We start from the raw sequence: 70,358 nt of genomic DNA on the forward strand, positions 1-70,358 counted from the left end.
TTTGGGGTTCGCCCAGCTTCCCAGGCAGAAAAACCAACCGGTCCCGTGGAAGTGCAGAAACATCTGTCCCGTGGGCAATGAGGCTCCCCTGCCCAGGCGTGAGGCCTGGAGGAGGTGTTCTGGGGGCACCAGGCTGGCAGCCAGCCATCCTTCAGGCATGTGCTCTGGGGAGTGAAGGTCAGGAGCTTCTTCGAAGGCAGCCCTGGCCGGAGCAGAGATGTTGGGGGCCAGCTCACGGAGGTCAGGCCCCAGGGAACCCCAGCAGAGACACAGCGACATGTCTTGGGCCGGCCCCGGGGAATCCTCGGGAAAGATGAGGAGCGGGGGGCACCTGGGACCAAGGCTCCTCTGTGGCCCGCACCAGGGATGAGGACAGTGCGGCTGGAAAGCAGAAATACCCACCTCCAACCATATTAAAAACATTCTTTATTTCTGTGACCTCATTGTAAAGCCTTCTTGTGAAAAAAAAGATGCGAAAAACCCCAAAGAGAAATAATCCCTCATGAGTCAACCACTTAGACACACTGCTACTTTTGCATTTTTGAGGTTTTCTTCTTAAGCATTTTTTCTAGGCACAGAGCTTTTAATTTTTTTTTCCTAACAGAATTGCACTATGCTGCAGATTTTAAAAATGTAAGACATAGTATCAAAGAAATTTTATTTTATCTTTTTAATTTTATTTATTTATTTATTTTTAAAGATTCCATCCATTTATTTGGCAGAGAGCACAAGTAGGCAGAGAGGCAGGCAGCAGGGGGCGGGTGGGAGCAGCAGAGAGCCCAATGCGGGGATCGATCCCAGGACCCCGAGATCATGACCAGAGCCGAAGACGGAGGCTTAACCCACTGTGCCGCCCAGGCGCCCCTCAAAGAAATTTTAAAATGAATTTCAATTTTAATAAAACTAATCATGTCATGGGGGTGATAAGCAAGTGCAATGGTTGAATAGTTTGCACGCCCTGAGGGGTGGGGCAGAACCGCTCAGTGGCCCTTGAGTGTGGAGGGAACATGGTCCTCGTTGCCGTGGCCGCACGCCAGCAGCTGTGTACCAGGCACTGATCTAAGAGCTTCACGCCTATTAATTCATGACAATGAGATAAAAGAGATCCGTCTGTCCCTGGAACAGCTCCGTGAGCAGGTGCTGCGGGCTCTACTTTCCAGATGAGGAAAGGGGTACACAGAGGTCAATGAGCCACCCCAGGGCTCACGGACAGTTGAGTGGGGGTCCAAGCTCAAGCAGTCGGCAGAGACCATGCTCACCCTCAGACACCGGCTTGGGGGCTCACCAGGTCAGGACCCCCCACTTCAAGCTACAAGGGGGTCAGCATGGGGTCCTGGTAACTCTTGCGTTTGCTCAAAGCCCGTGCTAGGGAGCCTACGGGCAAGAAACGGGCTTGGGCTTGATGGAAGACAGGAGGCAGGGTCCAGAGCTGGTCTTCTCTACTCCTTGAGGTAGGCTCACGTGGCTTCTCTGGAAATCTTCCAGACACCTCTGCCCTCTTTGGGGCATGAGCTTTGGTGACTCCCATGAGCTCATGACTCAGAGTCCAATCTGGCTGCCAAGGTGTGTGTAATGGCGCCCCCAATCTGTTCGTCTCCTCTGGGGACAGAGGCCACTAGGACTACTTAATCCAGTGGTATTGAAAAATCAACACTAGGGGCACCAGGGAGGCTCAGCATGTTAGTGTCTGACTCTTGATCTGAACTCAGATCTTGAGCTTAGGGTCATGAGTTCAAGTCCCACTTTGGGTTCCAAGCCTGGTATGGAACGTACTTTAAAAAAAAAAAAAATTAAAAAATCTACTGAATCTGAGGGGTTACTTAATTACAATAAACTGCCTCTTTTTAAAGTGTGCAACTCAGTGACTAGGATGCCACAACCAGGACATGCAGTGTCTTCATCACCCCCCAGAAGCTTCCTTGCAGGTGCAAGATTCTTTGTACAAATGACTGAGCTCTGCTCATCGGTCACTGGCCTTGGGGCGGTTGACAAGGAGTGCCACTCTGTCCATCCATCCAGCAGGATCTGTGTAGGGTCAGGCAATGAGAGGAATGTTTAGAACTTAGCCCTGCCGTGTACTTAGCCATACGGCCTTGGGCAAGTCACTCAGCCACACGGTGCCTCAGTTTCCCAGGGTTGGTGCAAGAGGAAAATTAAATGGTGTGCAGTCGGATTGAAGTTATGAAGGAGACTTCACAACACGATAGGCTTGCAGAGGAAATGGTCTGAGAATAGTTCTGTGCCTCTGAGAACGTCCAGCCAGGTCAGAGTTCAGTAGGTGGAGAGGCATGGAAACTGCTGGAATCTCAGAGTCATCGTGGGCCGTGAAAGGCCATGTGTCTTTAGGTAAGAGTCACAGAGCCTGCCTATAGGATGTTCTTCTAGGGGCTAGAGAAAAATGCCCTTGCTGAACTATTTTTTTAATTTTTAAATTTTGATTTTATTTTAAGATTTTATTTGTGAGTGAGAGAGAGAGCATGAGAAAGGGCAGGGGCAGAGGGAGATACAGACTCCCTGCTGAGCAGGGAGCCCAATGTAAGGCTCGATCCTGGGACCCTGAGATCATGACCTGAGCCGAAGGCAGACGCTTAACGACTGGGCCCCCCAGGAGCCCCTCGCTGAACTATTTTATGTTTTTATTTTATTTTATATTTATTTTATTTATTTTTAAGTAGGCTCCATGCCCCACACGGGAACGGGGGCTGAGACAATTTTGAGATCCAGGGTCACACACTAGGCACCCCTGCCCACCGAACACGTCTTTTTTTTTTTTTTTTAAAGAATTTATTTATTTATTTGACAGACAGAGATCACAAGTAGGCAGAGAGGCAGACAGAGAGAGAGTGGGAAGCAGGTTCCCCACTGAGCGGAGAGCCCCATGTGGAGTTCAATCCAAGGACCTTGAGATCATGACCTAAGCCAAAGGCAGAGGCTTAACCCACTGAGCCACCCAGGCGCCCCCCACCGGACACTTCTGAAAGGGCAGCAGGAGGCAAGTGAATGGTTGTGATCACCTGTTGTGCCTGCTCGACCTGACGCTTATAGGATGTGTTGTGTCAAGTGTCTGTTAACTGCATGAGGCGTCCAATGCATCCCCTCGGTTCTCACTGTGTCCCTGGTCCCTACGCGGGACTGAGGTGGGGGATGCCTAGGAGAGCCAGGGATGGCTCCCTTGGGGCTCACCCGTCCTGCCCCCAGAGAGTCCCGAGCCCCACCTAGAGGTCGTGGTAGCCATGCCCATGGCTGGGTGCCACAGGGGCCCGGAATCCCCACCATACACTAGTGTCTGGGGTGTCTGGCAATGACCTTGGCAATGTCCTGGAAGTGCAGCGGGTCTGCAGGGTCAGCACTGAAGACTGCCACTTGGACTGTTCTGAGCACTATCTCTGTTCCTGTGGTTTACAACTTCACCAGTCTCAGAAGGTGAGAGCAGCCAAGGGAGACTGATTATCTGGAGCCATGGTCTGGAGGGTCCTGCCTTCCTGGGCATGCTCCCGGGGAGTCCACACCCCATGTTCCTTGCTGGGAGAGCCCACCTAGCCCTAAGACGGGGCCGCACAGCCTGGGTGTTCCCTGTCCAACCTCCCTCGAAGCTGAGGTCCCCACCTGGGTCCCAACCTGGGCCAACGAGATTAGTCTCCTGGGAGCAATGGAGAAGTCATTGCTTTTTTGGTTCTATTTCGTGTTTTGTTTTTTCTGTTAAAAAGAGAAGGATGAGGGCCAAGTCTCTCCTTTCCTGCTCATGGATGTTGCTGTTAGGTGTCTAGCTGCGGTCTTTCAACAGTGAAGGGGAAACCAAGAGAAAGGCAGAGCGGAGTTCATCAACCTTGGCACCGCCCACTTCTTGAGAGACAAGAGCTGATGTCCAGTGGGGGCTGTCCTTGTTCGAAGCCGAAAGCAGCCATGTTCTGGAGGATTCCCCAAAACCAGGGAGCATCTGCTCAGTCCCCAGACCCAGCTTAGGAAGCCATGAACTAGAGGGTCTCCCCATTGTACTGATGTCCACTCTGGTCCTCACCTTTCTTCATTGACTGGTCATCAGCAGAGAGAGAGAGAGGCCAAGGACAGCTGGCACGTAGGTCTCTAACTGGGCTGGCTCTGGAGAGATTTGTATGAAGGGCAGTCTTCAAAGACAGGGGCCGACAGGTCAGAAACATCATGTGTGAATGCCTTCCGGGGTTCACTCTTCCAGGGCCGACGAAGAGAGGAAGAGAGCCCCGGTGCCGGGGGACACCAAGGCCCTGCTACCTACCTGCTTTCCCCCACCCCTGTCAGTGCTCAGTCTCCCGATTCATCCCCGGCAGCCCCACGGGCTTCACCACCTGCTCGCTGTGTGGTTTGGGCTCTTGCCGGGTCAGAGAAACAAAATTGTCTAAAACCGTGTATTTCTGGAATGCCTCTAAGGTGCTAGGCAGACACACAGGTCACAATCACTCAAAGCTTTGTTATTCGCTCTAAACCAAAGAGGCACACATGAGCTTATTCAAATCCAAAAGGCCCAGCCCGGCCCCTGGGGGAGCACCGCCCGGCTAAAATTAGCCCAGGCCATCTGCTTATACAGCAGCTGGGCTATTCTGAGCCCCGGCAGGCCTGCCACAAGTGGGGCCGGGCCTGGGTGGGGGCGGTGTTGGAGTCTGGTCCCTTTGGCTGAAGGGAGGGCAGGAAGGCATGGGAGGCCACACTGAGCAGGAAGGCCAGAGTCCTGGCGGGGTCTCATGAGGGATCGCAGGAGGGCACACGGCACAAGCGCAAGGTTGGTGTCTTTGTCCCTGTACCTCGTCTCCCCCTTCTCATCTGGGTCTTCCTGTTTGGACTCATACAGGCTAAACATTTTCTGGGACTTCAGGGGTGATGGCTGAGATTTATTGAGGGCACATCGAGGTCAGGAGGTCGCCCGAAGCATTTTGCGGGATCAGCACGCACATTCTCGTTAACAACTCAAAGGGGGCCCACCCAGCCAGCCCAGACGGTAGAGCGTGTGGCTCTTGATCTCGGGGTTGAGAGTTCGAGCCCCACATTGGGTGTAGAGATGATTTAAAGAAAACCCTTCAGACAGACAGCTCAAAGAGGTAGGTACCAAAAGACTTCAGGGATTATGAATGGCTCGGTTCATCTTTTTGGTCAATGAGGAAGAAGCCTGGTTGAAAGGGCCAAAAGGGGCCACGGCTCAGGCGACCCTGGACCTACAGGGTTCGTGCTTGGGACCCCGACCTCCACTCCCCCCCCACCCCCGAGCCCACCACTTGTTCCGTAAGGGCAGCCCTCCGTGTTCAAAGTGCGCTGAGCTGGATGGGAGTGGAGCGAGCTGGGGGTACGGACCTACACAGCATTGTTTTTAAGATTTTATTTATTTGAGGGCGAGAGTGAGAGAGGGGCGGAGGCAGAGGGAGAAGCAGGCTCCCTGAGGAGCAGAAGCCCGACATGGGACTCGGTCCAGGACCATGGGATCATGATCTGAGCCAAAACAGATGCTTCACTGACGGAACCCCCCAGGCATCCCGACCTAGACTTTTCTAGATACTCGACGGACAGGAGTCCAGTCTATATTCACAGCCACTGCAACCCATCACCATACATGCCAGATGCAGGTCCCAATGTGCTGCTTCAGTCCTAATTCCTACAGCTGGTCAGAGAACCTGCTCGCCTTAACTCCTCTCATGATCCATGACCTGTCTCCCAGCCCTCGGTCAGGAATTCAGCCAATCAGCCCTTCACCTGGTGGAGGGCCCAACCCTTCACCCAGAGGGCCCAAGTCCTCAACAGTCCTGTGTGTCACTGCTGGGGGTGGCTGGTTCCTGTTGGACTTGGTAGTGCTAGGAGGTTCTCCTGAGTCTAGGAGGTGCTCCAGAGTGTTAGGAGGTTCTCCTGAGTCTAGGAGGTTCTCCTGAGTGCTAGGAGGTGCTCCTGAGTGCTAGGATGAGGTCCTCACCTCCATGGCACAGCCTCCCCCATGGTAGTCAGTAGGGTACTCCTTTCCCTGCTTTGGGGGAAACTTGCTCTCGGGAGCCTCAAACAGCCAGGCAGCAGCCTCATCTTCCCTTCAGTGGAACTACTGTTGTGTCCCAGGGGAGCCATTGCTTGCTCTGGGCCTCAGACCTCCACACCAACAGAGCTCTGGGGTGGGAAGTATACAGCAGGTGGGTATCAGATGTGGTCACAGTGAGGATTACTCCCCATCCCCATGTACTGTGGCTACGGGAGACTGTGACATCCAGCAGTCTTGGGCTTACGGAGTAGACTGGATCCTACAAGATGGGAGCTGTGTCTACCCAGGGTGCTCACCGCACACACCACAAGGAGTCCCTTGTGGCAAAACCCACTCCCTCCATGTGCCCGCTCCCTCCATGAGTATCTGGGATGCGGCTGTCCTCGCTGCTGGCACTGCCCCCAGCCCGGTGGTGGGCAACCTCCTTTGGACAAGGGTCCAAATGACCCTTGGCTCACCCAGGAGACTTTACAGCCCCGGTTCCTTTTTACCTTTCAGAGTGAGGCTCCAAACACGTCTTCTCATAGCCTACTTCAGACAGGTCGACAGACCTGCGCTGCTTCCCCTCCCACACCGGAGGAGAGGCTGGCAAGACACGGGGCGCACTCTGTCACAAGACCACACTAAACCTCTGAACGATTAGCCCCAAACAAACTGCAACTTGAAGGCCTAGTAACATTCCTTTAAAAACCCGAGCCCCAATCTGCTGGCTTTCAAACACAACTTAAGAGAAGGGACACCACCTTGGTAACACTGGAGTATCACAGGAGCTGACCAGTCCTGAGACCCAGATCATGGTGTTGGGAGAAAGCGGATGGACCCTAAGCAGGGCAGGCCTCCAGCAGGGCCGCTAACCACCAGGGGTGGGAGGGTGTCCTCTTGCTCAGGGGACAGCCTGCAGGCATAGCACTGGGACCTTCTGGACAAAGCGCTCTCCGAGAGCCTCCAGAGGGGGACATCCCAAGCAGGGCAGGGGCAGGGACAGAGCCACCAATGCAAGTCTGTCGCTGCCACCCTGGAGGGACAGAGGGACAAGCACGTGTGCAGCGTCTACCTCAAGTGCCTGAGACAGTGCATGTGGGCCTTTGAGGGGACCGGAATGGGCAGCGGAGGCCCTGGCTACACTCTCCGCTGGGGTTTCTTTGAAAGGCTCAGAAAGGGGCACCTGGGTGGCTCAGCTGGTTAAAGCCTCTGCCTTCGGCTCAGGTCATGATCCCAGGGTCCTGGGATCAAGCCCCGCACCGTGCTCGGCAAGGAGCCTGCTAATCTTCCTCTCTCTCTCTGCATGCTTCTTTGCCTACTTGTGATCTCTATCAAATAAATAAATACTTTGAAAGGCTCAGAAAAAAATTACAATCACCAGGGTGCAGTTCAGCTACACCCTGGGATAGGACAGGACTTCAGGTGAGGAAAGAAACTCAAAATATAAATATTGAAGCATCGTAGTTTCCCTTGGAGAAGACATGAATTCAGAAACGTGAATCTCCTTTGAAAATCAGTTGTGAGGGACGCCTGGGTGGCTCAGTTGGTTAAGCAGCTGCCTTCGGCTCAGGTCATGATCCCAGCGTCCCGGGATCGAGTCCCACATCGGGCTCCTTGCTCGGCAGGGAGCCTGCTTCTCCCTCTGCCTCTGTCTGCCATTCTGTCTGCCTGTGCTGGCTCTCTCCCTCTCTCTCTGATAAATAAATAAAATCTTAAAAAAAAAAAAAAATCAGTTGTGATGCGAGGGAACCCGTTGAGCAATCACTCCAACCTAAAAATACTTCGTTTAATCAAGGACCATTAGGGCGACAGCCTCTCCTTGCTCCTACAGGGATGGGGAAGAACACAGAAAACTCCTGATCCAGGAAGCCTGAGCCTTGCTGACCAGCTGATCTGGGACGCATCTCAGGTCAAAGGCACCAGGGACGAGTCCAGGATACTGGAGAAGGGCAAGGACTCTGCTGCCAGCAGGATGAAATTGGACACCTGCCCGTGGGCCCCGGCTGCTGCCGTCCCTCAAGGCAGCTACTCTCCAAGAACGCCAGCCTGCCCCCCCCCCCCACCTCTCCCTGGCCAGGAATGCCCTGGGCTCAGCTTCCCTCACCAAACTCCCATGTAACTTTCAGGTTTCAGCCATTGGCCCCCGTGTCCCAGCAGTCACCCTGCTGTTTGCTGCAGGCTCCTTCCCCTGCAGAGAGGAGCGGTGGGGGGCTGTGCTCCGTGGACAGTCAGCCAACAGGATGTCCACCTGCACAGCGCTTGCAGAGACCCAAGTCCGCATGCCTCCCAGCCTCTGGTTTCCTGCTGTGTGGACGGGCACCCCTCACCCCCGCCGCAAGGCTATTTCCTGCTGGACATTCTGGGTCCCCACAAATTCAAGTGCCATCAACCCCCTGTAGTCTCTGTGAACCTCATGCCAGGAGGACAAACCGGATCCACAGTCAAAATGACACTGAACACACGACACAGACGAGGAAACCATTTCCATTTAATCGAGAAGGACTACCAGCCCCTGGGGTGTGTCAGTAACACCGTTTTCATCTGGAAGACAGAACTGCCTGCCGGAGGGAGATTCGGGAACCTCAAATGCAACTTTTAACTCAGTGCACTACATATTCTGAAGAGCTTCCACATCCCAGCACGTCCAAAAGGAAAGCACGTTTTTGTTTCTAAGGGTGAGAAACTGTTAATATTCCTCCTTCTGGTCTTCCCATAGAACTCAGATAAAAGAAGTAAAAAAAAAAAGAAAAAAAGGGGGGGGGGGACAATAAATGTAAAATAAAAAAAGAAAATCTAAGTAGTATGAAATTAGTTTTTATTTTTACCTCAAAATAAATGCTTAACATTTTTCCCAAACCAAAACTACAGGTGAACACTTAGAAAGAGGGGGGAGTGATTTCTCCCTTCACTGGGGGAGCCGGTGAGTAAGGCAGGCGCTCCTCCCGCAGGACTAGTCTAGACACCCCCCACATCTCCTCTATTGTCAGTCTTCCCCATCAGGGTGCTGGCCGCTGGAGGACCCCCTCCCCCACCCCCCGGAAAGCTGGGGAAAAATCATCTAACACGTGAGCAAACATTCGCAGAGGAGCTTTCCTGAGACGCGGTGGCAGCCTCTGCCAGGTCTAGGGGCGTGAGCGCTGGCACCTCCATCCCTGTCCCCGGGTGCAAGGTCAGCCATGCGCCCGAGCTCACCACAGGGACGTCTTGAAGTTGAACCTGAGCTTCAGCAGGTATTTCAGGTTCACCTGAGCAACGTCATAGATGATATACCTGGAGGGGATGCGGGTCAAGGAGCACACTCTCACGGCAGCCCCGAGCCCCGTAACCCCACTCGCTAGCCAAAGGATACTCGTTATACAGCAGGCAGGTGTCGTTCACGCCGGAGGAAACCCCCGTCCCCAGGGGCACCTCCACACCGTCCATTGTGATGCTGGCAGAAGGGTCAGGGGTTGTCTTGCCCAAACCTGCACAACAGAAGGCATAAGTGGTAGGAGGAACCGTGAGGACATTAGCTCGAGAACGTTCAAGATCAGACTTCTGTCGCGTCTACATGTTCACTTTAAAGACATGCACACCGCACACTCTGTCCTCCTTCCGGATACAACCCCGGGCTATAAATCAAGCTCCTGAGGTGCATGCCTCCCTGATTTCAGTAAGAGCAGTGCCTCACCCCCCAGCCCGGATCATATTTCCACTGAGCCCAAGTCCAAAGCCTGCACTTCGGCCCGGCAGGCGGAGGCCCTAAACCATCAGGTGGCTGGAGCTCCCACGTGCCTGGACACCCCAGGCAGCACTTGGTCAGGGGATGACCCCCAGCACTGCAGCTAACAGTCCTGTTAAAATGCAAAGCTGACGCACCCAGTTCCTGAGGCTCGAACTGCGGACAGGGGGTATGACCCAATTATCTAATGACCCTCTAGCTGTCTTCCAGTGAGCCACAGTCCACTGGGGAGAGAGGGTGCCCTCCCCGGGCTGTCCAGAGCACCCAGGCGGGAGCAGCACTTTCTGGAACATGGTACCTTTGACACTGTGCTTGCCCTTGGGCAGCTTGCTGATGTGTGAAGCGTGCTTGAGTTCGTACCTGTGTAAGAAAGGAAGGTCTCAGAAGGGCCTCCGATGACCCTGGGCTCTCAAACCACCAGTCTGGTGAGCAGGAGCCCACCAGAGAAAAACCTAGTCCTCCCCAGACCCCTGGCTTCCAGAGGCGAAGGCACAGTTCCCAGTCAGCGCTCTGTGCCCCCACCACTGCAGGGTCACATGGCTGTGGCCGCAGCTCCAGAGGCTTCTCAGACCATGAGCCTGACCCCCTTGCCCGATTACGCGACCCTGCTCTCAGTGTCACTGTGACAGGCCTGAGGCAGGCAGGACAAACCAGATTTTTTTTCTGCCAGGAATCTGAAGTTCATCTCCAGGTTCATCTGAGTTGATCTCAAACACAAAATCTAACATCTCTGTGCATGCATGTGTTCCGGGGGGGGCGGGCGCGGCCCACCAACCATCCTCCGTGCAATTCAGCCCACAGAAGGTGGATGCTGCCAGTTCCGGACTCCTGGCTAGACTCCTCATCCCTGGTGCTCCCACACACACTTAACTAGAACTGGTTTCTACCATCGTGGTGGGGAATTTCTACGGTCCCCTCCTGGCCAAGGGGAGCTCTCCTGTCTTGACCACCCCCGTCCGTCCCCAGCAGTGGCCCCAGGCCAAGGCCAGGCTGACTCACATGTTTCCGAGGGCGACCTCTCCCAGTAGGATCAGGCCCACAGGGTCCGCCTGGGACGCGTGGCAGTAGTTGGCGCTCTTGGAGACCATGTCGGCGAAATAGATCCCTTTACCGAACATGTAACCTGTCTGCAGGGTGGGAAAAGGGCCACAGAAGACATTCTGGGGGCTGTCTGCAGCACCCCTGAGCTCCCGAGTACGGACTACGCCCACAGGCCAAGCTCACATGCCGGGCTGTTTGGACCCTGGTCCCGGGGAGGCACTCAGGGCCGCAGAAAGCTCAATCTCTCTACCCCTCGCTGTCTTCCTCTCTCAACGGGGGAGGGAACCTCACAGAACCGTTGTGAAAATTCACCAAGTTAATAAGCGTTTAGATCGGTGCCCGGCATGTGGCAACAGCCCATAAATGGAGGCTCTTGTGTTTACTTCCTTCTGTCAGTCAAAGGTGAGGTGCAGGAGGTCAGGGCATCTGCCCAGGTCATGTGCTACCACATGGCACCAGCCAGCCATTCGCTGCTCCCGACCTGTTACACCTGGACAGCAAGAGGCCTGCAAGACTGCCTCCGAGCACCTGTCCTGCAGGTCACCTCTATGACCCAGGCAGCGACTCAGCAGGGCCTCCCTCCAGCCCTCCCACAGTCTCCTGAGGAGCACACCAGGACTCCCAGAAGTCACCTGGCAGAGGGGGGCGGAGGCAGTCTGGACTCAACTTGGCCTGTGGCCAAGGCCTGTTCTTCGCCTGTTCTTCAGGGCCCATCAGCTCTCAGGGCAAGGCCCGCAAGGACAAGGTGCAGATCATCTCTGGGTGCTGCCCGCCACCCACCCTGGGCCAGCCACCTACCACGGGCGCCTCAGGCGGGGCTATCCGGAGGCCCTGGGACAGGATGCCGGCGAAGTTGGTGGCCCGGGAGCCGTGCCATAGGAGCCTGCGGTTATGCAGCTGCCGGAATGGCTTGTAACGCTGGCTCTCGCCTTCGCGCTCGATCCGGAAGATCTGCTCGGGGGTGAAGGGCCAGAGACAGAGGATGCCACGTTACTCTCACAGCAAGATCCACCAGATGCAGGAGAATGGGCCAGCTGCCCCAGAGCCAGAGGATGTGGCTGTGGCGGCCTGCGAGGAGGCGGGGTTGGGTGGGGAGCAGTTGCCCGGGCAGGACCCCGTCTGACAGAGGTGAGCCCAAGATGCTTTGCCATGTCTGATTGTGCTTTCAGGTCCTCAAACAAGGCTTTGAGATCAGAAATAAAAAGGATTAGAGAAAGAACACTAAGCACCCCCAAACCCCAAGACTAACCTTTCTCCTCCACCGACAGTAAGTTGCTCCTCTAGTAATTTAAAGCAAAGCAAATGGTTCTTTACCCAGGCCAGGCTGAAGAAGGGGAAAGGACGAAGATTCTTACATCAACAACTTCCAAGTCATACGCGTTGTGCGTGGTCGCGTGAGTGTTCTTAACATATTTCCTGATGGTCTCTGCTTCTTCTGAGTCTCTGTCTACCACCTAGAACGTCATTGGGGAGTCTGCGCAAGGGAGACCCCAAGCACAGCCACCCAGCACAGGGGCCAAGAGATGTCCCACAGCCAAGACTGCAGTCAGAACCTGCAACGACCCACCCCCAAGGCTGGGTTTTGAGGAGGACTAGCGCTCCAGGTCTTTGAATCCTCAAGGCTGTGCAGTGGCCAGAGCTTCTGCCTGCCAAATAACCGTCACTTCACCGATGTAATCGCCCCCGCACAAACACAAGTGAGCCACGGAGAAGGCTGTGTTCTCGATTTTTGTCCTCTCAGCCAAAATGCAAAAAACCCAGGAATTCTGGTTTTCCTCACAGCTTCTTTTTTTTTTTTTTTTTTTTTTTTTTTTTTTTTTTTTTTTAAAGATTTTATTTATTTATTTGACAGAGAGAAATCACAAGTAGATGGAGAGGCAGGCAGAGAGAGAGAGGGAAGCAGGCTCTCTGCTGAGCAGAGAGCCCGATGCGGGACTCGATCCCAGGACTCTGAGATCATGACCTGAGCCGAAGGCAGCGGCTTAACCCACTGAGCCACCCAGGCGCCCCTCCTCACAGCTTCTTAATTAAGTAAAAGGCTTCAGGATTGTAAACCGAATAAACCCTTCACCAGAGAACCCTGCCTGCAGCATTCCCGTGAAGAAGGTGCTCCAGGGACCAAACAGGTGACATCTGGTGGCTTATTCTACCCGGACCCCCAGATCTAGGCTCTGTTCTAGGCAAGAAGCAGAGGCTCTTCCTGGGATCTGAACACCCCATCCCAGGCTCAAGGTCAAGGCAAGCCAGGGGCTGTGGCAAGGGGACTTCTGCCCCAGCACAGGCACCTCCACCTAAGCAGGAACCCAGGCATGACAAACCTTCTAAAGCTCAAGCCATACAAGCCTCCAAAGACAGATCTTCTCTAGATTAAGGAAAAATGAACTTTCTGGAAGGCCGCTCAAAAATGAGTCTCTTGTGCCAAAGACCCTGGCTTGGAAGCCTGCCCAACAATCTGTTCTGAGGAGGTCTCCAGGAGAAACCCACTCCAGTCTGGGGATCGCTGCTCTCAGGACGAGCGGACAGATGCACCAGAGACGGGGGCCTGTTACCTTAATGTCAGTCTTGAGCTTCTCATAGTTGACATCGATAGGGTCCTTGCTGCTGTCATCAGAGCCTCCCCTGAGCAGACTGTAGGCCACCTCAATGTCCAGCAAGTTGTCTAGCATTTCCACCTTGGCCTGGAGGAACAGATGGAAAACCCTGGGCTTGGGACCAGGGTGAGGGGAGACAAACCTAGGTTCAGCAGAGAAAACCCTTACGGAGTGATGGGATAGTGATGGGAAGGCCTCCTAGCTGGTTAGGAATAGCTTGTCATCAACCCGTGGCTCCTAGTGAACGAGGGGGGTACTACTTGGGGGAGGGAGAGCCCGAAGCTACAAGGGTACTATGAGAAGTGGGGGCAGTGACTACCGCTGGCTCCGAGGCAGTGGGGCAGGAAAACCCATCTGTTTCGCCTGTGGTCGGCCACCACCATGGGAAGAAATCCTATTCAAAACGAGGGCCCAGGGGTGCCTGGGTGGCTCAGTAGGTTAAAGCCTCTGCCTTGGATCATGATCCCAGAGTCCTGGAATTGAGCCCCGCATCAGGCTCTCTGGTCAACAGGGAGCCTGCTTCCTCCTCTCTCTCCGTCTGCCTCTCTGCCTACTTGTGATCTCTGTCAAATAAATAAAATCTAATCTTTAAAAAAAAAAAAAAAAGAAAAGAGGTCCCAGAGGTGATCCTCCTAGCACCAGGCCCTGCCAGAAGGAGTAACACCCAGGCTGCTCCTCTCTCAGGCAGCCCCGGCTACCTGCACACAGTCCGCGTTGTTCAGCAGCGGGGGCTTCTTCATCCCAAAGTCATGAGGAATTAGGGTGTAGAAGCGATTTGAGAGATCCAGGATCTGAGAGTCACTGCTGCCCTGGGACACCGCCTTCGGGGGAAGAGAGAGAGCAGAGACCGAGACATTGAGTCTGACCTGGCTTGGCATGAGCAACAGCCAGGAAACGTGGTGAAAGCGTTCAAGACCATCTCATGCTGGTGTCATACCAGCCCAAGGGCAGGAATGCCCCACCCCTGTCCACTTCCATTTCTAGAAGACCTCGACAATTAGGGACCCATACCGCCCCCAATGCTGTGCAAGGTATCAAGTGTAACATCTAGGTGGAAAGCTCATGCACGCTCCTAAAATTCAACTACATCAATGTTTGGGAACTTCTCACAACAAAATGGGGGTAAAACCCCAATGCGATGAATTTGGGCAGCACACCCCTCCCCCATCCACAGATCTTCAGCTTAAGGGAAAGAATTGGCTTTTCTCGCGCCTGAAGATCCAGGTGGCCACACACAGAAAGGCTAATAAGCTCCCCCTCCTGCCACAGTGCCCATTCGTGCTCCATATGCAAAAGGTGCTCAATAAATGCAGAGATGGAGGAGCTGGACTGCTGTGATGCTGGGCAGGCACCTGAATGGCCACGGGGCAGTGAAAGGGCCATTAATTTGGCCCCCTGCAGGCCCCAGCACCCGCCCCCTGGCCCCCCCGCCCGGCCGAGCCCCACGCCCTCAATTTCTTTCTGTTGCAGCAGTTGGCTCTATGTCGTGGGGAAGGACACTCTCCCAGCCTCTCCACTGGGGGTTCTGGACAGGGAAGGGGCCAGGGCTCAGAAGCTGTTGCCTGGGGCCCCTTCTCAGCACCAGCCAGAAGTCTGCTTCCCTGTGTCCCTCCTTCACAGGCCAGGCCTGCACCCCACCCCACCGCGCAGGGGGAAGGTCCTGCAAACTGGGGGACCTGGTTGAGTGCCCAGTGAGGTGATCAATGAGCATGAACCAAAGTAAGGAAATATTTCACTCTCTGTGAGATTTCTAAGTAACTGCAAAATAATGCCAGTTTCTTTTTAAAAGACTTGATCTACACCCAACATGGGGCTTGAACTCAAGAACCACGTGCTCCACCAACCAAGCCAACTGGGAGCCTCAATCTCAGCCTAAGAACACCCCAAATCAGGACGTTTTTATGAGGTAGGAGAACCAAATACCTTATCCAGTTCATAGGGAGTTTATTACATAACTGATTACTAAAAACACGGCTCCTTCACTGGTTCCGGGACCACTTTGGCGAGGGAACAGGCACTTACCACACCTGCGGCATTGAACAGAGACTCCAGGTCCTCGGGCCCTGGGACGTGGCAGCTTGTGACCCTACACCGCTCCCCCAAGACAAGCCAGCCAAGCGGCCCCCCGCCTACCTGCTGCACCTCGCTGAGAATGGAGTAGGCCGCCTGGATCTGCCTCTTGCTCAGCTTCCCCAAGGGCATCTTCTGAAGGTCAATCTGAGGAGACAGGGGAATGCTCCCTGGCAAAGCCGCTCCATTCAGTGGACCATGGGCAAGCTGGCGAATGCCCCTCGGGGCTCATGGGCCCTGGGAGGGGAGTGGGTCTTGCTCGCTTCGTTTATGGCAGTGATGAGAAACAAGGACGCCTGAAGCCCCACACTCAGTCCACCCTGGCCCAGCACAACTCGTCTCCTAGGGAGGATGAGGGCCAGGCAGCATAGCCGCCCCGGAGCCTCAGAGCCCAAACCGTTCCCAGCCAAATAAGGACCAGAAAGTGGGGAGAAAGGTTCTCCTAAGTACATGCTCCTGAACATACAGATCTGTACCCCCCAAAACGCTGTTTTTTTCAAATCAGGTACCCTGAAAGGTCACACACTGATTCTAGCAGTATGCCTTGGGGATTACTGTCAGGACAAGCGGCAAGCGTAGTGGGGAATGCATGTGGCCTGCTGCAAGCTTGGGCGGAGTCTATGCTCACCCTCTGTCTCCCACCCAGAAAATGGGGCTGGCTTGCTTCGGAGGCCCCTGCGCCCCTTGTGGTTGGTGTCCTGACCTCCCTGGGGCACCCCAACACCTGCAGCACATGACGGAGCCACAAGCTGCAGGGAAATGGACGGGGAGCAGTCCCTGCCGGGTGTGGTGGACGTGGCATCACAAACCAATGGCACTTCCCTCCCCTCAAAGCCAGAGTCTCTATCCTGAGGGGTGGTCTGGTCCCTGGGAAGTGGAGTAGCCGCTGCCTGGTCTGAGGAAGAAGGCGGGGATACTGTTTCAGGAAGAGAGCAGGGCACATAAAAGAGCCCAGCATCGCTGGTGCAGACTGGTAAACAGCTCCGGGAGCCAATGAGAAAGGTGTTGCAATGGTGGCTGGGGGCAGGCAGTGCTCTGAAGAAACAGCATCCTCCAACTGTGGGGTGTCGGTGCCAGTGCCCCTCAGCCCCTCCTCACAGGCCACGAGGATAAGAATGGGGCTCACTCAACAGTGAGCCAGATACCCCACTAAAGCTAAAGAGAGACCGGGGTATTCTCAGGTCCACCCTGCAGAAGTGGAGGGAGGCTGCCTGTCAGGTAAGGAGCGTGCAACAGACCATGGGCTGCCTTCCAGTGAGCTCTGCAACAGCTCTGGCCTGTCTCCTCCTGCGAGACAGTCACCTGAGCAAGAGCCAGCCCAGAAATGGTATGTCCCAGGGGAGACCTGGTCTGTTAGGAGTTAAGAGACCCTACGAACTAGAACACAGGAAGCTGGAAAGGACACGTGGGACGTTTCTTCTTAAACGTTAAGAGAAATGAAGACTCGCTCCCTTGCCCATGTCCCTGGTGAGACTATCCGCAAGCTACCACCAGTCCTCCTGATGGAGGTCAGGGCAGGGGTCACTTTCAATGGGAGCGCACAAGCGCTGGGCGTTTGCAGGCCCATAAGGGGACCTGCAGATTCCACGGCATTCGTTAACAGCAGCCGGGGAGGGGAACCGTCCTGCCACCGGATCCAAGCTCACCTTCTGGGAAAGCCAAGCTGGGCTGGAGAACACAGGGACAACTGGCCTCAACCACGGCCCCCTCGTCCTGCCTAAGCAGGAGGAACAGGACAAACCCACCCCCACCCTCAACCTTTTCTTAATTTTGTCTGATGCCTCAACGTTGCTTTTCTCTACACTTCGTCAGTACCGCCTACTTCTTCCATGGTACACGGGCTACACTTGCCTTCCAGAAGACTCCGGCCGGCTCCAGAGCCATGCCCGCACACATTGCCACGTCAGCAAGGGGACACGCACAGGGGAACGGGGACCCAGAGGCAGTTCACTCAGGCACACTATCCACCTCCTGGGAAGTCTGCAGTCCCCAGGACCCAGGAGCCTGGCTCGGTGTCCGGCAGAAGGACAGGCAGAGGAGCGCCCGGGTGGCTCAGTGGGTTAAAGCCTATGCCTTCAGCTCAGGTCATGATCCTGGAGTCCCAGGATCGAGCCCACATTGGGATCTCTGCTCAGCAGGAGCCTGCTTCCCTGACCCCCCTGCCTGCCTACTTGTGATTTGTGTCTGTCAAATAAAATCTTAAAAAAAAAAAAAAAAAAAAAAAAGGACAAGCAGAAGACCTGGCCACCCCCGTGCGCGTGGTCACCTCATATTCCACCATGGCTTTCTTCATGCTCTCCACGTCGAAGATCATCTTAATGAGCTCCTGCACCGGCTTGGGAAGCTTGGACTTGGTGCCAGGGTTCACTGTCAGCTTCTTGACCGCATCTTCATCCTTTAGAGAAAAGTGAACTGATCAAAGGCCCCGTTCAACAACCCAAGCCAAGTGGCGATAGCATCTGGGCCACAGACAAAGGAGCCACAGGTACCCCCAGCACAGAAGGCTGAGGTAGTATCTGCACCTGAACCAGAGGCTTCCCCACCATCCCCATGGGGGCTCCAGACCCTTCCTCCAACGGCCACTGCAGGTGCCCAGCTCCATGCCTGCTGACCTGCACTCCCATCCCCTCATGCCCTCACCTCCCCACCCTGGGAACTGGCCCACGGCCCCACTCTGGAAGAGCTGGGAAGCCACCAGGCCAAACCATGGACCAAGGGGACACCGGGTTACTTCTCCGGTCTTGTACTACTGCACCCCAGGGCCAACCAGAAGATGTCCATGCAGTCTTCACCATAGTCCTAAAGGTTCAGACACCCATTTCCTGCCACACAGACTGACAGGAGGAACTCTCCACTCTCTGTGGCCTCCTTCTGCTCCGTGATCACACTTTTTTTTTTTTTTAAGATTTTATTTATTTATTTGACAAGACAAAGATCACAAGTAGGCAGAGAGGCAGGCAAAGAGGAGGAAACAGGCTCCCCGCTGAGCAGAAGGCAGAGGCCTTAACTTACTGAGCCACCCAGGTGCCCCTGTGATCACACTTTCAACACTGGACTGTGTGTGCCCACTCTCTGGGGAACCCAGGCTAAGTCAGGACCACACGGCACTGTAGACTGCTGAACCCTTGTCACTTACGAACGGCCAGAGGATAGGAACTATGCCCTGTCCCTGACAGTGTCCCCAGCAATGAGAAGTGCTGGGTATCTGCTCTGAGTGGACACTAATCCTGGCATCTGTTGTGTTCACCCAAGCGGCGTGGCGGGCCATGGGCCCTGTTCATTCTGGATGCGGCTGTCAACTACGCTTTCTGTCGCAACACCAAGTCTCCAAGGCTCTCAGGGTCACGGCTTCTGGCTCTCTGAGGAGGCCAATGTTCACAGTGAAACACCTTATTTGAACTGATCTACTCTGTGGCCTCCCTCTCCGGGGGTGATAAGCGGAGAAGTTTACATATTCAGGAGCACCGTCACAGGGGAGCCAGAGACCATAAACCACCACCCCGGGCCATCTGGGCAGCCCTGCCAGATGCTGCTCTAGGACAGTGCACCTGAATTCAGTGGCCCTGATTTTGAAAGGTTACCAGTCTGAACAGAGAGACACATTGCAAGGGCTGAAAACACACCAGATTTCAAAGATCTGGTTTCAGAGAAGGTCGGAAGGGGAGGAAAAATAAATAACTAATGTTAGTTTCATGGTTTCTTTCAGATTTTTAAAATGCAGCTATTGAAATATCAAGGTTACAAAGGTGGTTGTCTATCACTATTGGACAGCATCTTCCAAAAGCTGTGCAGGCGTTGGAGGGGGGTGGTTCTTGACATAGTGTGCAGGGCAAAACTCCAGTTCTCTGGTGAAAAAAGTACCCGTGAAGGGACAGGAGCACCAAAGACCCACACCATGACTTTGTGCTCAACTCTGGGTGATTAGGAGTTTGTTTCTCAAAAAATTTTAAATGTTATTTTTGAAATTAGAAAAACTGACCAGTAGGGGGCATTGCTGAGTCAGACAAGCCAGGATCTCAACCTCAGCATTACAAAGTAAATTCTATTTTTAAAAAAAGATATTTTAAAGTAATTTCCACACCCAAAGTGGGATTTGGACTCAAAATCCCAAGATCAAGAGTTGTTACTGACTGAGCCACCCAGATGCCCCGGGTTTTTTTTTTGTTTGTTTTGTTTTTAAAAAGAAATACATGAGCCCCTAGGGGCTCAGTTGGAGCACGACTTGATCTCAGGGTCTTTGAGTTCAAGCCCCACATGGGGTGTAGTTTACTTAAGTAAACTACGTAAGCAAAAAGCCGTGAAAAAAAGTGTATTTTTCTTCTCCTATGATTTTCTTCATAATGTTTTCTCCCCTCCAGCTTAGCTTGTAATAAAACGACAGTATACAATACACATATCACAAGATGAGATCAAATCATTTTAGGCTATTGGTCAGGCTTCACGTCAACAACAGATTAAGTTTTGGGGAGTCAAGTTAAACATGGATTTTTGACTGCATCATGGGGAGGGGTCAGTGCCCTTGACCCTCTACACTGTTCAGGGGACAACTGCAATAGATTTTTCTATAGAAGCCAGAATAAGCATCTTGTCAGAACAAATGTCCACAAAGGTTATCAGCCAAGGGATAACAGAAGGCTATTTGGTGATATATACAGGAAAATGAGCCTGCCACAAACGTGTAACAAGAGGGGCACCTGGGGGGTGCAGGGGGTCAAGCGTCTGCCTTCAGCTCAGGTTGTGATCCCAGGGTCCTGGTATCGTGTCCTGCTTTTCTGTCTGCCTCTCTCTGCCACTGCCTGCTTATGCTCCTATTTTCTCTAACAAATAAAATCTTTTTAAAAAAGTAATAGAAATTATCAGAAGAGCATCTGGGACCCAAAACCACAATCCAACAGAGGCCAGGGCAATGTAATTACGTTATTATGCATGCACAAGTGGGCTCAAGGACAGAGGAAGAAGCAGACTTCCTGCTAAGCAGGGGGCCTGACCCGGGACTCAACCCTGGGACTCTGGGATCACGACCTGAGCCAAAGGCAGAAGCTCAACCGACTAAGCCACCCTCTTAACTGTAATAACCTGATGGCAACCCAGGTCCTACGACCTGTGAGGAAAACACGGGGTCAGCCTAGAAGCCACACCTGGAATGTAAGAACCATTTCCCAATGAGCGGAGGGAGCAACTTCAAAGACCAATCCCCCTCATGTTCTCAAAGACGCTACCACGGTCAGCTGAGTTCCTACGTTGCTGTCTGGGTGTGACTCGTGTTAAGGGTGCTGGATCTCCTTCCGAGTTTCTCCGTCCACGACTGTGACTGTTACAATCACGGTCATACTGCAGGGCACTGATCTCTGTGTGTTGAACTGACCTCGCATTCTCAGGCTCAACCCCTTCCCTGCCCCCAGTCGCGATAGAGAAATCCTGCACTTGGGTTATTACTCCACGGTTACGCCTCCACATATATGTTCCTAGGGATATGGGAGAGCTCCTGCGAGGTCTGTCTGGTTTTGGTGTCGGCCTAACACTGAGCACTGTCAAGAGTCAAGAAGTGTTTCCTCCTTTGAACGCTGGGGAGCACTGACTTGCAAGGCCATCAGGCCCGGGGCGAGGTCTGGCTACTATGATGATTCTTCCTTCTGCTGGAAGCAGACGGCATAAGAGTAGGGATTACCTGGCCGTAGTCGATCTCCAGAGGGTAGAACTTTTTGGGATACTTTGTGAAGTTCTTGGAGTGCCAGGCATTCCCAGTTTTCTCTTCATACAGCTTCATGAAGTGCTCGATGGCATCCTCTTTGGACGGCACCTGCTCTAGTTTATTGCTGCCGATGACGGTGCCCACGCGGCCCCACGATCTGAAGATCCAGTAGCTGTGAGGGCACGGGGTGGGCGGGGAGTGGGGAGAGGAGGATCACACACAGACCTGAGGGCCGGCCGCTCCTGTGCTGGGAGCAGGTTCCCTCCCTGCGTTCTGCCTGGGGACACAGAGCTGTGGCCCCCAAGATGATGCCACGGACACAGAGGAACAAAGGAAACAAAGACCTTCACTTGTGAGGAAATGGAGAGTTGGAACTTTCAAGAACTGCCTTTCGAATCGTACTGGTGAATGGACCCAGAAAGTGTCAAAGCACAGGTTACACTCGATCTGCCAGCCAAGCTCACAGAACAAGCGTATAAATTCTGATTATAAGATAAACACCCATCTCACTCCTCACAGAAGAAAAGTAAGCATCGCTTGGAAGTTTTGTACTCAAGATACACAACCATGAGCGAGAAAACCTAGATACTGGAGCCTCTGGGCTCAGATGCAACGGGCTTGGGCTGGGTGTGTGTGCGTGTCAGAGGCACACAGGCTGAGGCCACTGCTCTTGGTTCCCATGGCAACCGGGGGCCCACACCACTGGCACCCTAGGTGCCACACCGCTTGGCTTTGATGGATTCATTTTTCTTGGTGGAAAGAACGCATCACATAATTTTTACATCACGACAGAGATGCCCCCTGGGTGGCTCAGTTGGTTAAGCAACTGGTGTCAGCTCAGGTCATGAACTCAGGGTCATGGGATTGAGCCCCATGTCAGGCCTCTCCCTTAGCCTCTGCCCCTACCCTGTGCTTGTGCTCTATCAAATAAATAAAATCTTAAACATTCTCTGCTCGGGTTCCTCCTGGAAACATCTGGGAAGTGCTCTACTGAGCTGTCCTAGAGAAGTGTCCAGACCTGATAGCCCACGCTGTCCCTTCACTGTGAAAACCAGTTAAAACTAGGCCACCAGAGCAGGTGATAAGACACAGGACACTGGGCTTATGTCTTCAGAAAACCCAAGTAGCCTACTAGATACATAGGACTTTTGGGGTTCCATCTGATATTCACTTTTAGACGAAAGCCCTGGTGAGAAGCTGAGGCAATGGGAGGCACCTAGCTGCTCGGCACCGACAAATGGCCACCAGTCAAGGCTTCGTAGGCACCAACATAATGCCCCCTCCGCCGAGGCCACAGCTACACAGCATCTGGTTTTCAACCACCAATTGGAGTCCCAGCAGGGAAGCGGTTTCCACTTGCCAAGAAGACCAAGTCCAGGTTAGCCCACGAGGCTCAGGAACCCTGGATTCCTCAAGGGGCTGCAGACAGAGTGTCTCGAGAGATGGTAGGACAGCGTGTCCTGGGAAGTTGGGGCACTGGATGGCAGGGAGCCAGGCTTCCCTCTGGCCAAAGACCTCCCCACAGCCCTCAGAGGCCCACTCCCTCACAGGGCCACCACGAGGGACTCTTCCCCATCCCCAGACACACCGGCTTTCTCTGTCATCCTCCAGGAGCTGCAGCTTGTAGTAAGAGTTGGTCCCTTTCACGATGTCCACCAGGCCAAGGGTGGCACTGAACACCTTCCCTCCTTTCTCCAGGACGTGCGCAGAATGTTCCAGACCTGTTGCAGAGGCATGGCACCTGGTTTTCTCTCTAAAAGGGCGGCCGATAAGCTCGGGGGGAAGGGGGTCTGCAGGTGGGGGACTCACACCTGCCTGGACACTCCTTGTGGGAGGCTCCCCACAAGGCCCAGGGGAGCCCAAGGAGGCAGGGGTGCGCAGGTGTGGTCCGGAAGCCCCCCGTCTCTGGACCACCTGCCCGCTCGCACTCCTGTGTGCTCACCAGAGTCCGGATCCACAGCGGCTCCACCTTTAAGAGTTAATTTCATTCTCTTCTCAGATTTGTTGATGCCTTGGAAAAGAACAAGAAAGGAAAACAAGTAAAAAAACCCCAGAAAGTCGGGGTGGGGAGGCAGGGTGAGGGGGTGGTATGCCAACGGGTCTAGGCAGTCTCGGCCAGAGTGTCCTGGGAGCACACGGGCCCGGGATCCTGGGACGCCTGGGGCCTCACCTTCCTCCTTGACGGGGCCCTTGCTCTTCTTAGAGAGCGCAGACCCTGACTTTGCTCTTGAAACTGCAGGCTCTTCTGGCTCAGCCTTCACCTCAGCGCCCCAGGGTGCCAGGAGGTGGGCCGAGAGCAAGTCTGGAAGGCTCTTGGTGGAACTGGACACGTCGTGGAGGAAGTCCTCAGACACCACGCGGATGCCGGCCTCGCGCACCTCCTCCATCTTCCTGCTCATCTTGTCCACCTCCTCTGCTCAGACCAGGGAAGAAGAGCCGGAGCGTCAGTGCGAAGCGTAATCACAGCCCCACTGACCGAGCCCCCTCCTTGTCACCCAGCGCCAGGGGGGCCACATGATACGGGCAGAAGCGCCCCAAGAGAGACGGTCCGACAGCGGGAGCAGGAAGGGAGCCCGTGTCCCTCAGCCAGACCCTGCTGTGTCCCATGCGCATGACTGGCAGGTGGCTTCCCCCCACGTGGCAGGAGGCCTCTCCGTGCTGCTGATGCTGGTGTGCAGAAGCTTTCCAGTTTGACGGGGTCCTGTTGGTCTGGCTCTGCTCTTACTGTCAGCATCAGAAATCACCAAAACCAAGTCTAGGGGCTCGCTGTTTCCTCCTCTGAGTTCTTTGGCTCCAGGTCTCCCATCCAAGTGTTCGATCCAACCTGTGTGGATCTGTCGGTGGGGCCAGGCAGAGACCTGGCTCTCCCCATCATGAACCTCGGCTCCTCTGCAACAGATGCACTAACCACGTACATGGAGGCTTGCTTCCCGGCTCTCCAAGCTGTTCCGCTGGTCTGTGTGTGTTCTGATGTCAGCCTGTCTTGTTCTGGTCACTAGAGGTTGTGACACAGTGTGCCATCAGGGAGCGCGAGGCCTCTTGTCCTGTCCTCAGAAAGGCTCTGGCTATCCGCAGGAGCTGCTGTCTGCTCCAGATCTGACAGCAGCGCCGGGCTTTCACGGGGATGGCTTGAGTCTATGCAGAGCACACCTCATGACCCTGACTTCTGGCTCCTGACTTGGTAAATTACTTACCTCCGATTCTGCAAGATTCTTCCCTGGACACTTTATCTTGTGCAGTCATTTGGCATATATTCCAGTTTCTTTGCTCTGCCTCACTCTATGGGTTTCTATCCCTTGACAAAGTAAGTTCCTCTCTGGGTCCCGAAGGACCAACCCTCATGTACGAAGGAGTCTGGGCTCTGCAACCCCTTAGCTTGTCACACCCCACCCCAGGGCTGTGGAGGGGCCAAGACCATCAGTGTCTCTGAGGGCAGGAGTTCAGACTGGCTGAGAACATCAGTCAGCAGCCTTCCACTGGGGACAGAAGACACACACACAAGACATGGCAGCTTTGCAAATACAGGTGCTGGCTTTCCCCCATAAAAGACCGAACAATGCTGTGACCAAAGACACCCATCTGGGAGTGCCCTGCCGGTGTCACACCACACTCAGCGCGTCCCCTCTCCCCGCCAACCTCACTGCCATCCCAGGAGGCATGATACGGCCCTGCTTTACACAACAGATTCAACTCACTTTTGGTACTGATGCACAAGGAGGCCTTGTTGGCCGTGCCCGTCAATTTCCCACCGAGTTTCTCGATCATGGCCTTCACCTCATCCTTGTTCCGTGAGAGTTTCCCGAGAGTCAGGATCTTCATGTTGGACAACGGCTTATCTGGGACGAGAGAACAGTCATTAGGCCATAAGGTCTCAGGGACACCTCAGCTCCCCTCTGACCAGCATCCCTGAGGGAAAATTCTATGAAGATAGAGGCCCAGGTCTAGTGGGAAAGCAGAGGACAAGACAGCACAGCAGGCGGAGAGCCTGTCCCATCCCTTGGCATACAGAGGACCAGGCCAGGGGAGAAGCCCCATGATGATGCTGCCCCACAAATGGGCCAGCCTGGTGAGTGGGGTTCCTGGCATTGCCCCACAGGTAGAGCAGGAAAGCCACTGTGGGGACCATGGGGCTGCCAGTGGGATGGGAATAGGAGAGGGAATCACGTGAGCTCCCAATTACTTTTACTCTTTTCCCAATCTAAAAATCTAAAAATAATAATCCAATCTAAAAATAAGCTACAATTTCTTATATGGTATTTATTAATTAACCCCATCCAACAAATCCATCTCCTCAAGGACAAAGCTTCAGTAGGTAGGACACTGAGCAGATGACAGATTCCAGGCACAAGGCAGGACCTGGCACTTGAGGCCAACACGGCCCCTAGACCAGGAAGGCCCACGACAGAGCTGTGTCTATCTGCAGTCCTAAACGAGAGTCCTACACGCACTCCTAGACCAGAACCTGGAGGGGGACGTCCCTCAAGCCCTCCCTGTGAGGCCAAGTCAGCGCTGACCCCAAACCAGCAGCAGGTGGATTCAGAAGACCATACGTACACATGAGCTTGTGTACACACACACATACACACAGTCAACTCAGAATGACCAAACGCATGTGCATGTGTACACACACACACACACACACACACACAGAGTCTTCCCCAGGAAGAGGTGGATCACCATATTTAGGCTGACTCTTGTCCTCCACCCACCAAACTGTGGCCATCCTCAGACTCCGCCACGTCTTGGAGTGAACAAAGGCAGCGAGTATCTCCAGCAGACGGAAATCCCCAACCGGTCTCACTCTGTGTGCTGGTGTGTTCGCACTCACACCAATCAGCCCTGCTCTGTGGGCCTGGCACATGGCAGGACTATGTGCGCCAGAGCCCTGAGCCTCACATTAGTCTCAGGATGACAGACATGGGGTCGGGGTGCCAGGAGGCAGGGAAGCAAGGTCTATCATGCAGGCAGGAGGACACTCAAAATGTTGTTTCGGATCAGGCCCACTGGCCCTTAAGAGGCCACCTCTCAAGCGCCTTCCACCTGCCACGGGGAGCAGGACTGACACAGAGGGAGACCCTCCCCCACTCTGGTCAGGGTCCCCCTGCCCATAGCCAGCCCCAAGCTGTACCTGGCGGAGTGGAGCTGTTCACACCAGCAGGCGCCGAAGCTGTGGAGGGCGGGGCCGCCACCACTGGGGCACTGGTCTCAGGGGGAAATATTCGGTCCTGCTTTTTGATCTTCAATTTTTTGAGGTAAGAAATTTCTCGGAATTCCTGAAGAAATTGAACTTTCAGTTAAGAAACCACTTCTTGGGGTGCCTGGGTGGCTCAGTGGGTTAAGCCTCTGCCTTTGGCTAAGGTTATGATCCCAGGATCCTGGATGGAGCCCCCCATCAGGCTCCCTGCTCAGTGGGGAGCCTGCTCCACCCACCCCTTCTCTGCCTGCTTCTCTCCCTACTTGTGATCCCTGTCTCTGTCAAATAAATAAATAAAATCTTAAAAACAAAACAAAACAAAAAGAAACCACTTCTCCTTAGAAATAACCCCCCCCCAGAGCAAAGAGGATCTGGATCGTCTACTTCTCACGATCAAGGGAGACATGCACGGCTGGCGTGTCAAGGGGGCTTAGTCAGTCAAACGTCCAGCTCTTGGTCTGAGCTCAGGTCACAATCTTGGGGTCGTGGGACAAGCACGGCCTGGGGCTCCACACTCAGCAGGGAGTCTGCTTGGGTATCTCCCTTTCCCTCTGCCCCTCCCCCTGCTCTCTAAAATAAATACATCTTAAACCGATGTGAGGCATCAGTATTCAAGTACATGGCACTGCAAACTGTGTGTTTGCAGCGGTTCCAAGTATGTAACAACACTGGCATGCATGGGCCGTGAACAAGGTTTTCCCTGAAGACAAATCAACAACACTCAGACTCAGCGGACAGTATGGCCAGGGTCCCTCCTGGGTTGCGCACGCCTACATGGCACTGCAGTTGTGGGGACTCGGAGCATGGACAAGCCCAGAAAGTGGGATGGCAGTGCTTATCTGCTCAGACCCCAGAACCCACCCTGCTCCTGCTTACCTTAGGGGTCACCCAGTCCTTCCGGCTGGGGGTCTGGGTCTTGACCATGCACTTGGTCCAGGCGGTGACGTCGCCTGTACAGTAGTAGGCATCGCTCTTGAAGACCAGCTGGCCGGAGCACTCCTCGCAGGGAAGGAGGGCACCGAACACCATGCCATCTGCCACGCGGTCCAAGATCTGAAGCCCAGAGAGGAGAAGCTACAGGAAGGCTACTCCCTAGCATGGGCAGACAAGCACTCGAGGAGAGAGGAGAGGGCTCGTCCTGATATGGACTCCCTGGGGCTGCTGGTCTACCCGCAGAGCTCGGGCTGCTGTACCTCAAGAGACCTTCTGTCCAAACGAAGTACCACAGCCCCCGTCCCTCAGTGATGTGGAAGGAAGGAGGATCCAGAGCACCCCCTGCTCCTGTGTGAGGAGCCACGCCAGCTGGGGAAACCGTGGGGTGCTAACGGTCCTCCTCTCATGAGGGCGGCTCCACGCCCTCCAGACCTGGCAGTGTCTAAGCCTTAACATGTGTGGCATGAACACACCAGGCAAATACACAACCCACCCTAATCTCCCCCAAATCCTAACCCCGGGGCTGATGTATGGGGAGGTTTTCCTGTCCTGGACATGGCCACCATGCCACAGAACTGCGGCCTTTCCACTCTTCCCAATCACCACTAGTGGGCATCCCACTGGAGGGCTTCCCATGGCCCGGAGGCACAGCACCAGCACTCAGGGACCCAGCCACCTCCCGCGTCTCCCACATGTCCCGTAATGCGAAGGCAGCTCACCGCTGACTCCCCAGAGGGCACTTGCTGCTTGTTGAAGATAAGCAGCTCCTTCAGGTCGTTTGTCGAACACACTTTCTTTAGCTCATCCTTGATGCTCCATATCAGCTCGTTCTGAGCCTGCAGACAGAGCCAGGTGGCTGACAGACCAGCTCTGTCCAGAGACCCCACCAGAAGGGGCTCCCCGTCTCGCTCAGTCTCCACGGGGGTCCTTGTGCGTCAGCTGGGCTGCACCTCCAAGCTGGTCTCCGCCACAGGTACGTGGCTCAGCCATGCTCTGGGGCATCCCAGTTCTACCCGGAGCATGCTGTCCCTGGGACCACCCTTCACAGACAGGCCTCCCGGCGCATGAGCCCATTGGTCCCAACACCTGTACCCAAGGACACCAGGCATGGCCATTCTCCAACCCAAACACGGGTGGGGACAATATCCAAGCACCCCCCCCCCCGGCCCCAACTGCGTATCCCACTTAGCACCGCATGGGAGCACATCTGCGCTTCTCAGGACACGGAATTCTCCATCTCGGGAGCCATACACACAGTGCCTCCCCCTGGAAGCTCTGAGCATCCCCACCTCGCCAACACCGTGCCCAGGCCGGCAGCAGCCTCCTCCCTGCTAGGGTACCCCCCACTGCAGACTACACTCCTGCAAACCAGATGTAAAAATGCCAGCCCCACTGACCCTGCGGAGTCGCTCTCCACACGAAGAGTGGATTTTAATGGGGTCCTTTTTAAAGATTTTTAAATTTTTATTTATTTATTTGACACAGAGAGAGAGAGAAATCACAGGTAGGCAGAGAGAGAGGGAGAAGCAGGCTCCCTGCTGAGCAGAAAGCCCGATGTGGTACTCGATCCCAGGACCCTGAGATCATGGCCTCAGCTGAAGGCAGAGGCTTTAACCCACTGAGCCACCCAGGCTCCCCCAATGGGGCCTTTTAAAAATACTTTTTCAGTCATCTCTGCCCCCCAAATGGGGCTGAAACTCAGGAACCTGAGATCAAGAGCTGCATGCTCTCCCAACGGGCTAGCTGGGACCCTGGAGCGAGGAAGATTTTAATGCAACTAGTGAAGCGATAGCACAGCGCACTTGTTCCTATCTTTGCGTACCTGCCCCGCACCCACCTGAGTTGTGCTGCCAGTCATAGGGTGGGGGAGTATGGGCCGAGTCCCGTGGTACAAGTTTCAATGGGAGCAGTGGAATCCCACCACCTGCTCAGCTAAGGCCAGGCTGGTGAGGCCCAGGCGGTGGTAGGGGTAGGGGTGGGGTGGGGAACATCTGCCTTTTTTATGTTCCTTTCATCCTGGATGATGCTTGACAGAACACCACACCCGTGAGGAAGTGCAAAGTAACACCAGCCACAGCCTTACTACAGCCAGATTTGCAAACAGATCTGCTGAGGGACAATCACACCAAACTCAGGGTTCTCACCAAGCAGCTCCAACCAGGTCAGAAACTGATTCTGATTTTTGTGCCATGGCAAAACCCGGATCCTCTCGTGGAAGCACCACGCAGGCAGAGAGCAAGTTCCCATGACAAGACTGATGCCGGTTCTCCGCAGCTTCCCAGTGCCCTTACAGACTCCACAGCCGCAGATGCTGCGCACCAATGTGTGTGTCAGCACCAAACATCCAGCATTTTCTGACTCATCAACTTTACTGATTCCATGCCCACATCATCAACAGGGTGCTGAGTATCTGTGACTATTGACTTGGTCAACGGTTCTGTCTGGTTTTACCACATGCCTTCCATCGCTTCTGCAGACAAGAGCTCTCCACTAAAGAACTAGGGAATAGCCCCGTCTCTTCCAGGCCCCTGTGTGTCCCCAGCAAGTCTGGCACTCCACTAAAGAACTATGGAATGGGGGTGCCTGTTAAGCAGTGCCAGTTAAGCAACTGCCTTAAGCAACTGCCTTCGGCTCAGGTCATGATCCTGGAGTCCCAGGATCGAGTCCCGCATATGGATCCCGGCTCTACCAGGAGTCTGCTTCTCCCTCTGATCTCCCCTCTCATGTTCTCTCATGGTCTCATTCATTCATTCAATGAATAAATAAACGAATAAATGAATGAATGAATGAACAAATAAATAAGTAAATAATCTTAAAAGAAAAAGAAAAAGAAAAAAAAAGCACAACTAGGGAACATCCGTGACTCTTTCAGTCCCCTGTGCGTGCGTGAGCTTAACACTGCGTGCGGTGCGTGCTAGAGGCCCTCCAGGTCTAGGATGGCATGCTGCCAAGAGGCTGGGGACCAGCTGGTCCATCCCCTGGAGCCCAAAAGCGGCTCTCCTTGAAGCACCAAGGCCTCCTCTGGGGGTAGAGGGAAAGCTGTGCTATCTCACCACTGCTCCCAATTTCGGAATTCTTGGAGGTCTCATTGAGTGGGATGCACATGCATCCTGGAACTTTCCTCCCAGGAGGCCGACAGAGAATTGAGGCAACTATTGAGCAGACACACAGCTCAGAGCTCACCTTGAGGGCCTTCTCAAGCCTACTATCCCTGTCCTTTTCTTTTTTAGATTTCTTCTTGGCCACTTCATCCATCCCGTCTACCTCGTCGCCTTTCCTCTTTCTGCGAGACACGGGAGAAAAAGAACCATCAGAACCCTGGAACCAGAGACTCAGGGGACGCAGGAACTTCCTGTCCCTGTAACTCCTGCCTGCCAGGCCCCGCATGCACATCTTGCTCTACTCCCCGGAGCTCAGGGTCTGCCCGGGCAGTATTGGTGACAGGCCCCACATACAGCACAGTTTACTTTGCTTCCGAGGGGTGGCCCCAGGGCCTTGGAAAAAGCCTACACCTGACATCAAATCTCCCCATGTATCTCTTGACACAAATGAAGCAGCTAGAAGGTTCTGGCAGGGACAGTGACAGGTTAAGCCCATAGCCGAGGGGCAGGGATTGTAGAAGGATGAACCACTCGTGCCAGGGTTGAGCCTTTCAAGCTAAACCACAGGGCTGCTCCTGGTGCGGTTATCCAAGGCTGGACTACACTGTCATCCCCCCCAGCCACGGGAACAGGTCCCTGCACACCTGGCTCAGCCCTCACCTGACCAGGGTGTGGGATGCACAGGGCAGTAGGAAGGATCCTCAGAAGTCATGGTGGTTAAGGGTCTGCTGCAGCTGTCACAGACCCAGCTTCAAACCCCTGCACTTTCCCTCATGCATGAACGGAGAACCCACGTGCCTTCCAGAGAGTGACTTGACCCCATTAAGCACCCAGCACGATGCTTGCTGCTCTGTTACTGCCCCATTGATGCTGGCTATTGCCATGGCACACAGGGGAGCTTAGGCCTCCCTGCACACACATCACAGGCTGGCCTGACCTTAATCCATGCCCGATTTTCCAGTTTTCCTGTCTCCTCCAGAGCTGCATACGCTGTGCACGAGCTTGTGTGTGATGAAGCCAGGTAGCACCTGATAGCGGCTTGATGATGGGAAGGTGAGAATCACCCCAATCCCAACAGTCCACAGCTGGGCATGGCCCTGCCACCCTTCCCCTGCTGTGCCCATGACCCCAACTGACTCCAGACCGGGGCCCAGAGACCAGCAGAAGGGACAGGAAAGAAGCGCCCGCCGACTCCAGATTGGCTCCAACTGGACTTCCTGTCCTCAATGTTGGTGCCACAGAAACCCCATACCATTCTGACACTATACCAGGGGGCTCCTCATCCACAGCTCCCCTCCTCCCGCCACGATCCTCCTAGCAACAGCAGAGACCAACGCAAGATGCCACAGGGACGGGAAAGCAAGTGATGCAAAGGTCCCAGGAAATGCAGTGCTTGGCCCGGGCACGGGGAATACTCAGGGCCGGGGGTGCTGGCAGTGGCAGCTAGCTGGTCCTGCCGGTCTGTGGATCAGAAGGGGAAGAGGGAACAGATGGGCAGGAGCTATGGGAGTTACAGGACCATGCACCCAGGAGGGGCAGAGCGCAGCCATAACCATCCTTCACTGTGCACTCCTAGCTCGCTGCAGGTCAGCAAAGAGAGATGCCAGAATAGCCTGGAATCTGCAGGGTCTACCCGGGGCCCTACCCCCATGACCCCCCTCAACTACCCTTCACTCTTGACTCCTGGGAGCTGCTTCTTCAGGGTTTCCTTATCCTCTGCTGCCAGGAGGCTGAAGCCCTTGAGCTGGCTAGCGCTGTACTCAGCCCGGAAGCCCAGCTCCTCCCTATTTCTCACAAAGCAGTCTGGGTGGTACCAGCGGTCGATCATGCCCAGCTGGGGCTTCTCTGGGTCCAGCATCTTCTTAGATAGGCGGATCTGGCCCTGCAGGAAGAACCACATGTGGTACCAAGAAAAGAAGAGTGACGGCGACATCAGGGACTTGGGGAAACAAAGGTTAGCTGGTACCAGCCAAGGGGCCTCAGGTCCACACCAAGGGCACTAGAAGGGCTGCTGGCAGCCTCGGACTGCTTTCTGCTGCCAAGGACTGTGTGCCAGCCAAAGCCTCAGTGCCCCCATTTTAAATGAGGTCAACTCCACCCACCCACCCAGGCACGTGAGGACGCGCAACCTCTTCCCTGAGAACATCCTGCCAGGCCGGAGCTGATGTAAGCAGAGCTGGCCTCGACCACTAGCTAGGATGCCATCCTGCAAGCCCCCACCCCAGTGGGCTTGTTCCCCCACCGCCGTGGCCCCCAAACTACAATTCTGTGCAGCCTTGGGGACCAGGTTGGGGACCCCAGGCCTGACATTCTCAGGAGCTCCGAGCCTGGGAGACATTCACTGAAGCTGAACCGGCAGCACTGGGCTAACCTCCACAGCCCTGCATCTTCTCTTCTCTGGACACTCGACAAGGCGGCTGCCAGACAGCCAGGTGGCTCCAGTGATCAAACCCCTCCCCTGGGCTCACCTTCTCAATCTTCTCCATGCAGCCCTTGCACGTGCTTCTGTTGGACTTGGCGTACTCGGCCGCAAAGTCAGCCAGCGTCTTGTCCGTCTTGCCTCCGCCTCCATCCTGGCCCTTGCCTGAAGGATGGAGCATAGCGGCGCACGCTCAGCTTCAGAGTGGCCACAGAGAGCCCGAACCCCCCAAGCCCTGGGACACCTCGTGCTTGGGCAATTGTGACTGGCCCAGCTCTCTGGAGTCTGTTTCTAACAACTGTGGCTAATACAGCTGCTCTTCTGGCAAGAAAAGACGACCCTTCCTTGGATAGGATCTTGAACAGCATGGCACCCAAGGGTGCCAATCTCACCTTCTGGCTCCTTCCATTACTGCCCCCCCCACACACTTTGGACAAAGTGCTTGCTTCCCGCTAATCATGAAAGCTGCGTCCTCCACAACATTTGAACTACACCTTCTGATTTCCAAGATCCTTCTAGGCATCAAAGTTACATGCTGAAATTAAAGGTTTTTTTTTTTTTCTTTTTTTTTTTTTTAAGGGGTATCTTCACACAGAAACAGGAGTGCAAATAGCAATCACGCAGGGAGGTGGCATTTCTCAATGGGAAAGCTGTGGGGGGAAAGCTGGGGTCATTCGGCAGAGAACCTTGGGGACCAACAGCTAAGCACCTGGAACAAAGGAGTCTTTTCTTACAGAGAAGTGAGTCCTAGACTGAAAGTTTCTGTCGTAAGATCAGGAACAATACAAGGCCTTCTTCCCCCACATCTACTCAACACTGTCTTGAAGGCTCTAGCAAGTGCCACTAGGGCAAGAAAAGGAGACAGAAGGTGTAAGTTTGGAAAAGAACAGGTAAAGCACCTCTACGTGTAGGGACAGGACTGCACCAGCAGGAATAAAAAAAACTACTTCCACCTGTAAGTGAATTGAGCAAATCTGGACGAGGCAAGGTCAACATAGAAAATGTTCCTATATATGAACAATAGACATTATGAAAGGAAATTAAACCATACTCCTATTTAAGTAGCGTTTTAAACACACAGAACACTTAGAAACAGATTTACCAAGACACACAAACCCTCCCAGGAAAGCTTCAGGCTGGTGTGAAGTTAACAAAGGCCCAAGTTAAGTGGAGAGATACTTCAGGTCTATGGACTGACTGACCCAACCAGGTAGCATATCAATAAGCCAATCCCATTTGACACCCCACCCCCCGATTCCAGGTGATGCTAATCAAAATCCTAGGGAGCCGGTTTGGGCAAGAAATCCGTAAGTTTACCACAAAATTTGAAGGGAATAACATAAGACCTAGAAAGGTCAACACAATATTGAAAGAGAACAAAGCTGAGTGAGTGATGGCACCATCTGTTTACTTTGGAACTCTGATGGGGAGGTAACCACTTACTCCCTCCATACTATGTGATTTCATGATGTCCCACAAAGTTGTAGGAATTAGGGACAGTGAGATGCTGGCAGACACAGCAGCCAAGGGGGATCAGAGTCCAGAGACACACCCAGCTATGCAGTTATGTGTCTTAAAGTCTTCGCAAAAATGATAACGGAAACAACATGGTACCCACCAGGAAGAAATAAAAAACCACCCCCTTCTCCCACTTAACAAAAACGTTCAACTGGAAACCAAATATGAACGCCAGGATCACCAAACTTCCAGAAGAAAACAAAGGAGGGTATGTCACAGTAAACAGGGAAGATTTCTCAGAAGGTGGACAGCCCTTATTAAAAAAGGAGAAAAAAAAATCAACCACTACTCTTCATAAAATGTCAGTAATTAAACAATGACAATACCCAGAATGATAAAAGGTATTCACGTTACCTATCTCTAATAAGGGACTTGCACCTAGAATATTTTTTTTTTTGAAGACTTTGTTTATTTGACAGAGAGAGATCATAAACAGGCAGAGAGGCAGGTGGGTGGGTGGGGGGAAGCAGGCTCCCCGCTGAGCAGAGAGCCTGATGTGGGACTCATCCCAGGACCCTGAGATCATGACCTGAACTGAAGGCAGAGGATTAACCCACTGAGCCACCCAGGAGCCCTCGCACCTAGAATATTCCAAGAACTCCTACAACTCAAGAAAGAGACCAATACCAACCAAAATCACGCTGAGTTCTCACTACCCTCCTATCAGGAGCAAATACCGAAGCGTGCCTGTGCCAGGTGCTGACGAGGATGGGAACTGGTACAACCCAAGGACAGTCTGACAGTTTCCTGAAACAGCTGAACGGACATCCACGGACACTCTACCGCTCCATTCTTAGGTGATTGTCCTGGAGAAACATGACTGCGTGTCACGCAGAGATGCGTACACAGACGTGAACAGTTGCTGTATTTGCACCAGCGCGAGGCTGGGAACAGAAGGTCGGTTTAACGGTGATCTACTGCAACAATCATCCCTCAGCAATCCCACATGGTGACAAGCCAGGCAGCCTGTGCCTCACAGGCCTTGTGCTGAGTGGAAAGAAGTTATGGGAGAAGCAAAGTTCCTTTGCTTCAGAAACCCTAAGTCCCGCAAAGTTAATCCAGAGCCATGGTCACCCAGGTGGGGAGGGTAACTGAAGAGAGGGCGCAAGGAACTTGGGGGGGGGACAGGGACGGGAATGTTCCCTAACTTGACGGGATACAGGTTACACGACTGCCCACATCTGTCAAACTCACAGAAGTGCATGTAAATCATTTAAAAAATCCCAGATGAAGAACTGAGAAATAAGAGCAGAACCAGAAGCTGCAAATGAGCAGACAGACATTGATCACAGAACATTCAGTTCAGGATGAAGCTTCAGTACAGCAAAATACAAAAACGTGCTTCAAACAAACACGTCAAAGGGCAGGCTGGCTGGTTGGTGGGCACACACAACTCTTGATCTAAGGGTCGTTGAGTTCGAGCCCCATGACAGGAGTAGAGTTTACTTAAAAAAACAAACCCCCCCACAAAACTATGTATTTTAAAAAGTCAAAACTGGCAAATATATTTGTAAAACAGAAGACAATTCATATTTTGTTTCATTACAAAAAAACACAAAATACCCTAAAGGATGAGGAAAGGACACCTCCAAATACCAAATTAGTAAAACTGACTACCGAGCGTGACAAAGCATTCCACCCCACCAGGAGCCCGGTGAAGAGGAATGGAAATACCTGATGTGGGGACCTGTCCCTGGGGGGGTGCCCATCTAAGGGCCCCAAGGTTTCTGGAGGGCAATCAGACACAAACACAGAAGGCCTCAGGATGGTTCATGTCTTCTAGCAGCTATCTCTCGGAATTAAAGAAATAGCTGGACAGCTACCCAATCTGGACAGAAGTTTGAAGCACCTCTATCTGCAATGTAGCAAAAACGGATGACGGTGCGGCCTCAAAAGACCGGCTGTCTGGAGCTGAAGCCTGGCTCACTGGCCTTGGCCTGGCCTTGGGGCCCATCAGTGCATCTCCAGGGGACATGGGCTATTGCACAAGGGTGAGAGGACAGTCATGTCAAGGGTCGTGAATGAATCACAAAATAGAGCAAACTTCAATAAACGATAAATACTACATTAAAAAAAGAGATTTATTTATTTGACAGGCAGAGATCACAAGCAGACAGAAGCAGGCAGAGAGGTGGGGGAGGAAGGCGCGGGGGTGGGGGTGGGGAGCAGGCTCCCCGCTGAGCAGAGAGCCTGATGCGGAGCTCGATCCCAGGACCCTGAGATTATGACCTCAGCCAAAGGCAGAGGCTTAACCCACTGAGCCACTCAAGTGTCCCACAAATACTACATGTTTTTAAAAAACTCACAAGACTTAACATGAAAAGAGTAAGTGTTAGGGACACCTGGGTGGCTCAGTGACCAACTCTTGGTTTCAGCTCAGGTCACTACCTCAGGGTCTTGAGACTGAGCTCCAGGCTGGGCTTTGAGCCCAGGGTGGGGGGAAGCCTGCTTGAGAGTCTCTCTCCTCTCCTTCTGCCCCTCCCCCACTTACGTACTCTCTCTAAAATCAACAGATCTTACAAAATAGTAAATATTCTACTGTAAAATCTAACACAGAGGTCAACATCACTAGGAAAATGCGAATCAAAATCACATGAAAGAACACCTCAGGATGGGTATTATAAAAAAGGGAAAACACACACACATCCTCAGATAAAAGAGTGCCAGTGAGGACATGGGGGACCTGGAAGGACCCTGAAACCTGAATGTCGCTGGCGGGGTGCACAGTGGCGCAGCCCCTGCAGAACACTGTGCATCACAGGTCGACTACGAGCCCCGGCGACTCCCAGGGAGGGCAGGGAGCGGGGTCTGGACCAGGTCCCCGCACACCATCGTCCACGGCAGCACAGTCTGGAACTGCCCCAGTGCAGAAATGACCCACAGGTACCCCAAGGTGGGGGACCGATAAACTGTGGCCTACCCAAACTGTAGTCCATGGCACGGACAACCCTGAGCGAGACAAGCCAGGCCCAGGAAGACAAACCCAGCACAACTCCTGGCACAGGAGGCACCCAGGAGCCCCATCCAGACAGAAATCAGCATAGGGGAGGAGCCACTGTGAACCGGGCAATGAGTTTCGGGGGGGGGGGGGGAAGGTGAGAACATTCTAGAGAGGCTCAGGCTGACAGAGCGCATGCGGGAACACGGCACCGAGGGTGGCGTTCCCGTTATGTGTGTTTTTCCACACACACAGTGACAGAGCATTTAACAAAGTGACACTTAGAAAAAAACAAAAAAACAAAAGAACAAAGTGACACTTAGAACCCCATTTCTGCAGGAAAGAATAAACACAGCACACACATGAATCAACTATTTTAAAAAAATTCCTAGGGAGACATCCCACAAGGCCGATGATCATCATCTTGGAATTACAGGATCTGGTAAGACATAAACTTCCTGGGTGTCTTTGTCCATTAAATCAGTCTCTTTGGATATAAAAATCCTTAGACAACTACAAGGTATCATTATGTTAACTTTAGGACTTAAGATGTTTTGCAAGAGAAACAGTTACAGCAAACTTACCATGTTCCATATTATAAAATTATCTACTTTAATACACATCAATTGTAAGTAGATGGGACACATTCCTAAACGGACTAACCACTAACCAGAACACAAAAGGGGAAAACTACCACAGAACAAAACCGTGTCCCCGCTGCCCTCAGTGAAAACAGACCCGCTGGCTCTCTGAACCGTTTCTCAGCAAACTTGCTGTTTTTATTCACGAGTGTGAGCGGCGTCACTGACCTCTCAGTTCCCACAGACCAGCAGTAGCGGGACACAAACCTGCGGGGTGCCGGGTGGAGGACACAAAGAATGGTGCCGCCCAGGGACCAAGAGCTCTGCCGGGAAGGACTGCGGCCGTTCCCGCGACAGCCCAGAGGCACCCAGAGGCACGAGAACAGGTTCAGCGGGGTCCGCTTCTAAGGTAGACCAACGAGAACCCAGCCTTAGGGTTCTCATTTTCAACAAATGATGAAAAACTATTTAAAATCTACAGGCATCTCAAGCAAGTTAGGTTTGTGGGTATCAACAAACTGACAAGTCAGAGGACCAAGACCATCCGACTTCAAGACTTACTTACCATCAAGACAGTCAGGTACCAGGAAAGACAAACTGATAAACAGACCAGAACAGACACTGCGGCGACACCCGCCCCCCCACAAGGTCACTGACGCCTGACCAATGAGCAAATACAATACAGTGGAGGAAACACAGAATTTCCAACCAGTGGTGAAGTGGACATCTGCACACAAAATGAATCCAGACCAAGACTTTATCTCCTTTACAAAATGTAACTTAAAAGAAAAATGCCACATTGTAAAGCTCCCAGAATGTGACACAGGAGAAAAACAGCTGACTTAGGTATGGTGATGACTTTTAGATGCAACACTGAAGACGGTCCAGGAAAGACAGAACTGGTCAGCTGGACTTTCCTGCTCTGTGCCAGACACTGTCGAGAGAATGAGAGAGAAGACGTGCCACAGACACGGAGAAGACACTTGCAAAAGACAGAGTTGATAAAGGACTGCTATCCAAAATAGATGAGCAACTCTGAAACTCGGCACTAAGAATATGAATGACAAACGGCAAAACATCCAGATTCCTCCCCAAAGGAGAGATGCAGACGCCAAGAAGCACATGAAAAGATGCTCCACATCATACGACATCAGGGGATTGCAAATCAAACCAAGACACCTCCTGCACCTATCACAACGGCTAAAACCCCGACGATCACGGACACCACCAAACGCTGGTGAGGGCAGGGGGGGCGGTGAGGAATGCAAACTGGGGCAGCAACTGAGGGAGGCAGTTTGCTGGTCTTCAGAAAATGAAACATCTACCCAAATGAGCTGAAAACCTATGTCCACACAAAAACCTACACGTAGGGCACTTAGGTGGCTCAGTCAATTACGCATCTGCCTTTGGCTCAGATCATGATCCCAGGGTCCTTCCATCAAGACCTGCATCAGGCTCCCTGCTGGGCGGGGAGCCAGCTTCTCTCTCCCTCAGTCATTCCCCCTGCTTAAATGCTCTCTACTTCTGTCAAATAAATAAATAAAATCTTGAAAACAAAAAAACCCTACATGTGAATGTTTAAGGCAGGTTTATTTATAATTTCCCAAACTGGGAAGCAACCTAGATGTCCTTCCACAGGTGCGCGAGAGACCACGGTCCATCCAGACAATGGAGTATCATTCGGTACCACAGAGAACTGAGCCATCGAGCCATGAAGAGACACAGAGGAACCTGCAACGCCTGTTGGTTTCTAAGGGAAGAGGCTGCATATGACTGACCCCGAGCACAGGTGACACTCAAACAAGGCAGGGGCTGGGGTGCGGATCCCCTTGTGCACTGAGAATCCGTGTGTAACTTCTGATTCCCTTGAAACTTATCAATAACAGCTGGCCGTTCCCCGTAAGCCCCACTGACAACCCACAACTAACATACCCTCTGTCACATGTGTTCCATGTAGTATCGTTCCCCCGATAAGCAGACGACGGAGAGCAAACCATTATGGGAACAGAAACGTTCACAGCCCCCTATGGGACTTACTGAGGAAGAAACACAAAGAAGGAGCTTGCACAGTTGAAACCTGCTCTGTCCAAACTGCACACCACCCGAACCTGTAACACGTACCCTGCCGTGAGGGAACCCTGCAGCTGCGCATTTGGGGCAACGATGAGGGCTCCATGTAACCCCCGGATCACTCTAGAGTGAGACAGGGAGAGGCCCTGCCTGCATGAGCACGATGCAGATGGGAACACTCTGCACTTTCTGCTTCATTCTGCTGTGAACCTACAAGAGCTCTAAAAGAAAGTCAATTAAAAACAAAAGTGCAAAAGATTCAAAAGCTTCACCACTGGGGTGCCTGGCCGGCTCAGTGGGAGGAGCAGCAACTCCTGATCTTGGGTTTGTGGGTTCAGCCCCACGTTGGGTGCAGAGGTTACTTAAAAATAAAAGAACAGGGGCGCCTGGGTGGCTCAGTGGGTTAAGCCGCTGCCTTCAGCTCAGGTCATGATCTCAGGGTCCTGGGATCAAGTCCCGCATCGGGCTCTCTGCTCAGCAGGGAGCCTGCTTCCTCCTCTCTCTCTCTCTCTCTCTGCCTGCCTCTCTGCCTACTTGTGATCTCTCTCTGTCAAATAAATAAATAAAATCTTAAAAAAAAAAAAATAAAAAAAATAAATAAAAGAACAATAAAAAAACAAAGGCTCCATCAGCAGCACCTTAACAAAATACCGTGCCAAAAGCAAGTCAATGAGGCAGCTCGGTTATCCACGTGTGCAGCTGGAAAACATGAGGGGGGGGCAGCCGAATGCTTTCCCAGAAAAGGCCCCCTGCGGAAGCTGCCCAGTGGGGGAGGTGGGGGGTGACAACAGCCACCTCCCTCATCTCTACACACCTGTCACACCTCCAGCCTCTGCGGTCTTCTTGACTTTCTGCTGGTCGTCCCACCTGAGCTCAGAGAAGCCGTCCACCTCTACGTCGGGGTGTCGGATGGAGTGACCGACCTTCCAGAAGCAGGAGAAGTGGTACCAGTGTGGGACTTTTCCATCAAACATGGGCGACTGGAAGAGAAGAGAGGGAGGTGAGCGAGCAGCCTCAAGCCCAGCTCTCAGCCACTGTGATTGTGAGGCCCTTCTTCGCTGAAAACCCAGGACAGCAGGGCCCATGTGCCTCATGTCACTTGAGAAAAGCTGTGAGCCAACGAGAAATGGCATCGCCACCCAGATTTCTTAAGCTCTGCCCCGACAGCGGCTCTTCAGATGCGGCTGGGGAACAGTGTTGCTCCTCAAAGGAGCTCTGCCCCACGGGCCACATGCCTCAGTGACACGACTTCCCTCCCAGGACCATGGAACGCACACAAGATCCCCATTCCGTGACCCCATCCTGCTGCACCTGCGTGGGAGGCCAATGACTGCCCCCGTTGGGCCTAGGTGGCCCAGAAAGGGCTTAGTGCCTCTGGCATCAGAATAACGAGGAACAAGTCCCAGATAATGAGCAAAGCAGAGAAACCATGTCAGGAAACCGTGTCAGGATGGCGCAGCCGTGCCAACATGAGTGGAAGAAACTTCTCTGAGGGCAAATGACCTGGGGATCTGTGGACAGCAGCCTCCACGGTCTGGAGCTGGAGGGTCAGTGGGCATCCCAGGAAGCCCTGTCACAGGGGAAGGTGCTGCCCATCACGGCATGCTTCCTTTCTCTTATGATGCATTCCACTCGGGTTGTTCCTGACGCGACAGCTGTAGGCTCTTCTCCTGGGGACACTGCCAGCTCTGGGCTCCTGGGGCCCGAGCACCCTCTGGCCTCAAGAGCAGATGGTGATGGTGACCGGGCAGAGTGGGACAAGCACCACATTTACTCAGTCCCCGGCATCCTTTGCAAGCCATCACGGGAACCCTCAACTGCCTCCAGGTAGGGCACCCCCATTTCACAGGTGTCTGCAGCAAGTGACTCCGTCCGACTCACATCCGACAGCAAGGTTCTGTCTGCTCTCTGTGCTGCTTGGCAGAATGAGCTCCTTAAAAACACACACATGGTTCTGACCAAAGCAGAGGCGGCTCCAAAAATCTGCTTTTACAGGAAATAAAGCTAAATGCCATGCAGATGGAATGAAAAGTATTAAAACAGCATCAAACATGAACCACCACGTAGGAATATTCAGATGGGAACTGTCGGACAGAAGAAATATTCTGGAAAAACAGTGACTTCTTCCACCTAGCCTCTTCCCAGGCTGTGAGTCTCCCCTTTCTCAGTGTAATATATGCAGAAGGAAGGTTCACCCCAGGGCACTACGAGGACTCCCCAGCATCAAGCAGCCTGGTTTCCCACACGGCGGTCCCCTCGGCCCAGAAAGCTCCACAGCCCTAGTCAGCTTCCCAGAAGGATCCTCCCAGGTGAGAACAATCCCTCTGGGCACTGATTCCGTCAATGCCTGTGCCCTGCACCGGGCTGGAAGCTGCCTCCGTCTTGCTAGCTTCGGGCAACACCTGCTCACAGAAGGTAGCTGGACTATGGACACCCCAAGTCCGGAGATAAGAAAAGACAAGAGAAGGATGGGGGAATTCCTGCTGGGGAAAAGACTGCTCACTCCCAATAAACAGCATTTCCAAATGGACTTGTGTCAAACTTCCGACGAGGCAGGCAACACCTGCAGAAGCGTCCGCCATCTTGCTGTACATTTGCAGCGCCTTGCACCTAGACTCCTCCTGCCTTGGTGCCCGCCCCCCCCCCCTGTAGCAGTCGGGTCACACACAAGCACAGGAAGGCACGGAACCCAAATGCCTCTGCCTCACACTGGACCTTGTGGCTCTGGTGGGAACCCTGGTCTGGGTGCTGTGTCCCAACCATTAATGCAGTGTGGGGTGACAGAGAGGTGCAGCCCAAAGGCCTACTCATAATACCAGCTTGGGGTCTGTAAGGGCTCCTGGTCACGCTTGAGAGGAAGGACCCCTGAACAAACCCAGGCTTTACCCTAGAACTTGGGAGTGACAACCATGTAGCAGGAAAGGAACTGGAACAAGATCACAAGACTATGCTTCTATTTGGCAACTTAAGACAGCAGAATCTCTGTGTACTCCTAACAAAGACCCAGCACCTACCAGGGAACTGGGTCTTCACTCAGCGAACTGTTTCCTTCTGTGTAAAACAAGCCAGCCCACTGCCCACCTACTCAGAGACAGCATGGAATGCCAGTTAATAGCATGAGACCCCACTGTGAGTCTGCTGTCTGCCTCAAGCCCTCCCAAGACAGAAGAAGGTAGGGCCCACCCATCCAAAGGCTGCAAGGCCCCTTAGGCCCCAGGAGACTTCCTCAGGGCACACCACCCAAAGATCAGGTATCTAACACGCAGAACAATCCTCCCATACAAATGTAAAAGAACGTATTTAAGTCCAAGTAGAATAATGGTTTCGTTCTTTTCTGGCCTCGGGCTCTGCCTACAAGACCAGACTTTACATTATGAGTTAAAACTCCACCCCCAAATACAGTTACAGAAAACCACTTACTTTTAATAATAATTTCTTTCACCATCAGAAGCACCAGACTAGCCCTCCTCTGTATTTGGCACACAGGCTGCACTAAGATTTTGTCTGTCCCTCCCGATAGGACACAGTCCTCTCTGGCTGACTAGTGAAGCCCATAGATGTGCCTTGCTCGAATTTAAAAACACATCGTAGAATACACGAGCTCACAAAATAAACTAATTAGACTGAAGTAATTACCAAATTATTTAAAAATTCGGTGGGATACAGTAAGCTTTAAAGCACGAAGTAAGACCTTAGCACCCATTCTAACTACAGTAAACTTAAAATACTGATGAGCATAATGGATGACTTTAAGAAATCCCCAAGTGCAAAGCAGCATGAAAACACCTATAATTACCACTTCTTACAAAAATCACAGGTACCTCTTTTACTTTTCTGCTTTTACTCTGTTGCTTACACACCTAATTGAAGTAAGTATTTTATTTAGAGACTAACGACTACAGAAATGTAAACTCCTCTAAACCCACCGAATGCCACCCCACAGATTTTAAGTCAAGCACTCCTATACTGAGAAAGGTTCTCCTTTTTGTTATTTAAAACGAGGGGCACCCGGGTGGCTCAGAGGATTAACCCTCTGCCTTCACCCCTGGTATTGGGCTTTCTGCTTGGAGGTGAGCTTGCTTCCCCTCTCCCTCTGCCTACTTGTGATCTCTCTCTCTCTCTCTGTCAAATAAATAATAATAATTAAAAAACCTCTAAAAAATGAAATAAAATAAAAAACGTAAATTCCAGGAGAGTTAACAGTGTGACAAGAGGGAGCTTCAGATCAGGCAGCCCACTCGTTCAGACTGAAGATCGGAGAACCGAAATGGATCCTACCCTGGAACTCAGTGCCTGATAAACATATAGGGTCAGCAGGCTCCGGGGTCCGGAAGGGGGCCCTCCCTGTGTCACTAGTACCTAACAGTGCCTAACATGCTCTGTGTTCCCTGAAGGGTGGTACTGCTTGGCAGGTACTGAGTTAGGCCCTCAGGATACCAGGACCAGAGAGCCCCAGTCTCCAAGCACATCTAGGACCCACTCTGCTTCACTTGGTAAGTACTGAAAACCCAGAGAGGACTGTCTGGACTTTCCTAACACTCACTGCTGCCTCAGAGAAAACCAAGTTACCTTGAGCGAGGGCACTGAACTCCCTGAACACGAGCTTCATGTTGGGGAAGAGTAGGACGGGGCAGGGGAGAACCAAGACTTAACGGGCAGACAGGAGCACACTGACAGCGGGAGGAGGGCCTCAGACACACCGCCCAGGCTGCACCCCTATCTGGGAAGCCTCAGACACCCGTCGGGAAGTCCCCAGTGTGTCCAGAAGCCCCAATGAGCAGCCCCCTCCAGCCTCTCTTATCCAGACCCGACAGCTGTAAATGCCGCGCGAAGAGAACGCGCCTGGGAGTCGGGAAAGTTTGGGGAAAATAGGATTTCAAACCACGAATTGGGCTAAAAGCAAAGGCACTGTACAGAAATGACACCGGCTGGTACAGTTCTGCATAATTAAGAAAAAACTGAAAGTAAGCGGACGTCGAAGCCACAGACGAAAATAGTAAAAAAAAAAAAAAAAAACCCGCAGGCGCCCGTCGCCATCATCAATGTAGGACAAAAATCTCCCAGCACGAGGGAGGTCAGAACCAGGCCGGCTTCGGAAGCCCACGCGCGCCTCTGCCCCCACCCCCAAGAGGCAGCGGGGAAGGAAGCAGCCCCCACCCTGCAGCAGGGCCCCGAGCCGCACTTCCCGGGCTTTCGCGGGCTCCCGGGGGCGTTCCCTCCCCCTCCGCCGGCGCCCCTCCCCCCTCGCCTCCCGCCGCGCACAAAGCGGCCGCGCGCACCTGCACCATGATGGCCATGCGCAGCGAGTCCTTGGGGATGCTCTCGCTGCATTTCTTGCAGGACGCGCGCCCGCTCTTGGCGTATTCCACCCGGTAGAGCTTGTCCGAGGACTCCGCCATCGTTCCCTCGCGCCGCCGCCGCTCCGGGCGTCCCGCCCTGGACACGCGCCGCCGCCTGCCGCCCGCCCCTCGCTCCCCGCAGGCGCCCGAAGGCCCCAAGCTGCTGCTGCTGCTGCCTCCGCCGCCGCCGCCGCCACGGAACACGCCTCGCTACCCCGCCGCTCCCCTACCGACTGCTGACGCCGGGCCGCGGGCACGCCCCCCGCGCACGCGTCCTGGGGCACGCCCCCGGCGCTCGCGTCCTCGGGGCACGCCCGCCGCGCTCACACACGTCCTCGGGGCACGCCCCCCGCGCACGCGTCCTCGGGGCACGCCCGCCGCTCGCGCGCCCTCTGCCGGCTGCGGGGGCGGCGTTCCCTGGGTGCCTGCGGCTGCGCTAGCCGGGTGGGCGGTGGCGGGGCGTGGAGCGAGCTCCGCCTCCTCTGCGCCCTGACCCTCTGCGCTCGCGCGGCGGATTCCGCCCCGCCCCCGTTGGGAGACCAGGCGGGCGGTTCCCTGGTCGCCGGGCGGTACAGACTTGGGAGTCAGGGTCTGAGGCTCTGCGCCCGCCGTGTCCCGGGGCCGGTGCAGACCTCGGACCCGCGCGCAGTCTAGGGACATCGCCGCACCTGGGGCTCTGCTGGCAGGCGTCGTCACAGGTGTTTGCGCTCCACCTGACGATTAGGCCCCTCAGCACTTGAAATGGCGGGGTTAGAAGACCTGCTAAACGCCTATGTCGATATTGAACTGGTTTCTGTGTTAATCCTGTGCGTTTTAGTTTAGTCATTTAAAACGTGGCGGGGGAGGAGGCGCCTGCCAGCTCTGTTCAGTGTCCGGCTCTGTATTTCCCCCCAGGGCTGTGCTCAGGGTGCAGTAGGCTTGAGATTCTCTCTCCCTTTGCCCCTTCCCCTGCTCGCTCTCTAAGATGAATAAACCAGTCTTAAAAAAAATAAATTGAGGGCGCGTGGGTGGCTCAGTTGGTTAAGCCACTGCCTTCTGCTCAGGTCATGATCCCCAGAGTCCTGGGATTGAGTACCGCTTCGGGCTCCGAGCTGTGCGACGAGTCTGCTGCTCCCTCTGACCTTCTCCCCTCTCATGCTCTCTCTCTCTCTCTTTCTCAAATAAATAAATAAATAAATAAATAAAATCTTAGAGTGCACGGGGCACCCGGCTGGCTGAGTCAGTAGACGGTGTGACTCTTTATGTCAGGCGCATGAGTTCAAGCCCCACCTTGGGCATGCAGCCTACTTAAAAAAATACGAAAATAAAACGGTCCAGTGGAGTGTGCTGTATCTGAGTATTGAGTTCTGCTAGAGCAGGCAAAAATTAACAGGATCGGGGCACCTGGCTCAGTGGGTTAAGCCTCTGCTTTCAGCTCGGGTCATGATCCTGGGGTCCTGGGATGGAGCCCCACATCAGGCTCTCTGCTCTGCGGGGAGCCTGCTTCCTCCTCTCTCTCTCTCTCTGCCTGCCTCTCTGCCTACTTGTCTCTGTCAAGTAAATAAATAAAATCTTTAAAAAAAAATTGACAGGATTGATGAAACTCAGCAGAAAGAAGAAAGCTAGTAACAAGACAGGGGATCCTGAGTAGGCAAATAGGTTGTGAGACACAGATAAGAATCTTAAGTTAGGTGTGTTAGCGATGTTGAAGGTGAACAGAAGAAGTGGAGTATGTGATGGTGGCATTTGCCTTTGGCTCAGGTCATGATCTCAGGGTCCTGGGATAGAGCCCTGCATCAGACTTTCTGCTCAGCAGGGAACTCACCCCACCTGCCTCTCTGCCTACTTGTGATCTCTGTGTCAAATAAAATTTATTTTCTAAAAAAGTGGAGTATGTGATGGAACGAATAAAATAATTTTACTCAGGGAATAACCAAATCAAAAGACAAGACCGTTCGACCTCCAGGTTCACTCATTGGTGCTAACATCATGGTCCCATTCTACCTCCTATACACCCTGCCCAAGAATTGCAGATAAAACCCTCGTCTGAGGCACCTGGGTGGCTCAGTAGGTTAAGCCTCTGCCTTTGGCTCTGGTCATGATCTCAGGGTCCTGGGATCAAGCCCCACATCGGACTCTCTGCTGAGCAGGGAGCCTGCCTACCCTTCTCTTTGCCTGCCTCTCTGCCTACTTGTGATTTCTCTCTCTCTGTCAAATAAATAATCCTAAAACAAACAAACAAACAAAAAAACCCCCCAAAACCCTCGTCTGTTTTGCAGGCTAATTGACAAGTTATAGCTGTGGCCGGGTGCACTTGCACGTGTCTCTGTGAATGGGCTCCAAGTACTTGGAGTGACCTTGAGCATCCTCAGCTCTGGTATTAGTAACCCCACTGTCTGACTGGCTGGTGCAGTAGAGAGAACATAGGAACAAACGACCATTGCATAACCCCAGATTTAGATGATATGTTCTACCTAGCTTCTACCCCGTCCTTTGTGTGTCATCAACCCCATGTTGTATCTCTTTCTGCAGGAAGTTTAAATCAGGTGTTTCAAACTGATGCAATGAACCCTGTCGTTCAAGCATCTTACTTTGGTCTGTGAGGCTTCTTCTCTTTTGTGACTTCTGGAATACATTGTATTCCAGATGTTCTCTGGGAGCTACCATGATAGTAGAGGTCCATGGATGTCACTGGACCCATAAAGGGGTCCTGGGCACACACAAAGGCTAGGAATTCCTTTCCCTAGAACTCGAAGGAGAGCCAACTTGATCCCACTGCCTACTCAGTATTTTTGCTTGGGTGTCTTAAATGCTTCTCCAGTAATATCCAACACTTCCCCTAGTACTGCCCACTTAGGTGTGGTCGCTGGTTCTCCCAATGCTTAGGCCAAACACCTTGGTGTCAGCTGGACTCTTCTGTTCCACACCCAATCCAGCCCCAAATCCTGACTTCTGGTTCTAGTGGTTTCATTCCTTTTTGGTGTTTGGCTACCCATGTGCCCCCAGCCCTGTGACTCTGCCACCTGCCACATCTCTACTTTTCTCAACTGCAAAGGGGTGCCCACAGGACCCCTGAGCCCATACCCTGCTGTCTTGTAGAGGGACAGGGTATGAGAGACCGAGTCTCTGGATGAGCTCAAGGAATGTAGTGTGATTTTCCTTTGAAAAAAAGAAGGAAGGTAAATGACAAAACCAAAAACAATTAAAACGACACACACAGAAGTACAATGGTGAGTGAGAATTTTTCTTCCTCTCCATCCCTCCCATTCCCACATCCCAGAGGCCATCACTTGTCCCGGTGTATTGTTTGGGCTGTGTCCTGCGGGCCTCTGTGTGTGTGTGCGCGCGCGCACACGCGCACACACACACACACAGTTCATAAAAACCTGCATAGAGAGAGATGATCACACAGAGGAAGGAACCTGAATCAACTTGCCATCAGATTTTCCCAATGGTAGACTCATGTAGTATTGATCAGAAAGGAAATTCAGAGGGAAATGGACCTTTTTTCTGTAGGGGAAGAAGAAGACCCGAGACTACCGACCGAACAAATCAGCATGCTCAGGTGAAGCCGTAGAGGGCGGTCAGGCCTTCTGGGGAGAAAGAAGGAAAACAGGGAGAAACCCCGCAAGGCTTCAAAATGAGCGACCCCAAACACAGGAGCCAAGAACATGGTGGGACAGAGCTGAGGTGTCTATGGAAACTACACACCGCAGCGGCCACTGGCCTGGCGGGGGAGCCCCTCCCTGGACAATCCTGTTATACTTAGAAAACCACATATAGGGGCGCCTGGGTGGCTCAGTGGGTTAAGCCGCTGCCTTCAGCTCAGGTCATGATCTCAGGGTCCTGGGATCGAGCCCCACATCGGGCTCTCTGCTCAGCAGGGAGCCTGCTTCCCTCTCTCTCTGCCTGCCTCTCTGCCTACTTGTGATCTCTATCTGTCAAATAAATAAATAAAATCTTTAAAAAAAAAAAAGGAAAGAAAAGAAAACCACATATATGCTAATGAGGCAAGCCCCCGTCTGAGGGAGGCACACAGTATTCAGAATGCTGTCTGAGGGTGAGGTCCTGGGGGCTTTGAACCCAGATGAAACTGGGAGGACATACGAGAAAGAATGGGAGTTATGTTTAAAAAGTTGACCGTAATCTAGGGGTGCCTGGGTGTTTCCTCTGTGAAGCGCCTGCTTTGGCTGAGGTCTGGATCCCAGAGAGCTGGGATGGAGTCCCACGTTGAGCTCTCTGCTCAGCGGCTAGTCGGCCTCTGCCTCTGCCTCTGCTCTCTCCTCTCTTAAAAAAAATAGATGAAATCGTTAAAAATAATTTTAAAAAGGTGAATGTAAGTCTATATAAATCAGAACTTCTGTAAGAGAAAACAATGATAAATTATACTTCACTGAAATTAAAAACTTTTGCTTTTCAGAGGACACTACAGTGTGAAGAAAACTAAGGAAGAAGCTCGCGATTTCGCAGCTTTTTATTTATTTCTTTAACCTTTTGTGCATTGGCGGGAAGCTGTCTGAGCTGGGCATCCCAGTTCACTCACTAGAGCTCCGGGGGTCCACTGTTCAAAGAGTTTTTATTTTATTTAGCTCTTCCACATTTTACTTTCCAGGATCACTAGTTGCTGTGTTTACAGGCACATGCTTGGCATTTATTGGTGTTTCTTTTTTTATTATTAAAGATTTTATTTTTACTTATCTATTTGATAGAGACAGCGAGAGAGGGAACATAAGAAGGGGGAATGGGAGAGGAGAAGCAGGCTTCCCAGGGAGCAGGGAGCCCAGTATGGGGCTCAATCCCGGGACCCTAGGATCATGACCTGAGCCGAAGGCGGACGCTGAGTGAGTGAGCCACCCAGGCGCCTCTACCGTTGTTTCTTTAGGTCTCAGTTCTTCTGCCTCGTTTGTTACAGGAAGGCCATCGGATAGTCTGGTAAGGGTCCCCAAAACACAAATGGTGAAATGCGGGACTGTAGAATCATGAGGTTGATACAAGGGCCACTGGGAGCCTTCCAGCTCTAACTACCTGGTGGTTCTAGGGCTGTGGCCGTGGTCCGAGATCATCCTGGTGAGGGCTGTGGTCTGATCCCACCTGGTGAAAACTGTCCACCCTGGCTTATGTATCGATGGGGTCCTTTGGGGTCCTGGGATGCCTGGGACTTCCAGCTACACCATTTCCAGGAGTCTCCTCTTCCGTTGGCCTGATGCAGGAAACTGGATCTGGAGAATATTGGGACGTAGGGACTTCTAAAGGGGGTCACTTGCTAGTTCCCTACCTGAAGATCCCCTCCTCTGAGTCCCCTCCTAAGTGTCCCTGCTCTCTATCCCCTCTATAGGTAAGAAAGGGCACCAGTCACCTAACATTGACCGTGAGCTGTCACCGGGCTTTACCATATGCGGTTTTTGCGGTGTTGGCAGTCTTCAAACCTTTAGTGGTTTTAGGCTGTCTGCTCACTTGTGTGTTTAGGATCGCATCTGTTCATCTTCAGCTTTGTTTTCCACAGCCCATGTCTGGAGAATTTTTAAAATGTATTTTATTTATTTGACAAGAGACAGTGAGAGAGGGAACACAAGCAGGAGGCGTGGGCAGAGGGAGAGGGAGAAGCAGACTCCCGCTGAGCAGGGAGCCCAATGCAAGGCTCGATCCCAGGACCCCGAGATCATGACCTAAGCCAAAGGCAGAGGCTCAACCCACTGAGCCACCCAAGAGCGCCTGTATTTTATTTTTAAAGATTTATTTATTTTAAAGAGAGACAGCAGGAGCAGGAGAGGCAGAGACAGAGGGAGAGAGAGAGACTCTCAAGCTGACTCCTCCGTGAGCGTGAACGCAGAGCCTGATGCATCATGACCCTGAGATCACGACCCTGAGATCATGACCTGAGTCAGATGCTTAACTGATCACTCCACCCAGGAGTCCCCAGTATTGCCCGTTTCTAACGTTATTTTTACTGATAGGTTTTGATGAGATGGAATATCTTTTTATATTCCATTGGCTATTTCAATTTCTTCCCCTGTGAAGTTCCTACAGTACCATTAAAAAACATTGACCACGTTGTTTACAGTTCGTAGCTTTTTTAAAATGATACAAACATGTTTTGCTTTATTTCCCTGTTTGCTCCTAACTCCCAAATCCTCTTTCCCATATGTGACATTGCCTGGTTTATTAACGAGGAGAGGAGAGAGCTGTTGCCTGAGGAAGGGAGAAAGAGGCGACAGCTTGGGGAGGCTGGGTGGGCAGATGAAGCAGGGTCTTTGCCTGGGAGAACCAGAGGTGGCTGAGCTCTTGATTTCGGCTCGGGTCAGGATCTCAGGGTCTTGGGATTAAGTCTTGTACCGGGCTCACTCCTCTGTTTCTCCCTCTCCCTCTACTCCTTCCTCTGCTCTCTCTCGCTCTCTCTCTCAAGTGAATACATAAATCTTTAAAAAATAAAAATACTAAAAAACCCCACAATAGAGGCAGCCTCGTTGTTTTTCCTCCTGATCATATAATAATACATGCACAGTGTAAAAAAACAAAACCAAGCCGCATGACTTCAAGGATGGGGAAGAAGGTAGGACTCGCCCAATGCCACTGCTACAGTCTGGGGGCCGCCCCGCGGACAGCATCGTGGGCCGGGCTCCCTGGTCTGGTTCCCATTCCTGGCTGCAACCCCGATGCTGGAGCAGCATCCAGCTGGAAGGTGGCCGTGGGCAGGACTGCAGGCTCCCCCTCGCATGGGGGGCTGCCTTCTCAGCCTCATGGAAGACGAAGATGGGTGGCTTGAGCCAAAGCACACTGAGCATGAAGCCTCAGGACCTGGCGCCGGAGACAGGAACGGCCGGGCAAGTCCAGTGGTTTAGTTCAAAATGCAGGCCACGAGGGGGGCTCGACTCGGCACCCCTCCCCGGTGGTCTGAGAGCTAGCGTCCTTGGCGGCCTTGTCACGTTGTTCCCAGGGGACCTCAGATGGAACCGTTCCAACCGGCCCAAGAAGGTGGACATGGACTGGGGTCCTACCTGTTTCTCCGGAGTCTCCTGGACCCTCTGGCAGTTTACTCCCCAAGGAAGGAAGGAAGGAAGCAAGGGGGAGGGGAGGAAGGGGGAAGGAATAAAGGGATAAAGAGGAGGCTTTTACCATGAGCATTGCATTTCCTACTGTATTCTTGGATGATGGCATTTGCTCCTTGAATCTTACTGCTTTATCCAGTGCCCTGTGAATGAATGAGGGAATGAATGACACAGCCCCCTCTGCTTGGCAATGTACCTAAATTTAAACACAGAAATTCTTTTGTATTCTTAACCCTCAGCTTGCAACGGACACTTGATAGACACTTTGTAAATGCTTGTCGAATGAATGAATGACTGACTAAACGGTTAAAGACCTAGATAAACATGTGGAAAGAGGGTTTTCTTTTTTTAAGGTAGAAGTCTTTTTTTTTTTTTTAAGATTTTATTTATTTATTTGAGAGAGAGAGAGAAAGCATGAGAGGGGGGAGGGTCAGAGGGAGATGCAGACTCCCCGCTGAGCAGGGAGCCCGATGCCGGACTCTGTCTCGGGACTTCATGATCATGACATGAGCCAAAGGCAGTCACTCAACCCACTGAGCTACCCAGGCACCCTAAAAAGAGGGTTTTTGACTTGCCTTGAAAACTGTTCCATAGAGTCCACTAGGAGGATGTGGAGCTGCTGGGGATCCCTGTGTCAAGGGCGCGGAGCTGCTTTGAAGATTGTTATGTAATTGTCACCAGAGTACGGACCCCTCAACCGTGTTTATGTAGTTCCAGTTTATATTTCAGTAACTCTTCTTTTTAAAAAAAAAAAGCATCAAAATTCTGTGATTCTTTTTCCTCTGCAATTTCAGAGGGCAGAACAATTTCGTTAGGACTAAATACACACACATAATTTAATATGTTAATATCAGACTTTTTGATTGACAGGAGAACCCGTAAATGGGTGATGGGATTTATTTGACTTATTGAGAAATGACTGAGTGGAATTTAATTCCCTGGAGTACAATAACGTACAGCAAAACTGCCGGAGTTTTAATTTATTTTTATTTATTTGTTGGTTTATTTATTTATTTGACAGAGAAAGACACACACACACAGTGAGAGGGGGAACACAGTCAGGGAGAGTGGGAGAGGGAAAAGGCAGGCTTCCTGTTGAGCAGAGAGCCCGATGCAAGGCTCAATCCCAGGATCCTAGGATCACAACCTGAACTGATCTTGAAGGCAGATGCTTAACCGACTGAGCCACCCAGGTGGCCCCTGCTGGACTTTTTAAACAGAGAGGCATCTTGGAGCTGCGTTTGGTCTCCTGGACTTACAGCTGGACAGACGTCATGCAATTTCCCTAATGTCACTGAGTAGCGAGTGGCAGAGTGGGAGAGTGCTGCTCTCTGTGTTCCGGCTGTGTTTCCCCCGTGCTTCCCGCCACAGGAGCAAGGTTAACTTACATCTGTTGAGGGCTAATGTTCCAGAAAGAGGCATTCTCCTCTGAGATGAGGCAGGGGTTAGGGGTGTAAGGAAGCATCAGTGAGTGAGCCCTGATGATTCAGACTCAGGAAGCAGGTGGACCCTCCAGGACCAGGGACTATGCCCTGGCAACACAACCAAACACCCAGAACCTAGTGCAAACTTGTGCACTCTCCCACTAACCTGCAAACCTGGAGGACGGAAGCTGATTTTTGAAGTGTGTAGCACAGTGAGTGACTTGATAAATGTTTGCACATGAGGGGCGCCTGGGTGGCTCAGTGGGTTAAAGCCTCTGCCTTTGGCTCGAGTCATGGTCCCAGGGTCCTAGGATCAAGCCCTGCATGGGACTCTCTGTGAAGCAGGGAGCTTGCTTCCCTTCCTCTCTCTGCCTGCCTCTTTGCCCACTTGTGATGTCTGTCTGTCAAATAGATAAATAAAATCTTAAAAAAAAAATGTTTGCACATGAAATGGCAGCTGCCCCGTTTAGAGCCCACCCTGGGGCAGAATAGAATCACAACCAGCCTCACACAGCTGAACTTGCTCACGCCCCCTGAGCCCTACTTCTCTTGCTGGTGTGCTCGGGGAAGCACCTGCCCATTTGCATCAGGAACACCTGACATTACAAAAATACTTACAGCCCCAAATGCAAACAGTCCAAATACCCACAAATGGTAGAATGAGTGTGTTGTGGAATACTCACTCAGGGGTATAGTATACAGCAACGTAAATGAATGAATCACAGCCCACACATTAATACATAGGAACTGCAAAACACAGTGCTCAGTGAAAAAATTCAGTCGCAGGACAATTAATTTAGATTTGATCCATTTATATAAAATTCAAAAAGGGAAAACTAAACAATCTATTGTTTAATTTTTTAAAAGATTTACTTATCTTATTTATTTATTTATTATTATTATTTTTTAAAAAGATTTAATTTATTTATTTGACAGACAGAGATGACAAGCAGGCAGAAAGGCAGGCAGAGAGAGAGGGGGGAAGCAAGCTCCCCGCTGAGCAGAGAGCCTGACTCAGGGCTTGATCCCAGGACCCCGGGATCATGACCTGAGCCGAAGGCAGAGGCTTTCAGCCGCTGAGCCATCCATGCACCTCTCTTATTTATTTTTAAAAAGATTTTATTTTTATTTGTTTGAGAGAGAGTGAGAGCATGTGTGTGCATGGGGATGGGGTGGGTAGAGGGAGAAGCTGACTCCCCACTGAGCAGGGGGACCGATGGGGGGCTCAATCCCAGGACCCCGAGATCATGACCCACGCAGAAGACAGATGCTTAACTGACTGAGTTTTAGAGAGTGTTAGAGAGAAAGAGAGAGTGTGGGCTGGAGGGAAGGGCATACAGAGGGAGAGAGAGAATCTCAAGCAGACTCACCACCCAGCATGGAGCCTGATGTGGGGCTTGATCTCATGACCCTGAGATCATGACCTGAGCCAAAACCAAGTTGGATACTCAACTGTCTGCACCACCCACATACCCCTAAATAGTCTTTTATTTAAAGTTCCTCATGTATGTTATAATACATTAAAGAAAAGCAAGGAAATGATTTACACACTTTTTTTTTCAAGGTTTTATTTATTTATTTGACAGAGAAAGACACAGTGAAAGAGGGAACACAAGCAGGGGGAGCCGGAGAGGGAGAAGCAGGCTTCCCGCTGAGCCGGGAGCCCGACATACGGCTCCATCCCAGGGTCCTGGGATCCTGACTGGAACTGAAGGCAGACACCTAAGACTGAGCCACCCAGGCGCCCCTACACACATTTTCAATAGTTGTTCTTTCAGGCGGGCTGGAAGGAAACACAGCTCGGGGAGTTATGAAGTCGTTGGTGTGACTCTATTTCTGAAGTCAGATGATGGGCAGATGTCTATTACTTACTCTTCCTTCAGAGGGTCATACGTAATACGCACATTCATGTGCTTCATGATGAAAACTTTGCGAATTCTACCATTGTGCAATGACCCACGTGGAAACTGGCCCTAGCACTTGACCTGGTCTGTCGTCAGAGGAGGGAAGCCATGGCCCTCCAACAATCTACGCAGAACGGGTTTGTCTGTGGTGGGTTGAAACGGGGTCCATTTCCGTGCCTGTGTGCTGAGCGCTGTCCCTCGGATGGAAGGGGTCTGCCCGTTGGGTGAGCAAGGACCTGGAAGGGCAAGGGTCCTTGGTCCCGGGGGAATAGTGTGTCATCCCATAGGATCACTTTTTGAAGCATCCTTAAAGGGGGAATGTATTGACATTCTCCCCACCGCATCACGGGGTGCCAAGGGTCTGTGCTCAGGGGATCCGTGAGCAGACAGTCTCCCCGGGGCTCGTCATGCACAGCTGTTCCCTCTGGGAGACCACAGAGCTGACCCTGTGACAAGTCAGGCACGACGGACGGGTGAGGGAAGGAGGAGAGAAAGGCCAGGCCTGGGCTTAGAAAGTCGGTCCTGTGGGCAGAGAAGAAGAACCCTTCCTCTTACAGGGATGGTGGTAGGTTGGGGGAGGGTGTGCCCATCGGATCCTTTTATTCTTACGACCCAGCCCTCCATCCTTTTTTTTTTTTTTTTTTACGATTTTATTGCTTTTTATTTATCTGATAGGGAGAGGGAGAACGGGTGTGTAAGCAGGGGGAGCAGAGGCAGAGGGAGAAGCAGACTTCCCGCTGAGCAGGGAACCCCATGCTGGGCTAGATCCCAGGACCCCGGCATCATGTCCTGAGCCAAAGGCAGACACTTCACTGACTAAACCCCCAGGAGCAGCCTCCCACCCCATCTTTTTCTAATGTAAGAGTCAGGCAAAGTTATCTCTTCTTTTTTTCTGGAAACATTGTCTATGTGATACAGTGAAACCATCCCCAAAGCCCAGGATGGTATACTGTGGGTGCCGCCCATTCCCTTGTGTCCCCCACTCCGTGTATGCCCCCCTCCCCGTCCAGCAGCAGGGATCTGCTCCTTGCTGGAGGCCCCCACGCTCTGTTCCCGGCCCATAGCTTTGGCACTGCCTTGCCCACCTGAGGGGCAGCCCTGTCCCCTGGAGCCCCAGCAGGACTCTCATCCTTCTCACTCTGTCCTTAGAGCTGGCATGATGGGGGGTTCAGGTCCTCATCCTACAAGTGGTTGTCACTGACGGTTCCAAGAGCTGACTCTTTATGGGTGGGCGGCCATTCAGCCTGGTTTACCCCGACAGTCCAATTCACACCTGCTGCCTGGTGTCCACCTGGCTTAGCATGTCTCCGAGAGGCACATGGCCCGGCTTGGGGGATCCGTCCTATGGTCACCCCATGTGTAGGACAGTTGTGGTTGGATGTGGGAATGGGGTTTCATAGGTTAGAGGCCTTTGGATTGCTCTCAAATAAGCTGCTCCTTATAGATGAGGCAGCTGAGGCCCTGGGCAGGAGATGAGTGGCTCACGACTGGGCCCTTGGCCTCAGAGATGGGCGGGGAAGCCCAGGGACACTCTGTGTGTCACCACCCTAATCCTACCTTCCCTTCCCCCAGTCTACCAGCAGGAGTCTGCTCTGAGGTCATCTGTGCCCGTTGACCTCACTGGGGGCGTTGAGAGCATGCCTGGCTCCGTTCTTAGGGAAGCCTCACTAAAGTTTGGAGGGTTCCTTCCTGAGCCTGGAAATAAGTCACCCCACTGTCCACTAGATGGTGTGCAACACTCACACACATCCCTGGCTCAGGCAGAGACACAACCCGGGAGATCTAATCCTTCCCAGAGGCTTCTTGTCTTGTTTGCTGGCCTCGGCTCTAGATGGGGTTTGGGAACTGGCAGGAGGGCAGGAAGGGGCGCGTGTGGAGATCCCTCCTGGGGCCTGGTTGCAAGACGGGAGTTGCAGCTAAGGGGTTGTTCTGGTGGGAGGTCAGGGTGTCCTGGGCCAGGGCTGTCGGCACCAGAGACAAAGAACAGCGGGCACGTGGAGGAAAGACAGGCCCCCACCGCTGAGGGCATGGGCCCCGGTCTGGATTCACTAGTTTCCTTTACAAGCTGGAAGGCCCTGGGGGCAGGGCTGTGGCTTCTCAGGGTGGGTATGGCTCGTGGGTATTCTGGACAGACTTCTTCTCCCTTGGGTATTCTGGACAGACTTCTCCCGTGACGGGAGGTAGGATAACCAACACTTACTGGGTGCTTATGTGAGCCCTCTACCCACCCAACAGGAGTTAATTTCCTGTATTCCCCCGAAATGCGCATCTTGGGTGCCTGCACAGATCAAGATCTCTGGGACAGATGGGCCTGAGTCGGTGTGTGTTGAAAACCCCATTCTAGAGCCCCTGTAGGGCTGGGAGATGCTGCAGAGGCCGGGCAGACTCGTCCTGGGAGGGGACGTGGGGCTCCAGCTGGCAGAGCTGCTGTTCAGGGCCCCTGAGGACCGGGGGCTACGTTTCTCTCTTCCACTCTGAGGGGCTCATCACTTCAGGGCTTCCTTCCGCTTTCTCCCTCTCTTCTGTCCAGGACACCTCCAGGCCCCCCTCGTGCTGTCTCCCTGTCCTCCTGTGTCCCTGTCCCAGCTGTGCCTGGAGGCCCCCAAGTCCAGACAGCAGTGGGCGCGGGAGGCCGAAGCATCGGGCGGTGGGGAACACACTCCGTCCCCGGCGGAAACGAGAACTCTGTCAACAACCGTTCATTGGGTACCTGGCATAAACCAGGTGCTATGCCAGTCACCAGGCTCAGGAAGACCCCCTCCTGGCACCCCAGGGCCGTATCTCGGCCCCAGATGTAGCCCGGTCGGCTGGTGGAGACAGGAGCAGTGTGCAGTGCTCAAGGGCCGACAAGGCGGTGGGGTGGGGGATGGTGTTCATGGAGGCCGGGAGAGTCTCAGAAAGCATCCAGGAAACCCTGCTGCCCCTGAAAACTTGGCTCGGGTGTCATGTCCTCCCAGGAAACCTCAAGACCCCTGGGGCAGAGCCTGGGTTGATTTAAGAGCCCAGGGCCCCCGTGGCTTCCCGTTCTGCAGGAAGGGCCCTGATTCTAGGGTCGCTGTTCTCCGGGAGCAACGCCAGGCACAGCTCCAGGCAGGGCCCGTGGCTCCCCTTCTTGCTGCGGAAACTGGGGCTTTATGCGCGCACTTACGCACAGCGGGAGCTATGTATCTGCTTGTTGAATGAATCGGAGGTGTTCTTGTGAACTGGGAGGATTTAGAGGGTGAAGATGGTGTGGGCATGGGGGAGTCTCATTAAGAAGAGAGGAACCGAAGGCGAGGAGCCTTCCCTCCCCCTCTCCCATTACTCTCCCGGGCATCTGAGCAGCAGGGACCCCCCTCTGTCTCCAGAAACACTGAGCTTTGCATGGCCACCTGCTCCTTTAGAGCTGGGGACACTGGCCCAGGCCCCACACCTTGTCTCCGGTTCTCTGGACGTTTGCACGGCCTTATAGGCGAGGTGTGTGGCAGACCCGACACTCTGCCCACGGGTGCCCCCCACCCAGCAGTCACAGCTGAGCCTGCTGCTTTCTTCTCTGGCTGAATTTCGGATTCCTCAGGGAAGCTGCTCAAACAGATTGATGCTTTATTTAATGGCCTGCGGTGGGGCTGGGGGCATCACGGTGATCTTGGTCATTGTCCAGAGGGAGAAGTCCTGAGCTGGTCTTGCGTGTATGTGTGGCGGGGGAGGTGGCCCTTCCTCCCGCAGGACCACTTCCCAGTCCTGCCTCCTGCCCCCCTGCTTCCCTGCAGCCCATCCCAGAGCCCTCTGGGTGCTGAGTTACACCTTCCAGTGGACTGAGGCGCTGACGTCTCCTGCCAGATAAATGAAAGTGTTCAATCATTCAGCCATGAGCCACGCAGAGAGACAGACTCTTAGCCCCTGAAAAGAAAGACTGGGGGGGGGGATGACGGGGCCAGTGAGCATGGCAGGGGGGTGGCAGGAGGGCAGAGAGACAGAAGGAAAGCGAGATTGCAGGGGCAGCTGAGGCAGAGGGAGAGAGCAGGTGCTCTGGGCACAGAGCTCAGTGACTGAGGAGGATCCCTCCCTCCCTAAAGTCCCCTCTTTGGAAGGCTGGAGCAGCCCAACTACCTGGGGTGTGGAGGCCACAGCCAGGCAGCTCCGGAGGGAGGAAGTGTTTTTGTGACCCCCCCCAAATTGGGGCGTTTGAATGTCACTTCCCATGGTGGCCCTTCAGGGCCGGGGCCAGAAACTTCTTTCCTGAGGACCAAGGAGCTGGCTTCCCTGTCCTGAGGACACAGGCTACTGGGACTCCCACAGGCAGGGGCTCCTATCACTCTTCCAATAATGCACTGCTGAGTGAAACTATCAACAGTGGCCCAACTCCAGGCAGAGGACAGGGACGTGATGAGGAGGGCTTGGCTCCTGAGCCAGGGGGCCCGAGATGTGGCCCTGATGGGGCTCAGTGCTGCTGTGTGAACCCTTGTGGAGTCTGAGGCTCATGGCAGAGGTGTGGGGGGGTCCCTGTGAGGTCAAGGGACCGCAGGAGGGGGCTGTTGAGGTTGCTCCCCGTTTGGGCACCTGGACCACCAGGGAAGGGTTCATGCATGCTGTGTCCCTGGGATGGGCTGGCTGGAATGACAGACAAGGTGTCTCTCAGGAGAGGGAGGGGCTGCAGGAACACAGTTCGGGGTGAGGCCCCGAGGCCCTGGGGCTGGGCACAGCCATCCCTCACCCAGAGGCTGTCATCAATTTTCAATTAGTGGGCGCCACACTCTGGCTCGGTCATGAAGACACTGTCCCTGCTGGAGACGGCGTGGACAGGGATGGGAGTCAAATTAAGTTATCCCCACCCAGCGACGCCAGGCTTCCCCAGGGAGCTGATGGTTTACCTCTGGCAGGGCTTGGAGGGTGAACACTTTCTATCATCTTCCTCTCAGCCAGAGGGCTGGGGGTCAGAGATTTTTACCCCAGGAGGTGGCTCTGGGTCTTCTTCCTGGAAAGTCCCAGAGCTGTGGGTTCTTCTGTCACCTTGGGCCTGCAGCAGCGGGGAGCCCGGGGGTCGCAGAGCCTGGGAGGGTCCCGGGGTGGGGGGCTGCAACCACTGAGGGTGTGGATAGGAATGGACAGCCCTCCAGAGTGATGGAGGGGACCCAGACTCCGCGGTGGGAAGTCTGTCCAAAGGCAGAACCAAGCGGGAACGGGAAAGAGGGACCAAGAAGCCCACGGCTCAGGTCAGAAGACAGGATGGCAGGGAGTCTAGGGAGCTAGGGAGTCTGTGAGAAGCCCATATCCCCTTCTTCGGAGGCAAAGTCCCCAGGGAGTGTCAGCTTTCTGGACTGATTTGCCCTCATCTACCAGAGGCAAACAGGTTTTCATAAAACTCAAGGAGACATCTGCTGAGAAGAATTAAGTTAATGGCCGACCCAGTGATTCTCTGGGGAGCCTTCAGTCCTGTTCCTGCTGCTTCCCTCCCCTGCGGCTGCTCAGAGGGTTCTGAGCTGCGCACGGAGACCCATCACATGCTGGCGGGGGTGGGTGGCATGCTGGGGACCTGATGGAGGGGGTGGGCGTGGGCTCGTTGTGACCCTTGGCACTCAGATCACCCCCATGACCATGACCAGCACGGAGCCACCCCTTTGCTCAATGTCCCTGGGATGGACCCTGAGACACGGCAAGGAAGCAGAAGGGAATAATGCTTCCCTGGCTTCTGGGCTGGGGCTTGACTCCCCCAGGCCCGGCTTCCCGAACCCAGATATTTATAGCTCCCTGCCTTCCAGTGAGAGAGAAGAAAGCCAGCATCTATGGCACACAGCTTTTCCTTCTTGTGTCCTGGGATCTTTAGATGTGTCTTGGTGCCTTGGACACGGGTGTGTGGGCAGCATTTGACACGCGGGGCATTGGTACACGAATGGGCGACTCTTTGGGATGGACACGGCACTCTCTCCACTTTACAGATAAGGCCTTGGGGTCTGAGGGCAGTCTAACAGCAGTAACGAGATTTGAGTGTCCGTCAGGACGCCACCTCTGCCCTCCACCGTCCTGCAAGTCTGAAGTCCCGCCAGGGCCACTTGCGGGGACACGGGAGCTGCTGGGGGACTGTCACCTGGTGGTCCAAGGGGAAGGGGGGCTGGGAGCCTCGCACAAGATTTGCCATGTGGATTTTCACCAGTTTTGCTCTCCATGGACAAGGGAAGATGAGAGGGCAAAAAAGCTATTACATTCTCTAATTCAACAGAATCCATTAGGATACTTCCGACTGCTCAAAACAAAAACCTCCACTCAAAATGACCCAGACAATGTGATTATTTTATGTAACAGGAAAGTCTGCAGCTAACCAGGCACTGGGGTCAGTGTATCTTGGGGCTCTTGGTGTGATACATGGTTGGGGCAAAGGGACTGGATCGGACCCTCCATCTGGGCTGCAGTGGGGATTGGTGAGTCAGCTGTGATGTCCTCAGTCAGTTCCCAGGCAGCCCTGCTTCAGGACCTCCCTGGGAATGTTCTAGAAAAGGCTATCCTTCCTGCACTGCCACAGACCACTGCCCAGCGTAGGTGGCTTGTGGGGTCCAGCATATCAACCACATCAGTAGTGGCAGCCCCGGTGGTGGCTGCAGGGTTTGTGGGGGCGGTGATGGGCTCATGGCTCCAGCCACAGCAGTGGTGAGGTTCTCCCACGATGCTGGGTTGTCGACCGTGCCTGGAGAGGCCTGCCGCTGGAGAGCGGGAGAGGGAGGAAGAGCGGCAGCTGGCGAGGGACAGCCAGGACCAGCTCACTGGCAGGGCTGACACATCCCTGGGGAGCTGTGGAAGACTCGGGTCTCTGCAGGCGGCTGGTATCTCAGCCAACAGATGGGCTGGGACAAGCTCGCTGAGTTTGGCTTTTCTTGCCAAAGTGATCCACTGGCCCCTGACACAGGACCCGGGGACACACACCAGTGACACCTGGGAGGGCTGGCTGGGAGAGCCTTGTATGGCCCTCCTTCTCCTGGCTCTGGCCCCTCCCCCAGGGAGGATCTACAGTCTGGACCCGAGGCCAGGAGAGGGCTTGACCAAACTCTTTTCTTCGTGCGTGCTGGTGGTCACGTGATGCCAACACCGGCTGGGGGCGCTGGAAGGGGGGTGGTGCTCAGGGGGCAAAGCGTCTGCCTTAGGCTGGGGTCATGATCCCCGAGTCCCAGGATGAAGCCCCACAGGGAGCTCCCTGGTCAGCAGGGAGTTTGCCGCTCCCTCTGCCCTTCACCCTGCCTGTGCTCTCTCTCTCTCTCTGTCAAATAAATAAATAAAATCTTTAAACAAAGCAAAACAAACAAAACAAACCACAAGCTGTTCCTGGGTGGTGTCAGGAGACCTAGGAGTGTTTTCCCTCCCCTTCCTCACCCCACATGCTTTCTTTTTTTAGTAATTACTGAGAAGTAGAATTTCAGAGTAATACAAAGCATGTATGTTGAAGTTGATAAGAAACTAGCCAACTGCTTTCACCAAAGTAGTTATACTGTGCTACACTCCCAAGGAGAATTCCAAGAGCTTCCCATACTCACCGACACTTTCTACGGTCTTTAAAATTCTAGCCCTTCTGGTATCCAATCACAGACTCATCTGCATTTCCCTGAAGATGAAGGACATCAAGCATCCTTTTGTGTGCGTATTGGCCGTTTGTAATGTTCTGAAAAATGTCTCTTCAAAGCCCTGCCCCAACTCTTCTGCTCCATTTTTTAAATGAAGTTATTTTTCTTAAGACTGAGCTCCATTTTTTAAATGAAGTTATTTTTCTTAAGACTGAGCTTCGAGTGTTCTTTATAGATTTCTCAGTGAAGATGTATTTCACACTTTTTTGTTATGCATGAAGTGGGGCGGACCTTCGCCTGCTTAACGGCCAATAGTATTTTCTTTTCTGCAAACTTTATAGTCCTTAGCCCACCCTTCCACTGAGATGGGAGCCTTGGTTTCCTGGTTTCCAGAGGTCCTTGGAGTTTGGCAGATTAACCCCTGATCTGAGATAAGAATGGTAATTACTTACCCCAGGAGTTTGTGGTCTGCCTTTGCCTAAGTCTGTGGTGTTCTTATTTTGATGTATTTGAAGGAACCAATGTTTTCTTCTACACTCTAGGATGGGGAGTCCTAATGAGAGGGTTTCTCACCCCAAGATTACAAAGAAGTCCACCAAGCTTTCTCCTCCCATGTCTTGGCCAGGTTACCCTGCGAAGAGCAGGAGGCCAAGCTAGCCGTTGCCTTATCTGGAGATGGAGGCCCCCCAGCCGGCCCGAGAGGCTTTAAGAGGAAACGATGCGCCAAGGCACAGCGCGATAATATCCAGGGGCATTTGGGGGGCTCAATGAAGGGTCCGACTCTTGATTTTGGCTCAGCTCGTGATCTTGGGGGCATGAGATGGAGCCCCTAGTTGGCCTTTGTGCTCAGCGGGGAGTCTGAGAATTTCTTTTTCTCCCGCTGCCCCTCCCCCCACTAAAATTAACAACTCACTGAGCCACCCAGGTGCCCCATAATAGAAATAAATATTGAAACAAAAAAACTGACCACGTTATCCAGCAAGCCAAGTCCCACAAGAGAGAGAGCAGGCTGCCTCCCAGTGGGGGTTTCCGCCACCATGCTGCAGAGAAGCCCTTTGGGGGAGGACAGGCTCCTTCTTGCCTGTTACATCTCATTGGTCCCAGCCCGGGGCGTGCCTGAACTGGGCCCAGGAGGTGTCCTCTTCTGGGTCCTTCTGTTCTCCTCTACCTCCTTCAACTTAAACTCTTCCATGGTTAGTCTGTTTGGAATTTCTCCTGGGCTATGCTGCTGTGAGGTGTGAGGCCGGACTCCGATTGAATGTTTTTTTTTTCCAGATGATCATCGAGTAGTTCATCTTCCCTCTCCTGTCCATTTGAGGGTCTCTTGTGTCGTAGACAAAATCCTGGTATTGGGCAGCCAGTGCAAAATTTCTTTTCTGTTCCATCTGTCAGTCTGTCCAAGTTGTTTTCGTTACTGAGGTTCTCCGGTATGTGTCAATATCCGATCTACTTCAGCAGCATGTGTCTCCTCTCTCTCTCCTTTTCAGCATCTTCTTGGTCAGCCTGGCAAATGTTCTTTTCCTTTCTTTCTTTTTTAAGCAGAAGCCACACCCAGCATGGAGCCCAACTTGGGGCTTGGACCAACGACCTCAAGATCAAGATCTGAGCTGAGATCAAGAGTCAGACGCTCACCCAACGCGCCCTTCCCCGTCCATCGCTCCACCCGTCCACCCCGCCACCCCCTCATTCAATCCTTTTTTTTTTTTTTTTTAAGATTTATTTATTTATTTATTTGACAGAGATCACAAGTAGGCAGAGAGGCAGGCGGGGTGGGGGGCGGGCGGGAAGCAGGCTCCCCGCTGTGCAGAGAGCCGGATTTGGGACTCCACTCCTCTGTCTCGGGTAGCAAGAAGGAGGGAAGGGGGAAAGCAAGAGCTACATAATTCCTAAAAAGCCGTCAAGTCTTTCTGAATCAGCCGTCTGGGAGCGGCTTATTGGCTGGAGTGACAGTCCCACCCAGTCCCACCCCAAAGGCCATGCTGTCGGGTGGTAAACTCTGCAACACTCCCTAGCAGGCGTCTTACTATCTCACCTTTCCTCCTGTTCTTTTCCTCTTGGTTTTGTGTAGCTGGAACAGAGGGCGGGGCAAGACCGCAGGCCTCTGGGGTCCCAGACAGACCAGTGTTGGCCACTCTCACCAACAAAATCAAAGGCAGAGTCGAGTGATGGGGAAACAGGAAAGGAGTCTATTTCTGTAAGGCCAACACCAGGAAGACAGCCGTCTAGTGTCTCAAAGACAGTCTCCAAAGTGCCGAACATACTTCCAGGTTTATATATGGAAAATGTGGGACGAAAGAAGGTCAGTGGGTCCCTGCAGGTGGGCACTGAAGGTCAGGTTCGTCACTGTCTGGGGATCAGTCTGGAGGCTCAGGGCAGTCCCTATTGCTTGAGGGGTTAGTTTCAGGTCCCATCAGGGATGCTTTGCCTGCAGGGTATTTGCCTGAGTTAAGAGATAGGCTGGAGGGAAGAACACACTCAGAAAATATAGACCAAGGTCAAAATGGAGGTGGCATCCTCTCTTGTTGAGAGAGGCTTTGTGAATGGGAGGACAGGAAGGTTTTGAGCTAATTAGGGATTTGGGCGCCAGGGTCCTTGTTCTATCTACACTGGTTCAGAGTCTAATGAAATAGTTCTGTGAACGGAGAGGAGCTTATTATGATCTGCTCTAGGCTATCAAACAAACATACCTGTCTCCCCAAATATTCCTCAAATGAGGGACTGTTTCAGCTAGGTTACTTAGGGCTGCAAGGAATGAAAAACACAGCTCCTTTCGCTTGAACAATGAAGACAGCTCTGGTCCTGTGTGCTCCTGTCTGGGGTAGGGGTGTGGGGGGGCGATGTCTGGGTGGACACCATCCAAATGTCTGGCTCTGTTTCCCCTCACTCAGTCCTCCCCTGGGCTGGCTTCATCTTCACGCTCGGCAAGATGGGAGCCCCAACCCAGCCTCATGGTCCAATAAGAGAACGTTCCACAGGAAGAAAGTGAGGCTAACTTCCCAGAAGCTATCTACCACATTGGCTTAAATCAGGGCACAGCGCCTTTCTGGCACCGACCATTTCAAGGGAGAACAGAATACCCTGAGGTTAATCAGGGTGGTAGTTGGACTTCCTCTGAAAAGCATGTGGGTCAACACAACACCTGAGTTACACTGGGTTCTGTTGCAGGGGGGCAGGGACGAGTGTGGGGTAGGCGATCAGCATGCCCACCAGAGAGGGGCTCCTCTGGCCTTGGATGATGAGAACAGTTGGATCCCAGAGAAAGAGGAGAGAAGGGAGCTGTTATGTGACTCTGCCCATTGGAGCTGGTACTCTTGACCGGGGGAAGGGCCGTCTGACCACTGCACAAACCTGGTCAGCTGGCTCTTCCGGCTGGAAAAAAATTAGCCATGTGACCACCCCCACCATGCGCTTTGCTTCCTATTTACCCGATGCCTTTCTTAATCCAATGTCTCAAGTAGATTTTCTTTACAGAGAGGACAACGCTTATCGTGGACCGTGTAAGTTTCTGACCTTCTTGTCAGTTAATCTTAAATGCCATATTTCTCATTCTAAGTTAATAAATAGTCCTTCTGGTTCCTCAAATAATTGCTTTGGAATTTTGATTAAATCCATTGGCCAAGGCTTCATGACCTCTGGAGGACTAGGGACATCTGGACCTTTGGGCCTCTTGAACTGAATAACCAAACTGGAAATTAAAATACCTGGGTAAGTGTTGGGGCGTCTGGGTGGCTCAGTTTGTTGGGTGTCTGACTCCTGATTTTGACTCAGGTCACGATCTTGGGATTGTGGGATCGAGCCCCGTGTCTGCCTCTGTGTTTGCCCTAGCGTCTGCCAGTCCATCTCCCTCTGCTACCCACCTCCCGCATATCTGTATCTATACCTATACCTCTATCTCTCTCTCTCTACATCTAGAATAAGTAAATAAAATCCTAAAAATAATAATAAAATACCCAGGTAAGTGTAGATGGGGACCATTATCCTTATCGAGCTTGTGAACTGTCTGTGTTGGGTTCTGGGCGATCATCGCAGAGTGACCACAAGCTGGGGGGACCCACCCTAAAAAGGATTTCCTGGGTGCCTGGGTGGCTCAGTGGGTTAAAGCCTCTGCCTTCAGCTCAGGTCATAATCCCAGGGTTCTGGGATCAAGCCCTGCATCCGGCTCTCTGCTCAGCGGGGAGCCTGCTTCCTCCTCTCTCTCTGTCTGCCTCTCTGCCTACTTGTGATCTCTGCCTGTCAAATAAATAAATAAAATCTTTAAAAAAAAAAAAAAAAAGGATTTCCTGCTCTCAAGCTGACTATGCAGACCTGGGTGGCCAAGGGGACAGCTGATAAGTGAACAGGTAGTAGTACCATCCGGGGAGCACTTGGACATTTTCTAGGTACCCGTTTCAAAAGACGGCTGGAGTGGCTGAGACCTTGAATCTGGCAGTAGTTAATCCAGCTGCTTTACAAGCTCGACTGCGGGTTGGGGAGGGGCAGAAAGGGTTTTGCTGCTGGGTATCACTTTAATTAGTAAGTCAGTGCGGCTGGATGTAGGTGCTCAGAGCTGGGCTGGGGATGCGGGAAGGCAGGCAGAGGAGATCCCTGCACTCTAGATGTTTACAACCTCCGTCTTGGGCTGGGGGGTGACCTGATTAGGGTCTGCTTTCATTCACTGCTCGCTAAGGGGCTTTTTGGGAAGGGCAGATTAAGAACTAATAGGGACACCGGGGTGGCTCTGTCGGTGATGCATCTTGCCTTTGGCTCTGGTCATGATCTCAGGGTCCTGGGATAGAGTCCCGCATTGGGCTTCCGGCTCCGCAGGCAGTCTGCTTCTCCCTCTCCCTCTGCCGCTCCCTCCCACACCCTTGCTCATGCACTCTCTATCTCTCTCTCAAATAAATAAGATCTTAAAGAAGAAGACAAGGAAGAACTAAAAGAAATAAGATTGCCCTTAGAATTCTGGTTCTGTTCCAAAGGGAGACTGGAGCACATTGGCGCCAAGGGCATGAGTTGGTACCAGCCCAAGGGCCACCTCATCCGGTCCAAATGAATATACTTGGTTGCCTAATTTGCATGCCTGCAAGACCCACAGCCAGAAGGCAGCACACATCGCTACAGAATCTCGGATCTGTGTAACTCTGTTCGCTGTTTTGCATGTAACCCATGGTCTCTGGGGAGCATCTTCACGAGGACCCACTCCCCAGGCTGGGTTCCACAGCTGTTGTGGGGGTGGGGAGTGGGGGAAAGAACCTCAGTCTTGCAGGGTGACAAAGGAACTGTCCCAGACATCACAGAAGTTTGTTTTCAATAAAAACAGTTGGTTTAGATGACTTTGTACTGGATACTTTTTGTTATGTGGAACCAATCCTGTGACAAATGAGTGATTTGAAAAGGCTGCCTTGGTTGGTTTCCACCAGTGACATCAGAGCTGATGACTAACCCACAGGAGGGTCCTGTAAGTTGACCTACACCAGCCGCTGTCCCCCCCACCCCCAATCAGCTGGGTCTCCCACCTGACACCAGGTTGGCTGGTGCGGATGTAACCGGCACTCCCAGGAGAGAACAAAGGCACACAGAGGGGATTCCGGGAGCTCCTCCCCAGCATCGTGGGGGCCCATGTACCCTCCCAGGGGGCACAAAGATCGAGGTCTCTGCCAGGTTTTCCCCGGGGGCTGAGGGCAAAGCTCCCACCCAACTGCTGTTTCTCTCAGTCTTTGAAAATGCTCAGCAGGGATGCCTGGGTGGCTCAGTTGGTTAAGCAGCTGCCTTCGGCTCAGGTCGTGATCCCGGTGTCCTGGGATCGAGTTCCACATCGGGGCTCCTTGCTCCGCGGGGAGCCTGCTTCTCCCTCTGACTCTGCCTGCCACTCTGTCTGCCTGTGCTCACTCTCGCTCTCTCTCTCTGACTAAATAAATAAAATCTTAAAAAAAAAAAAATTAAAAAAAAAAAAAAAAAAGAAAATGCTCAGCAGGTCCAGTGGCATTTAGGAGACCGGTCCCATGTGTCCCCCGGGGCAGTCTTAGATGAAGGGGGAGGGGCTGTCGTGGCTGAGCTGAGGCACCCAGGGTGGGGACTGGGCACCCAGGGTGGGGACTGCACAGGGTGTAATCATTATGCCTCATTGCCCCACCACAGGGAGGGAGCAATCCTACCCCAGCAGAATCTGAGCCCCTGATGGCAGTTTTGGAAAAGCAGAAGGCAGCCTCTGGTCCTGCCTGCCCTGCCCTGCTCTGTGCCCAGGACCCCAGCGGAGTCTGCTGAGCCCCTCGGCTGCCCTTCCAGGCGTTGGAGCCCATGAGCTCCCAGCTCAAGGGCCCGCTGACCGACCGCACAGCGACAGAGGGGTACCTCCTCTTCTTCCAGCACTGTTGGACGTCAAGAGCAGGGGAACACTCTTCGGGAATCGTGACGTTGTCTTTTTACTTCTGTCTTGTTCGTTTTCGGGCCTGTGGAGTGCTTTACTGTCATGAGAGCAGCAGTGACCGTGACATGCTGCCTGCAGAGGGCCTGTGTGGGCCACCTTTCCTTTCCTTTTTTTTTTTTTTAAGATTTAGGGTGCCTGGGTGGCTCAGTGGTTAAAGCCTCTGCCTTCGACTCAGGTCATGATCTCAGAGTCCTGGGATTGAGCCGCATCGGGCTCTCTGCTCAGCGGGGAGCCTGCTTCCCCCTCTCTCTGCCTGCCTCTCTGCCTGTGATCTCTGTCAAATAAATAAACAAAAATCTTTAAAAAAAGTTTTATTTATTTGACACAGAGAGAGAGAGCGCGCATAAGCAGGCAGAGAGAGAAGGGAAAGCAGCTCCCTGCTGAGCAGAGAGACTGATGCAGGGCTTGATCGCAGAACCCTGAGATCATGACCTGAGCCAAAGGCAGAGGCTTAACCCACTGAGCTACCCAGGTACCTCTGCCTTTCCTTTGAGCAGCCTTAACACCATCAAGTCCTGGGAATGGCCTGAGTCATCCTCTCAAAAGCCTGTCCAGTGCATCCAGGGCCCAGGACCCTGGCAGTGGGGGCGCGTGTGTCCTGTGACAGGGCAGACTCTGCCCTCTAGCTCTCTCAACCCCAGCCCCGTGGCCTCTTAACGAGTCATAATGCATCTGACTGGTTCTGCCCAGTGGACCTTCAGGGTGAGGTTTGTGTGGTCTTTGCCCCACATTCTGTGAGACGCTGTATCTAGCCTGGGGCGGGGGCCTATTTGCATACAAGGCTGGCACGCTCCTGAATCAATCACGGAGGACCCTGTCAGGCATAGGGAGACAAGGCATGCTTTTCCTGGGAGAGGAGGAAGGCAAGATTCAAGGGTACGTGGGGAGGAACTAGAG

At 53.1% G+C, this 70,358-nt stretch overlaps 1 protein-coding gene across 2 annotated transcripts; it reads right to left on the minus strand.

Moving 5' to 3' along the window:
• Nucleotides 1-8,766: 8,766 nt before the first annotated feature.
• PARP1 (poly(ADP-ribose) polymerase 1) lies at nucleotides 8,767-45,420 on the minus strand. Of its 2 annotated transcripts, XM_004761924.2 has the most exons (23): nucleotides 45,117-45,420; nucleotides 40,652-40,817; nucleotides 32,780-32,895; nucleotides 31,979-32,193; nucleotides 30,394-30,493; nucleotides 27,930-28,046; nucleotides 27,154-27,330; nucleotides 26,212-26,356; nucleotides 24,779-24,919; nucleotides 23,254-23,496; nucleotides 23,026-23,094; nucleotides 22,672-22,804; nucleotides 21,060-21,255; nucleotides 17,658-17,786; nucleotides 15,455-15,538; nucleotides 14,020-14,142; nucleotides 13,280-13,408; nucleotides 12,086-12,184; nucleotides 11,529-11,681; nucleotides 10,689-10,816; nucleotides 9,988-10,049; nucleotides 9,318-9,432; nucleotides 8,767-9,238 (listed from the first exon to the last, which is right to left on the minus strand). In XM_004761924.2, the coding sequence occupies exons 1-23, from the start codon at nucleotides 45,234-45,236 to the stop codon at nucleotides 9,157-9,159; spliced, it is 3,042 nt and encodes a 1,013-aa protein (XP_004761981.1). In that variant the 5' UTR covers nucleotides 45,237-45,420; the 3' UTR covers nucleotides 8,767-9,156. The 2 variants fall into 2 exon arrangements, with proteins under 2 accessions (XP_004761981.1, XP_012916614.1); XM_013061160.2 differs by lacking the exons at nucleotides 31,979-32,193; nucleotides 32,780-32,895; nucleotides 40,652-40,817; nucleotides 45,117-45,420 and adding an exon at nucleotides 31,249-31,969.
• Nucleotides 45,421-70,358: the final 24,938 nt, after the last annotated feature.

This window comes from Mustela putorius, unplaced genomic scaffold (assembly GCF_011764305.1).
Source record: "Mustela putorius furo isolate JIRA1106 unplaced genomic scaffold, ASM1176430v1.1 tig00003942_pilon_pilon_pilon, whole genome shotgun sequence".
Taxonomy (NCBI): Eukaryota; Metazoa; Chordata; class Mammalia; order Carnivora; family Mustelidae; genus Mustela; species Mustela putorius.

Coding starts and splice junctions, on each gene's coding strand:
- PARP1 (XM_004761924.2), bottom strand. CDS start 45,236: ATGGCGGAGTCCTCGGACAAGCTCTACCGGGTGGAATACGCCAAGAGC. Junction 40,818..45,116: donor GCATGGCCATCATGGTGCAG/GTGCGCGCGGCC, acceptor CTTCTCTTCCAG/TCGCCCATGTTTGATGGAAA. Junction 30,494..31,978: donor CCAGGAGTCAAGAGTGAAGG/GTAGTTGAGGGG, acceptor CGTGTCTCGCAG/AAAGAGGAAAGGCGACGAGG.